We start from the raw sequence: 72,089 nt of genomic DNA on the forward strand, positions 1-72,089 counted from the left end.
TGGGTGGCTGAACCGGACTTGACTGACATTCTTGGCTTCTCCTAGAGCTATTCTTGGTGTGAAGTGGTCACCAAAGGCTCATCAAATGAGACACAGGTTGGAGTGAAGAAAGACAGAAATGACATCATACATGATGTGCCTGTCACAGAAATGATAGATTCTACAAGGCCCAGTAAAAATGACAGTGACCATGAGACATTCACGACTCCCAGTCTCTCCGTCAGAATGAGGATAAGCCCTGAACTATGGAATCACCAACTGAACATCAGTGAACTGAATTGTCCACACGTGCAAAGATTTCTCTTCCTGTAGCGCTCTGCTGATCAGCTTGCTGAGGTCTAACGCTGTGCGATAGGTTTCTGGTTGCTTGTCCTCCTCTGTCATTCCATAAAGGACTCCTTCGCTTTCAATTTTGTCGGAATCAAAAGACAGCAGGTCACTTGCAGGACTGTTTGCTTCTGCACTGTCTCTCTTAAAGACGGCCGTAAGTCGCACCTCTATGGAGCTTTGAACTGTTAGAAGCAGAGGACACGCCACACCCAAGGCCATTGTTTTATGCCTTGGTAAGATGGTTACTATGTGGCTACAAAGCTTCAGGACAGCTTTAACCGCTCGAATACCCCACTTCAAAAGTAATTTCAATGTTTGTAAAAAATTTGAAATGTGGAAAAAATCGACATGTATTTTAGTTCTAAATTAAAATTTCAGGATGAGTGGTAAGTCCACATTAAAGAGGACTGAGTCAAGAAGATATTTCTCCTCTATTTTTTCCCCAAGAAGTATTTATAAGTTAAAAAATAAAACTCTAAATGAAACATAATCTTTTCCCCAAGGTGCTTTAAAAATAACATCTGGGAAAGAAGGTGTGAGAAAGGAGAAAGGGAAGTAGCGTATAATTAACTATATTTATTATGATATTCATTGACTCAATGCCTTTTTGCACGTAAAAATCAAATCAAATTCTCTGTAACTATGTCCTCTACGATCAGGTTTTACGTTCTCGTTTGAACTCAGAGGGATGCAAAGTGTTGTAAAGGCCACAGGAACTGATAATGTGTGTCCTTGGCAGTTCTTTTGGCTATACAGTCAGCCTGTAGTTCGTTTTCACTAGTCACTTATAGGAGCCAACGCTGGACTCTTATCTCTGAGCTTTCTTAGATCCAGTGGGCCCTTTCCCAGGCCAAACTGACCTTGAAACCAAGGAGCAAATTTCTCAGCTTTAATCCAGACAGGTTGGTTTCATGTACAAGTATGCATTCAGGCAGACAACTTCCTATCATAAATGACATTTTTTTTTGTGTGTGAAACATGCTTGCATCACCCTTATATGCCTTTAAGTTTATCTGATTAGATTTTGGGTTTTATCTCATGGAATAATTTTGACTTGAGGCCGTCCTCCCACCCTCCTGTACTGAATAATGGGTCAGTTATTCCCATTTAAATAAGAAACCATTAAAAAGTCATTGAGGTATCCTAAACTTTATATGTAAACATTATTTGTAAAATATCAGCATATACATTTATGGGGGGAAATGTACTATATTTCAAAACATTAAAAGAAAAGTCCATAATACTTTAAACAGTACAGAATTTAAATTAACAAAAAAAAGTCCCCATCTCTTTCTTTCTTTGGTCTTCATTTTATCATGCACAATGGTAACATGCAAGGAAGTAAAAATTTTTTTATGAAATTTATAGAGACATTCAATATATCATTTCATATACAAAAAATATTTCCATTATCTTCCATATTTGCCCAAAGCTTTGAAGGAAATATATAAATTCTTATCAGAAATTGGATGGAAACTTTGAGAACCATATACATCTCAGAAAGTAAACATCATTATCTGATATTTCTGACTAGGAGTTGAGCTTTAGTTCAAAGATTATATGTACTTTTGATCTTCTTAAACTCTTTGAGTTGCTCATATTCCTCCTACAGAGACTGCAAATATATCTTATACATCTTTACATTTTTGGGTAGTGCTGGTGCCAGGAAGTATTTAAAATGTATTTTATAAATTAATTTCTAGACCCTGTAAATAGCATTAAATGATTAGTTTAATTCTGAAGGTAATTTATCTGAGGCTGGACTCTGGAGCTGTTGTTTTGTTGACTGATTGTTTTTTGAATTGCTGTAATCAGTAAACCTTGAGGGAATGGTGCAATTCACCATGGACATGGTTGCAAAACAAACAAACAGCTGTTAACTGAGTGGGTGGTCTACATCAGGCAGTTCCCTTGCATCCTCTTTTAATCTCTTCAACATCACAATCAATCCTATTGCACAGAAAACAGAGAGGGAACTTGTCAGGGGAAAGAGGGGGAGACGAGATTCAAATCCTGGCCTGCCTGACCTCAGGCCTGGGCTCATTTTGCCACACCCCCACCCGCTCATGCCTGCAAAAAGGTCATTTAGTCACCAGACTGACAACTACATTTTGGACTCCTCCAAAATAAACATATGAATTTAATATAGAAGCTAAATTAATTTTTTTTTTTTCATTGCAAACGAGAGTTGCCAACAAAGGCACTCTACACGTGGAATGGGGTTTCATGTCGCTTTCATTCCTTGATGTAACAGGACTGACTGGACTCTGCTTTCCTTCGGGAAACACAGAGAGAATCCATGACTCTCACTTGGATGCTCTGAGGGGAGGGAATTCTTTCCGTACAAACTTGACATTCATCCAGAGCTGACCTCCTGCTGACCTTCAGTAGTATTGGTAGTTGTAATCCATGAGAGAGAGGTTCAGCTTTCTGGTCTAAGACCCCAGTCCTGTTCATTTTTAAAGGTTGTCATGAAACAAGCTTCACATGTTAAAGGTACACAATTTAATAAGATTGACACTCCTGTACACCAGCGAATCAATTATGGCAATCAAGATAATGAGCACATTTCATCACCCAAAGGCTTGCTGGTACCCCTGTGTAATCCTTCTCCCCCATCCTTCCCTGACTCACCCTCCTCAAGCAACTGCTGATCTGTTTTCTGTCACTACAGATTAGTTTGCATTTTTTTTTTTTTTTAGAGTTAAATGTAAGTGGAATAGTAATGTACTCCATTTTGTCTGGCATCCTTCACTTAATTATTTTGAGGCAAATTCATGTTGTATATTCCAATAGTTGCTTTGCTAAGTAGTAGTCTATGGTAAGAATATACCACAATTTATTTATTTATTGCTCTGTTGATGGACATTTGGGTTGTTTCCAGTTCTTGGCTATTATACATAATGCTGCTATGCACATTGATGTGCAAGTCTTTGAAGGAGTATACTCTCCAACTAGATTGAATGATTGTTAATAGCTTCCCATATATGCTTCAAGAGGTAAAGCAATATAGAAAGTGAATCTTTCATGGCTCATCCCTTTCAGGGTGTTAATAATAGATGTTCTAACTAGTCCCCAGTTGTGTTGAGAGGATTGAATGAGGTTACTGATGTAAAAGCACTTATTAAATTGTAGACCAGGTTTTATACAAATGAGTGGATGTGAGACAGTACTAGGAGATGTAGGGTGTTAGGCCTTCTGTAGGGATCTGGCTCCATGAGAAAGCATTTCCTTCATAATGAGTTTACTCTACAATATGCTGAGCATCGCTATTAATGATTAAAAGTTTGTGGTACTCATAGCACAGCATTTATTGTATTTGGATCAAATGATTTTTTTCTTCTTGGACACTAAATACAAATCACATAATAGAAATCATTGGGAAGAAATAAGAATAAATTCTTGCAGAGATAAACACATAGAAAGATGCAGCTTCAAGGGATTTATCTTTAAACCTTTTACCTTGAAAAGTTAATCAGCCTAACATCTTTATTTTATTCTGAAATATATTTTTTATTATTATTAGTTTTCCATTTATTTAAAAGGAGGAAATAATGAGCACTTGAGCATTCACAAAAGAAATCCCAAAAGCGTCCCTATCATTTTCTCAGCTTTAAGTTAAAAAGTTTATTCTTTAACTGCTGCGGTTTATCCAGAAGACCTTGCCATCTATGTAGAATACCCTCCCATCACCATTTAAAAAAAAATTCATCTGATTTCACATGGAATACTATGGGGCGGCATGTTGAAATAAAGAAAAAATGGGTCTGCTTTGGCAAATAGGGTTTCATCTTTTATAACTTTCACTTTTCAACGTTTCCTTCCTCTGGAATTGTGCAGATCAGGGGCGGGGGGGGGGGGTCTGATAACTTCAAAAGAAATAAACTGGTGGAGCTCCCCCAGAAGTATGCTTTCTGCGTGTGTGGAGCCCGGGCTCTGGGCACATTTGGGCTTTAAGACGATAGACGGTAAGGGAGCCGGGAAGCACTTGCTGCTTTACCCACTTTACAAATCCCCTCCGGCATGGAAGCACACTCTGCCATACCAGGGCTGATGTTTATTTACCCTGTGGAGCATTAAGAACAAAAGTAAAACATATGTGGCCCCACTTGTAGATGTTTTGAATAATGAGAACTTAAAAAAAAGACGCAAAAATCTTGCCAAAAATGATGAACCCACATTAGAATGTTGTGACGCTGATGGATGTGGACCTGCCAAGGGAGTATGATCGGACCCTGCTGCAGTGTGGTGCTGTTTGATTACTTCACTTCCTTTATTGAAAATTTTCACTTAACAATTTTTATAATTATTAAAATACTTTTTCACTTAATAGTTTTTGCATGGTACTGTATTTCTATGGTTCAGACATCGAAATAACATAAAATATTTTGGGAAGTCCTGCTTCCACCCCTATCTGTCCACCCCATTCCTCCAACCCCATTGCCCTGTAGGTACCACTGTTACTAGCTCTCTTGGTTCAGCTTGATTTGTTTATTTTATTTGTTTATTGTTTTAAAGTTTAAAATTAATTAATTGTTTATTTTTTACATTAAATAGATTGGGGTGACATTGGTCAACATGATCTTACAGGTTTCAGGTGTGGCTTTATATGTTACAAAATCTGTATATTGCACTGTGTGCCCACCTCCCAGAGTCAAATCTTCTCCTGTCACCGTATATTAGGACCCCCATTTCCCACCAACCCCTTCCCTCTGGCAGCCACCACGCTTGATTGGTTTAGACAATGATGATATTTAGCATCGATAGGCAACCAGGCAACCAGACACCAATTGCTTTTTTTTTGACTTGTCTGTACTGAGGAATTTTCCTAAGAGGTTTGTTAATAACGCCACGGAAGCAGGTGAGTTCTTGGAGAGAGCCAGGTCTCTGACTCCAGAGGGAGACAGGGATGCAGCTCCCGCGCTACCTCTTCGAACATCACCTACGGTCATGCTCTAATTAGATAATTCCTTTATCTAGAATGTTTTCAGTTTTGGGATTGGACTTTATAATCCTCATGATGTCACTTTTAAAAGAAGCTAGGAAGAAAGTAACTTAAAAATTGATAAGAGTCCTGCTCTCTTACTTAACTAAATCCTAAGTTTCTTTGAATCCTGGAAGTTTCTTAAATACCTTTTGCATCTGTAGAGATAAAAAAATTTCTGAAATACTTGTTTCTACTGGGTAAGGTCTTAACTAACAGAAGAGACTAGATATTTTTGATGAGTTAGGGGAAAAATAAAAATGGAAAATTGATATAATGATCGAGGCCAGATTTATTCTTAGTTATTTCTGAAACCTGAAGGAAAGTGTTTTGCTATTTATTTTTAAAGCTGGAAAGCTGTAATTGGATAGTTCTGACTTGCGTTAGTGGTTACTTTACATAAAACATGAAATAACTTTAAGTTGGTACTCAGAGGAAAATTTTCTGGCCACAGTATTTTTATTTATACACACAGAGTAGCTATAATATTTTTCTGAATTGAGCTATATGATTTGGAAATATCTGTAGTGTTAAAAAAATTATTAAAGTCAAATTACCTAAATAAAAGGTTAGTAGCAGATTCTAATGTAATACATTACATTGGCTCTTATAATTGTGAAATTATAATACATTTTCTCATTTAATTTGACCTCGCTAATGAGGCATATTATCAGAATATTTCACAATTGTTATACTCAATTACTTCCCAACCTACGACGGTCTTGCTTCTTCTCCTCGATCCCTAGGAGGGAAGGTTCTCTCTAGGCCACTGTCTCGCCTCTCTCCAAATCCTAAGACATTTTTATTTATTTCTCCATGGTTTCCCTGCCTTTTTTTTTCTGGTTCTTTTTCCATCTCTCTGACAACTCTGTCTGTCTTTATCCTATTCCTGTCTCTACTCTCCACTGAAACGGTAAGGATTCTGCAAGTTGAGCCCTCAACCTCTTCATCTCACTCCCTCGCCCATTTATTCAGTAAGCTTGACTATAGACTCTGTGCTAGGCGCTCCGGACATTGTCACATAGATGAACAGGCACTACCTATCCTACTACTTGTATGAAGCCTGGGAGGCATTCACAACCAAGAGGAAGACACGGTATCTAGCAGTGAGGTGTGGGAGGGAGAGCAGGGAGGCTGAAGAGGTGAATAGGGCCCTGTCCTCCCTCCCTCCCTTCCTGTGCCCGCTTCCCTCTGCCTCCTCTTGGGGATCCCATTTTCTTCCATGGCTTCAATGGTCACCTGACAAACAACTTTGAGTTCTCCATATGAATATGCCAACATTTGTCACTAATTACACATGCGCAAACCAGGGTAAGTCTCTTCCTCCAAGTCTGCCTTTCCTCCCGGGTGCTCTATCTCAGTCAGGATTATGAATTCCCTTCGCCTTCCATGCCAGAGAGCCCAGCAGCCCCAGATACCTCTCCTCTGTGCCCCTCACATCCGGTCACCTCACCTGTTTGTTTGAATCCTACATGCCTTTTATTTCCATCAGAGTCTTCTTATTTCCATGCCCAGCATGCCCCTGCCTAATGCCCTTCCTGTATTTCTGAAATAATTTTCTGGGTGTGTGTGTGTGTGTGTGTGGGGGAGAGATTTTTTATTTTATGAGTTGGGGTGGGGGGAAATGGGGAGATGTCTTTTTGATCACAAGTTGATCATTCCATATCTGTCACTCTTCACTAAAAAATCTCTTGATCGGCTGCACTGCCCTTTGACTAAGATTTACTAGTACTAATTTAGAATGGCATTTAAGACCCTCCACAGTTTACCCTCTCTCCTCAAGTACCTGCCGTTTACCCCCTTGGCCAATATTGTCTCCTCTAGTCACATTAAACTCACCGCTGTCTCTCCCCAAATAGAATATGTGCTTCTTCCAGACATCTATCCATGTTTTTCTTTTTAGTCCAAGGTGCATCTTCTACCTTCAGTTCATTGACCACCCCCCTCCCCTGACCCGTCTTTCAAAGCCAGCTCAAATATCCTTTCTATTGAAAATTATTTGTAGGGTCCTGAAGTCAGGTTCAATTATTTCTTCTCCCTTCCACTCTAGAGCATTATTATTGTATGTTCCATTAAACTTTCTGGGAGGTGCATGTTGTGTGTCTTACAGAAATTATACTCCTTGGGCTCAGGGATCATGGCATACTTATTCATCTTTATCTCTCGCCTTCCCAGTGCCTATCAGATTGTCATCCCCATGGTAGGGACTCAGCACATTTTGTTTAATCCAGTTGAGTGCATCTTTTCTTCTCTACACTCGCCAGCCTGCCACTGTATTGTCACTGTATCTAAAATTACTGCCAAATCCACATCATCTATGCCAAGGACTAGAGCATTGATGCACAGATAATCCCCAAATCACTTACATTGGGCTTTGAAATATATCATTTTTTTTCCCCCCTCAGCAGACTGATTTATCTTCTTAGTCATATTCCCTTGCACCAATTTTAAAATGCTGTGTGTAGCAACTACTGTGATGAAGATAAATGTATAAGTTTGAGTGATGAGGAGATAAATGTATAAGCTTGAGTTCAGCTATTGGTCATCAAGGTTGTATGACCTTGAATTTATTACTTAACTCCTTGAATCTTGATTTCCATAACCAAAATGAGGTAATAGCACCTATATCATAAGTCTGCTGTAAGGAATAACTGACACACAATGGGGAGAGAGGCAGCAATATTTTGTATAGTTACTCGTCTCCTGCTGGATTATTAGCTCCTTGATTGCTCCATTATCTTTTACTTCCTCAAGGGCAGAGGTTCTCAACCTTTCTAATGCCGAGTCCCTTTAATATAGCTCCTCATGTTGTGGTGACCCCAACCATAAAATTATTTTCGTTGCTACTTCCTAAGTGTACGTTTGCTACTGTTATGAATTACAATGTAAATATTTGTGTTTTCCAATGGTCTTAGGCAACGCTGCTAGCAGTTCTCAACCTGTGGGTCACAATTCACATTACAATTAATAACAGCAAAATTACAGTTATGAAGTAGCAATGAAAATAATGTTATGGCCGGGGGTCACCACAACATGAGGAACTGTATTAAAGGGTGGCGGCATTAGAAAGGTTGTGAACCACTGCTCAAGGGCCACACAGCACGGAGCCTGGAAGGGGCGGAGTAAGCCTTCAGTAGTTGTTTTAGAAAGACTCAATGTGGGGAAGGACAGGAAGAGGGTCCTCATAGAGGTCAGGGACAAGGGGCCTGGAATAAGTTTCTGTGGTGTCACTCCTACTCCACTATGAGCTAGCTAGGAGATTGGGTTCTGCAGATCTGGTCTGTGATGGGGCAGGTGGGAGAAAGCTGTGTCCATGCTTGAGGTCTGCGCCGGTCTCCTGTGACAAATAGTTTTGAGCCACAAAGTTTGTCATGCCATCCCAGTTACAGCACCTAGGACTGAATGTCGAAGAATGAGCTCTAGTTTCTGGAGCAGAAGATTCAGACCCCAACTCATCTCTCTCTCTCATCCAGGACACCAGAGATGCTGTGATGCATGAATACAATCAATCAAGCACAGACCTGCTCCCATGGGACCCCACAGCTATTAGCGCAGGCAGTAGGGTTCATGGCCGGGAGAGTTGGCCTCCCCTCCTGGGTGCTCATGGCAGTGGCTCCCGTGGAAGGGCTTTATTGCCTGTGCCTCTGTCCTCTCTGTGAACCTGCCTCTGATGGATTAAGAAGCAGCTCGGCTTAGGAGGGCACAGGAGGCGTCTAGGGGGGAGATGACAAAGGCCTTCAGTTAATTCTGCTAAATAATCTTCTGGGAACCTTCCAATCATGGAGCACTAACCACTAAATTACTAATTAAGTGTCCAGTTAACCTTATTAATAACACTAAATGCACAGGGGCCTCCCTGATTCTGCCAGAATGTACGTTAACGGGGCTATAAAAAGGCAGCTGTGTTGAGTTCTCCTGAATGTTTGCACAGAAGAAAGCATTCAGACAACAACTATGCATTCCTTTTGACATCTGTATGAAATTGCTCATTAAGTTTATTGTGGAAATTAAATTACTGCAAAGCACTGCCCATTAATTTTCGATTAGGTCCAAATGACTGTGCTAATGCAAGTGTTGGGCTATGGTGAGGCTGGTTGGTTATGTGACGGCTGGCTTTGAGGTGTTCAGACTACCCAGGCGCCTGGGAGGGGAACAGATGCTCAAAGCAGAGGGGGTCCATCCGAGAGAAGCCAGAGACCCGTGCAACAGAACTAGCAGGACTCTGCAGCAAGACCAAGAGAGATATACTCTTGTTTGACTAATGAATATTTCAGAGGCTAGAAGGGGCATGTTTATTTGATGATGATACAAAATCTTTCCCCCATAGTATGTGTATTTGGGAAAAATAGAAACTAGAGCATTGTAGGTAAGAGCAGGGATTCTCTGGTGCCAGGCTGCCTGAGTTTGAATCTTGGCTCTGCCAGTTATTGTATGACATGGTTGAGCATTTAGTTAATTTCATCTTGCCTCAGTATCCTGACTTGTAAAAAATATAAATATTTCTTAACTGTAGATTTGTGTGAAAAGAAAATGAGTTAATATATATAAAACATGAAGACCAGTACAGTGGTATTATTTCTCTATGTAGAAATAGATTTGGAAAGGGACTTTGAGATCATTTTTAATTTCTTTTAAAAAATATTTTATTGATTTTTTATGGACAGGAAAGGAGAGAGATAGAGAACTAGAAACATTGATGAGAGATAAACATAGACTAGCTGCCTCCTGCACATCTCCTACTGGGGATGTGCCCGCAACCAATGTACATGCCCTTGACCAGAATTGAACCTGGGACCTTTCAGTTCGCAGACTGACGCTCTATCCACTGAACCAAACTGGTTTCAGCTCATTTTTAATTTCTAAATGAGGAATCTAAGGTCAGGGAAGTGATCCCCAAATTTTAATGGCTATTTCTTTGCAGAAACAAGGTTACAACTAAGATTTAAACAAAATAATAATTTAATTGTATTACTCTACATCAGGTAGTGTAGATGCTTAGAAAATTCACAGGTGAGTGAAGACAGTCTATGGCCAATTATCCAATTCTGACATTACTCTGACTAGGCTAAGGATTTGTTGAAGAGAATATTTCAAAGAACAAATAGAAAAGATAACAGACTATTTGAAAAATGCATTCTATCTAATAGTCCATGTCTAAGTACTTTTCTGGTTCGTAAATACCCCATGCTAATGCTTTCTCTTTGAAGTTTGTAAAAATGACAGTCTACATTTTATTGACTATGTTGATGCAGGGAGAGGTTGAGGGTTCAGAATGTTTTTCTCTTAGCTCTTCTCCAGTTGAGAAGGGGTAAGCACTGGAGTATGAGATTAGGGTCCTGTTTGTTCCCTGGCCTTGCTCAATAAGATGGTTGGGCTATCCATAAACATAGTTCACAGTTATGTAATCTCATGTGTGCTTCTGTTTTCCATTGAATTTCTACAAACAGTACTGAGTAGTCGCTGCATCCCAAGCTCTGTATTAGGAGGTAAGGCTACAGAGATGAAAGCAAAAGTTTCTGCCCTTAAGGGGAAGCTCATAGCCTGGTGGTAGTGAGGGTGGTACGAGGGCAAGGAGGCAGGAATGGAGACAACAGAGGTAATAGACACATAAACAAACAATCTCAAGACAGAGTAATAGTGTTATGACAACAGTGGGCCCCAGGTGTTAGCCCAGAGGAGTGAGCCCAGAATGGGTAGAAAGAATTTTTCATGATGTTTGCAAAATGAATCTCAGGGAAGGGCATTCCAGATGAAGGAGGCATTACTTATAAAGACTAACCGTGAGAAAGTAGAGTGCAAAGGAGGGGAATGGTAAGGAACTGGTGTTAAAGAAAGAAAGGCAATGTGTTATCATGATATTCAGCTGCCACGTTCAGCATAATAATTTGGATTCTCCTGCAGGGAATAATGAAGAGCCTTTTAATTTGATCAGGGATAGGCAGATAGAAGGCTTGTTTCCCGTTGGCTCCAAGATTCTGAGTCTAGGCTTGCGCTGTGGTTCACTCACCTGGCTTTGAGACTTTGCTGCTAGCTCCTGGTAATATAGGGAGTGGGCATCAGGGAGCTCTGCCTTGAACTTCTGGTTTGCCAAGGAGATGCTCATCCCCACCTTCTGCTCTGGTGGGCCCTCAGGTACCTCAGAGGATTCTATTTCTCTTTCCTAAGTTAAAAAGGGCTTCTATTAATATAAATCACAAGGAAATATATAACATATATTGATTTTTGTCTCAAGAATTGGATTATGAAGGCTCTAGTATTTTTAGAATAAAAGTCCTATTAACTAGAAGTGGCCTATGAATTTTACTGAGAGACAAAGCACCAAAGCACCAATGAACTAACTACTTAGAATCTCTGAGAACATAGTCGTTTTATGACGTGCTCTTCATGAAAGCATCCACACACACATACACATAATTCATATATATATATATATTGCTGGAACATCAGTAGGATTGTGCTGCACACGTGTGTAACTTTGTATACACTCTTTGGTACGGATTGGATTATATCAATTAACCTATGGATGCTGGTATTATTTAATGTAACCCTTTTTGGAGAAGAGTCTAGACTGGTTTAATAAGACTGCTTGTGCTTAAATTTCCTACTGAAACTGGTTAGAAAGCACTGTCAAGTCAAGAGAGGGTGTGAAATTCCTCTCAGAGAAAGTGGCATATCTGGGCCACCTTTGGAAGCATGTGGCTGAGAATAGCAGTGCTGAGGCTCACAGAGGGCCAGGGTTCATCCTCTTTGTCCTTTGGTTTGAGAACAAGCAGGAGTCTCTCATTGTTCTCCACTCACTTGGGCTCCCAGGGCACAGAACAAGCCTGGAGCTGTGTTTCAGACTTGGGGTCGGACAGATTTCCAGTCTTGGGGACCCACATAATCCTGAGATCTGCACAGCTTTCTCCAAAGAGTAAAAAAAGATGTCTGTGGAAAATCAACTGTCTACGGGAATGTACAGTTTCATATGGCGATATTAGAGTTGTGGAAGCCGAGAGACAGGCACCACCAGTGGAAAATGCCATGAGAGGCGAAACTCATCTGGGTGGTGGTGATGTAACTTCTCATTTCTTATCACAGACTCCTTCTTGCAGGGGCAGTGAACAACAGAACAGCCTCTCACTTCTTTCTTTCTTTCTTTCTTTCTTTCTTTCTTTCTTTCTTTCTTTCTTTCTTTCTTTCTTTCTTTCTTTCTTTCTTTCTTTCTCTCTCTCTCTCTCTCTCTCTTTCTCTCTCTCTCTCTCTCTCTCTCTCTCTCTCTCTCTCTCTCTCTCTCTCTCTCTCTCTCTTTCTTTCTTTCTTTCTTTCTTTCTTTCTTTCTGAGCCTCTCACTTTAATAGGATACATGGAGGATGTGTATTTACACCTACCAGGCTACTGGTATTTGTTTAATGAGAAGGTTTCCATCTATCCATCCATCCATCCACTTGCTCACTTAATCATTCAGATAATTCACACGGATCATCTGCATGGGAATAGCACAGTGCTAGGATCCATGGGACAATGGAAAAAAATATGGAATATGGCGTTAACCTCTAGAAGTTTACCATTTCATTAGGCAGATAGGAACTTCACAAGAGACATTTCGGTAAATCCTTTAGGTGTACTAGTGAGAAGTTTTTGTAACTTACCTTCACCCGCTTATTAATGTTTTATGCCTCTCACGCAGCACCCTCAGTGACGTCCTACTTACCTCGGGGACAAAACCGAAACTGTTTTTCCTGACATTTGACTCGCCACCATCTGATGCCAATCCGCTTGAACAGCTTTGGTCTGTCTCACTTCTCCCTGCCCAATCCAGGGAGCTCCACTCACCCTTGCTGAGGACTACACTGCCGGGCAGTCTCCTGACTGAAGACCCTTCTCATGGCTCCCCACAACCCCTTCCAGCAACAGTGTGTGTGCGCGCCACACACACTTTACTTCATACACACGTCCTTTTTTACTTCTCACCAATATCTCCTAGTGTTACAGTCCATTAAAAGAACTATCCCCTCTGACCATCTATGTCAGAAACCTTTGCCTTTCCTCTGACCTTCTATAACAGCGAATATAACATCTGAATTGCTCATTTGGTACCTGTGATGTATTCACCTAGAGCGGGGGTGGGGATCCTAACACCTGGAAAATCATTTGTCTGGGCCTGCCAAGGCAACTCAGGCAGGACTCAAAATTTAATAACTCTAGGGGCTTTTCTTTCGTAGCAGCATAAATTGATATCAAGTGAATTATAGTACTAGAATAATGTTATAAATATCAATATGGCCCTTGGCAGAATAAAGGTTTCCCACCCCTGACCTAGAATCTTCTTTTTATGTGCTAATCTTGTCATCCCTCATATAATCTCCTTGAATTCAGCACGATTCTCTCACTTCACGATCTCTCCCTAATAAAAAATAAACAAACACATGAGGCCATTTATGAGTAAAACTCTCAGTAAATATACATGATTTGGGTCATATCCTTTGCAACCCAACCCAGCCTATCATTAGTCCCAGTCCATACATCTACCATCTTCAATCATTGCACTTAGACTATTTTGTTCTACTTATTTGCATTATAAATGTCCTAAAGGTAGGGACTGTGTCTTCTTCATCTAAGATATGGTAGTGAATTCTAGTTAAATATTTGCCAAATGACAGAATAAGTAATAGATGAAGTTGGTAAAAAGCATGTTAAGAGGAGGATGCGATGAGTGTGGAATAAAATATTCAGGAGATATTTACTGCAGAATGAGGGACTTATATTAAATTTTAAAGAAGGTGGGACACAGGCAATGGGAGAAAGAGATAGCAAACTGTAGTTGTCTTATACATTTTACAGTGAATATATTTAATCTCAATAAATTTTTTTCAACAGCACTTTTCACTGTTGATGAAAGGGCATTTTTGAGAAAAATAAAATCCTCTTATTCTTTGTTCATAAACACACTCCCACCAAATCTGTGGCCATCTGTCCTAAAGGCCAGAAAGAGAGTGGCCAGCAGGATTCTGATCCCCGAATTTTCATGGAGAGCTGGCGAGACTGAACTTCCTGTTCTCACCATCTGGAAGAAGAAAGGGCTGGAGGAGCCTCACAGATCACAGGGGCTGGTAGACCTGGTCGCAGCGACCCTGCATGGCTGAGAGGATCTGCTGCCCACCTTGTGGTGCTACAACTCCATCACCCTTTCCTGCTTCAGCCCTGAGCGTCCGGCTCAAAGCCTTTGGGAAGGTCAAAGATGCTTCTGCCCCTCCCCCCCCTGCCTTTTGATAACCAACATTAACTTCTGTAACAATTATCTCCTCCTGCATTCTTTTTTCACCCACGCAGAGCAGTTGCCAGTGCTCTTCTTTACCTGAGAATACTGGCTTTATTTTCCCCCCCATTTGACATGAAGGATTTCGATCATTTTGATATTTATCTCACCTTTTCCTGCTGGACATGACTAAGAATAAAACTTCTACCTTTGTTGTCAGTGGAAGATTACGCTTCAGTGGAGAAAAAATCTGATTGATTGGTGGATTCATTCATTCATTCATGCATTCATTCATTCCAAAGCTTGGTGAGCACCTGCTATATATAATGCTTTGTTAGGCACTGGGAAAAGAGGCCCTGCCTTCCTGGATTTATAATTATGTTGCTTCTTGTACTTCCTCACACCGCACCCCCAGTTTTCAATGTGTTTTACTCCTCAGTCCCTAGGAAGAAGTGAGCATACTGACTAGAACAAAGTCAATAACTCTTTACTAGAGTGATAAAAATGCAGCACTAATAATACTGAACGGCCAGCCCACTTTATTAAGACAAAAAAAAGGCATGTGAGGAGCTGGATTGACTCCTCACATGCCTTTTTTTCTTACTGTTATAGGCATTTTGGTGTCATTGAGGAGTGTGTCCTCAGGAGTGAGTGGGAAGGGCCCGAGTGAGACATAGGCAACATCTGTGGGAATTAAAAAAAAAAATAACAGGCACAAAAATGAGACTAGAGGAGTTGACATTAGAACAAGGTAAAACATTTCACATGCTTTTTCTGTCACTCTGGAATTTAAATATGTTAGATCCATGCTGAGCTCATTTTTATTTTAAGATCACATAAATGTGTTCTTGAGCAAAATATAATACTATTCCTCCCAACTATTCTTCCTTTCTAGGACCCAAGTGTGGTGTTCTCTTAGATATGTTTCAATTACATGGTTCTGCCTAAGTAGTAGATCTAGTTAATTTTTCTTTTGGTGACTATATAAAGGGTGCATAGACAGAGGTTTATCCTGAATTTGTTTGTTGGAAAGTATCGGTAATTATTGCCTCTAAGTTGTAGGATAATAGCCAATTTGGTTTTATTTTTGTACTTTTCTAGATTTTTCAAGTTTTATACAATAAGTTTAATTTATTTTATAAGGTTAGACATACAAGCTAGTTTTGAGAAAGTACATTATAAATGTTGTCAACTTCAATTAAGGATTGCTTTTCAAATAGCATGCTTTCCTGATGATTTGAATTAAGGTTCAGACGCAGAGGGAATAAGATCTAAGCTTAACTGTTGAAAACACAGGGGTTTTACCAGGCTTTCCTAATATCTCTTCTGTGGCTAATTCATCTTTTCTGTTAGCAAAATAGAGATGAAGTGGTAAAAAGGATCATGGTGACAATAGGGGGAATGCATTTAAATTCACCTATATTAAGTAAACATGAAAGTTAGAGGAAAAGTGTACTTTAAAACTGCTTACTTATCTTTTCATTACAGAGTAATCTTCTAATACGTTTTAATGGAAGAAAATTCAAACAATCCTCCCCAAATGGTTATGTTTGACTGCGGAGCTTCTCATAAGCATATTGGCTTTTCCTGGTCCTGGGCAACTTGTCCCTGATAGCAAAGATGGTTGGGGGTCTGATGTTTTATAGTCCCTTGTGCTTAAACTGTGCCCTTAACATCAAAGATAATTGATGACTGGATCTACAACTGAAATATTCTTGCTAAAATCTCAGACTTTCAAACCTATAAATGCAGAGAGGCAGTAAGTTTATCCAATAAAGTAACTTGTGGCTATAGTAATGGGATAGCAAGAGCATTCTGGATAATGCAGTTGCAGTATATCTCTATTCTGAACATAATCATTGTGTGCATTGTGGGAAGATTCACAGTGCCATGGAGTGGCAATGCAGAATATATTCTAAGGTCAGGTCCAAGGCCATGGTTATAGAGTTGTCTGCATGTAATGTAAGCTTTATTTAGAAAGAAATAGCAGTAGTGATATCTTTTGAAGCTTACTATAAGATGTATTACTATTAGCTACTGGGTCTCAAAGGATTGTGTCTGTTTGTATAATATGGTCATGGCTGACCAATATATTAGATTCAATTTTCTGTGGCTCATGATGATGAAAGACCAAAGGGAATGGCTAGGTGCCCTATTGTTGTAGATTGGCCATATTTCTGCCACATTCAGTTCTGCCAAAGTGCTAATGGGGTAATGTACAAACTATACCAATCAGCTGGCTCAGGCTCTAACCAATCAGAATGGATGTCAGTTGTAAGCATGGATGACTATATTGGTGCGCATAGGCTAAATTAAACTCAGACTTTATAGTGGAACTTGGAATTAGCTATTCTTGTTTGCTTTTGCTGGCATTATGCTATGTGTTTAATAGTTTTTATGGAGGTAATACTTAGTAAACTCTCATAATATCATTGTAGCATTTGTAAATTTAGATACATTTCTTTCTTTTTTATTTTATAAATCTCTGTTCATAGTAAGTTCTGCTTCCTCCTGTCATAACCTTGGCGTCCTTGTTTTACCTTGTTGTAAAAAAGGAAATAACCAAGAAGAGTAGTTAATAAAATGCTGGCTATTGCACTAGCTACAAGTCAACAGCCTACTTTGTGCAGGTGTGATTCTGCCACTACACTGGCAATCTAGACCGTCACAGAGGATCTACAATTTGGCAAGCCAGGCTGCCGGGTTCTTCATTATTTTAATGTCATTTGAAATTGGCAGATTGATGGACTAGTCAGGTGAGAAAATTTTCTGTTTTTCTTCTTTGAAAGGTTGGAAGTAAAAGAGTTGCTTCCATTCTTCCTTTCTTTTTTTTTTTTTCCTTCCTTTTAAACAACAACTTGGTAACCACAGGTAATTTTAAATGTTTGTCTCTTCCTTCTTTCTCCCTAGCAATGCTGGCAGGTACAGGAATAGATGGAATGATTCTATTGATTTTTTTCTAATTCTGTCTTGAATAATTGTTTCCTATAATTTAATTTTTTTTTTTATCAAGCCTTGCTACATTCTGTTGGATTTTTTTCTTAGAAGTGACCTCTGCTTTCTCTTTGGAAAATGTAGGAGTAAGTATTATTCTATATTTAAATCAGAGGAGCCAATATCTTTGTGTCTTATGAACAATAGTACTAATATTTTCCTAAGTCACCTTCTTTCTCTGGCAATAACTTTTAAAAATTCATAAAAAAAAGTATAGCAAGAGAGACATATGGAGGTATATTATATATTATAAATATATGAAGACTTTGCTCAGTTCTGAAGCAGTTGATAGAGTAATATAAATAGCTCCTTCCCTGGAGATGTTTACACTCTCACAGGAAAACAGGGTAAAGCAAGGAAATGCTAAGTAATAATGCAAGCGGCAAATCGAACACATAATCAAAGCACGGGAAGTTACTGCAGATGAAGACATCTTGAGGAGGTGGGACTGCATTGGGAGCTTACAAGGAGAGCAGGATTTGGAGAGATGGAATGGGGAAGGCAGGTTCTTCCAGCCAAGATACAGGGCCTGGGGTCAGAGTCTGGGAGGAGGAGAGTGTGGTCTGTGTGCCCGGGGAAGGGCATAGTGGCAGTGGTGGGATCATGGGAAATGAAAGGCAAAGTTGGACAGGTCAGGTGCAGATGGGCCTTGAGTAGTTAGTTTGGACTCTGCCTCACTGTAGGTCCTGGCAGCTAACAGAGGTCTCACTCAAACTCTGAGCAAAATTTAATAAAGAGATTACTTACTAAATATTGGGATGAGTCTAAGAGCAACCACAAGTGAGAGTGCAGAACCCTGGGGCTGGTAACAGTGGGTGCTACAACACTCCAGCCAAGAGGGGTGAGAGGATGGAGCAGTTACCACAAACTAGAGACAGAGAAGGCTGTGGCAAGGGCTGCCTGACAGGAACTGAGCTGAAGCTGAAGGAAGCCAGTAGCACTCAAAGACTATGCAAGTCGGGATGAGGGAAGTTGTCATATTTGCTCACCTCATTCCATCCCCCCCCCCTCTCCTGGTATTCTGCTCCCCATTTGCTGGCCAGCAGTCAGAGGGCATGAAATGCCAGGGACTCAGTCCCTGCCCAGACTTCTGCACAGGGTGGGTGAGGAAGCGTGGGGAGGGGGATTTAGAAGGGCAAAAGTAAAGATGTGGGAATCTTTTTAAAGCCATTGAACAGGACTCAATGTAGGAAAAGAAATATTTCAGACATATTAGTCCTCAGCAGTTATAAAAGTTAAGGTGGGAAAGAGGTTAGAGCCAGCAATAGCTGTTAGGGAGATCAGATTTGACATTTTTCACAGTGTAAATCAGTAAGGTCCTGGACCAGATGGTTGCAAAGGGAATAGAAATAAATGAACAAATGTGAAAAGCGTTATAGAGAATTGTCAGGAATCCATACAGCCTCTCTTTGTAGTATTATTGTCTTCATACTTAGACTTCTGTTATAAAATAGATGTAATTTGTGAGGTTATAATTAGCAATGACATCTCTCTTCTTTAATCATTTTATCTAATATACTTTTCCTTTTTTTACATTTTGATTTTCTTATTTGATATTCTGTTCTCGTTGAGGATTTAGCTCAGTGCTTCAGTAATTTAGTTTGAGAAACACTAACACTTAACAGAATACCAAACAAGAATCCCAAATTCAGATTTCTTGTTGATTGTATTAAGTATTTTACTGATGTAACTAATAATTTATCATGAATTCTAAAAACCATACTATTTTAATTGTTCTATACCTTATAAGTAAAAATACACATTAGATACTTATCACATACTTTTATCTGATAATAGTGCAAACATAGTAGGTGTACTGGTTAATGAGGATGAACTATTAACTAGTTAATAGTGCTCTTTTTTGGCACAAAATTTGACATTTTAAAGCGTAAAAATATCTATGATATTAACATCATCAGAAAATTGGACATATAAAGTTTTGAAGCTTGTCAATACAACAAAATAGCATACATATCAAATCACATATATATCAACATATGTGTAACTCCATCTATTGAAAAAAATCCACATCATTAACCAGCACAACTAGTATATCTTAGTCTATAAGTTCTAACCACTTGCCTTTTATACATTCATTTATGTGTAGCACAATAGAAGTATAGATTGTCTGTCATGTCAGACTAGCCTACACAGACTTCAAGATACAATAGCTGAGTCACTCCTTTATGTTAGCTTTCAAAAGTCAAGAGCATGCAGCACTCTATTTTGGGCACTTACCTCTCAGGGAAGTTACTCTGTTTTATTCTCTGCAGAAAGAGAAAAGTAATTTTACCAAGAGATAATGTCAACTGAAGAGCTAAAGTCTATTTTCATCCCTTTTTTCCCCTTCACTTCAGCCCTCACGTACATTGTTATTTTGCAAGAATAAAATTCGTGTTGGCCTTGTCAGGTATTTCCAAGCATATCTTCCACCAACCCTTCTGCCATGGAAACCAAGTCAGAAAAGGGTGGGGGCTGGAGGTGTTGGAGCTCTCTGGGCAGCGTTCCCAGCATACAGTGTTCAGACTCACCTGCTGAAGAAGATCCAGGGGCTCCTGGGAGTTGCTGAAATTTTTCCCAATGTCAGAGAGGCAGAAAACCTCCTGCTGGCAGGTGCTGACCCAGTCCTGGTCTTCCCCTGTGTCGGGGATGCGACCCAGAAAGATCCGATAGGCTTCCCACGCTGCTTCCTGGCACACTGCAATGCAGCGCCATTAGGAATAGAAGAACCCCTCCTCCCCACCCAAGCACAGCTTGTAACATGGAAAACTTTTTCATGGCTTACATTGACACACTAACTTATAGCCCAGAGAAATGAATTCATTTAACAACTATTGAGTGAGCACCAATTTGTGCTATGGAGAAAAATAAAAGATGGGAGATAGGGTATTTGAAGATAGAGAATTTGTGTGTGTGTGTGTGTGTGTGTGTGTGTGTGTGTGTGTGTAAGGCTGCAATTTAAAATAGGGTGATTGAAGAAAGCCTCCTTATAAAGGTGACTGGGCAGTTTGGGAAAAGGCTCCAAGGCCAGAGAAAGCTGTGAGCATGGAAAGAACAGCAAGGAGGTTAGTGTGGCCAGAGCAAGGTTGAGCGTAACAGAGGATGAAGACAGAAAGATGTGGAGAGGGGAACACAGATAGTGGAGGGGCTTGTAGACAGTAGTCTTTAAACTGGGTATAGGAGGCCCGGAGCAGCCAGGCCCAGAGCAGCCAGGCCTGTAGCAGCAGCAGTTAGGCCAGGTCTGAAGCATCCAGGCCCAGAGTAGCAGCAGCCGGGCGCAGAGCAGACAGGCCTAGAGCAGCAGCAGCCAGGCCTGGAGCAGCCAGGCCAGACCAGCAGCAGTTAGGCCCAGAGTATCCAGGCCCAGAGCAACCAGGCTCAGAGTAGCAGCATCCAGGCCCGGAGCAGCCAGGCCCAAAGCAGCCAGGCCCGGAGCAGCAGCCAGGCCTGGAGCAACCAGGCCCATAAACTGGGCATACGTACAGGCTATATTTGAAGGTTTTCCAAGGGATGAAAGGGCACACAAACAGTTTAAATAGAATTAGTTTCTAGTCTCAATTTTCCCATCATGCTTTCCTAATAATGGTCTACCTAAGAGCACACCTTTTCTTCTTCATTTTCCCTTTGATCACCATCTCCCCCCATTCATTCATCCCTAATCTTATTTGGGCCCAGTGCCCCTAGGCTACCAAACGTAGGGATGATTTGAAACACACCATAGCTTTGAGGTTAAGAAAGCAGGTGAAGTTAGTCAGGGTGGATTTTTACAATTAGGGTGATTTATGCTTCTTTGCTTTTAACACATTAGGAGTCCTAATGGAGTCAGCATCTGATAGATCATTAAAAATAGCAATGACAGCTCATGATGTGTCTGTTAGCATATAATGCCAAGGGAACTTAAAGAGTCAGGATATTACTGGAACATAACTTCCTCTATTCCCATCACCTTACTTATGTAACAAGTTTTCTCAGCATTTAAGTGAAATTAGGTAAAAGAAATAAATGGCCCTAACTGGTTTGACTCAGTGCAGAGAGCGTTGGCCTGCAGACTGAAGGTTCCCAGGTTCAATTCCCGTCAAGGGCGTGTACCTTGGTTGCAGGCACATCCCCAGTAGGGGGTGTGCAGGAGGCAGTTGGTCTATGTTTCTCTCTCATCAGTGTTTCTGGGTCTTTACCCTTCTCCCTTCCTCTCTGTAAAAAAATCAATAAATATATATATATATATATATATTTAAAAAAGATATACAGTTGATGCTAAACCCAGTCTTATTGAAGCAATGCATGATATGAATAGTAAGTAATAGCATGTGAACTAATAGAAGAACACCTCCAAAGCAGCCCAGTCTATCCAGAGTTTGAAGCTAATGCAGCTTAAGCTCAAGTCCTTCACTTAAATTGGCCTCTTCCAGGGCCTTGTTTCTAATTTTGTATCTATAAACATTAGTGCCCACAAACCCATATCTGGTCTTCCATCTATCTGTTGATAATGGCTTGCTTAAAATTTTTGTTGAAATTTGTATCTACTAATTAATAGTTATATATTATATTAAAAGTAATTATACAATAAATGCTACCAAATCTAGAAGAAATTTCTTTGAACACATAAAGTAACAGGAGAGAATAAAATATTTCAATTTATGCATATGTTTTTTGTTATTGAGACATATTTCAGAGCAATCAATAACAGATTTTCAGGCTTATAATACATTCCAGTGAGATAAAACTCTGCAGTGGGAATGGAAGTGAGGGTGTGTTGAGAAAAAGGAGCCTGCAATGTCTCCTACTGTTAAGAAGAGTTCCTTCATGTATTTGTTGAGAGTATTTATGGAAAGTATTGAGTGGCTGTGGTAGATTCCAATGGATACATATGAATGCTCTAATTCTTATTTTGTTTTCAATATCAATGTGTACAATTCACCAAAAGTTACACATATCCAATCCTTTACATTTAAGATAAAAACTTTAGAAGTCAACTGAAAAGCATGCAAAAATGTGCATAAAATTAAAATGTTATTATAGGAGACTAAGTGAAAAAATTGATATCTTCTGTTATAAGCAATGTTGAGTTTTCCACATTTGGGAAAGGGCAGGAGTAACCTGGAGACCAATATAATAATCACTCACTGAGGAATCCATGTTTGTGAACATGAGCTCTCTCATGTTCACAGGCAAGGATCAGAGAGTTTTAACACCTTTTTGGATACCAATCATCGTGAAGTCTTTTGATCTTCACCTCCAGTCAAGTGTCTATGTGCCATGCAAGAAGGAACCAATATTTGTTCAAACTTAAGAGTTGCGGGTCCAGTCCAAGCAAACCAGCTTCCTTGCTATCCTCCTTCACCTACATACTTTACATTCTCTTGGGGGATGCTACTTTGTCCTTCCATCTTTCCCCAATAAGACCAGTTAGTTTAGTTAAAAAACCTATCTAAGTGCCAGATATACAACAATACACAAAATAAACTAGCCCTGCCTTTGAGAGCTTAGTGTGACTTTCACTAACAATATCAATGAGTGAAATATAATGTGACATTCCTTCTGTTTACCAGTTTAACACACTCTTGCCTGTGTTGCTTTTGGGGGTGGAGGTGTTATGTGTCATTGAGGTGGAAAAGGGGGCAAAGCTAGGAAGATACAGGCACCAAAAACATGTCTTAAACTGTACTAAAATAAAAGAAAGACACTCTGCCCTAGCTGGCTTGGCTCAGTGAATAGAGCATCGATCTGCAGACTGAAGGGTCCTGGGTTCAATTCTGGTCAAGGACATATGCCTGGGTTGCAGGCTTGATCCCCAGTAGGGGGCATGCAAGAGGCAGCCGATCAAATGATTCTCATCATTGATGTTTCTAACTCTCCCTTCCTCTCTGAAGTCAATCAATAAATATATATATTTTTAAAAAGGGAACAAGGGATGTTATTAAAATGCAGAATCTGAAAATAGGTCTGGAGTGGGATCTGGGAATCTGAATGTCTAGCAAGTTACCGGATTGGTGATGGTGAGGCTGCTGGTCTATGGACAACATTGGAGTAGCAAGAACTAGAATTCCTTCCATTTTTAACTTTTTCTAAGTCACACATTAATGTGAAAGAAAGACCTAGCTTTTGATATTGGGGTTGGGAGAAAGAGAGAGAGAAGGAGAGACATAGAACAATAGAGGAAGGGAAAGAGAGAGAGAGAGACATGGGCAAATGGTTTGAAGGGAGGCAGTCACAGAAGAGGGAGTTTACCTGGGTGGGAGCACACCCCTCCACCCTCACCCTCCTCAGGACACTAGCAGAAACAAACTTGCCTCTGTCAAAGCTTCGTGATGAGCATGTTTATGATTCTACCACGTGTAAGGTTTGAGGCACAGAAAACTGACCACCAAGATATGTTAAACTAAAGTTTATTCCTCAGTAATGAGCGGGACTCACTACGGAGGTAGAAAAATCAGAATTGAAGGAGTAGGGAGAGGAAAAAGACCCAGCCGGGCTGTCTCCATGGATGGCGATGGAGAGAAGCAATACGTGGCTGGTCTGGGGGTCTTTTTAAGGGGAGGAACAGGAAAGGGTTGGACCCAGGGTGGAACAGGAAGGGGTGGGCTCCAGGGCACTTTGGCACGTGCTGATTGGTGGTTCAATGTCTTGGGGATGTCTCTGTGACAGATGCCAGTAATGTCATAACTCCGCCCACCAGTTGAGGGGAGGGAGACTCTCACATCACGAACATTTTCACTTGTGTTGCTTTCTTTAACTACTGGGGGGGGGGGGGGGAAAATAGCTCAATATTCCATTTGACTTGAGGATAGTAGGAGCTTTCTCTCCTAAGTTTGAAAGATGTCAGATAATTTTGTAAAAGCAGCTATGAGAACAAGTGGGTTACTCTGTCAAAGAAACACTGCTTTGTAGCTGGATCTTATTTCTAGTTTATGAACTGAATTGGTTAGGCTTAAGAAACCTATGCTGATGAATAGTAAAATTTCATATCACCCAGGGGCAGCCATAAAGATAATGGACTGTCATTGCCATGGGAAGACAAACAGTTTGGTTTGATTCATTTAGGGAGGCAAGAATGAAAGGGGCAGACCTAGTAAAAATAAAGAGCTAATAATAACATTCAGAGCTCAAAATTTGGTTGCAGCAATAAATAGTCTTTTCTATAAATACTTGTGATGAGTCCTTTTTGTGAATGTCATAAAGAATTAGAAGTGTCATGAAATAGTTAGCAGTAGTGGTGTTCTTATTCAATGTGATGCATATACTATATGTTTATACTTGAACAAATAAAATGGAATTTACCTACTATATCATTATCAAATCAAAGTGTAGGCACATTCAAAATGAATAATTTACACATGCCACTTGTTTCTTTGCCTCCTGTGTTCATCAACAACATTTAGTGAGAACGAGCTATGTGGAGGCGCTGTGCTAGGATCTCAGAATATTCGTCTGGTGCACTTGATTTTCTATGCTTAGAGTCCTCCTTCTGACTATGATCCAGGCAGTACTTGCTGTTTCTCTGTGGGTGTGGCTCCTGTCAGAAAGCAAATATCTCTTTATTTCTACATAAAAGGAGACATATGAGAAGCAAAAGGCCTGATATTTTTGATACTGTTAGTTAATTGTGCCTCCAAATCCCAACGAGAACTCCCCAGGTTAGTTGAAACTTGCACCTCCTACAGATGTAAATACTCAAGAACATTTTGGGATATTAGTACCATGAAATGCTTCCCAGTGGTCATGATGTGCAACCCGTCACAGGCTAGAAGTGAACTAGCTTGCTTTAGTCCATGGGCTTGAAATAGATCAGGGTGACTGTGCTTTCTGGAACGGAAGCAAACATCTGGTGTGATCAAGGTGGAAACCAGTAAGCTGCCTCCGTTTTCACATGTAAGAAGAACTGAGTTTAGGCTTCAGCTGGACAAGATACTTTGCATTATTTGGAGCTACCTGGGGAATTAAACAGCAGCTACTAAAGATCTCCCCCCCCCCTTTTTTTTTCAAGAAAAAGCCATGCACCAATAAGGGTTTAATCTCCATTTACAGAGAACTCATACATCTCAACAAAAGGAAGATAAACTACCCAATCAAAAAATGGGCAACGGACCTAAATAGATATTTTTCGAAAGAGGACATAAGGAAGGTCAAGAGAAATATGAAAACATGCTCAAAATCACTAATCATCTGAGAGATGCAAATCAAAACGATAATGGGGTACCATCTCACAGCTGTCAGAATGGCTATCATCAACAAAAAAACAAATGATAAGTGCTGGCAAGGATGCGGAGAAAAAGGAACTCTCTTGCACTGCTGGTGGGAATGCAGACTGGTATAGCCACTGTGGGGAATTGTATGGAATTTCCTTAAAAAAAAAAAACCCACAAAACTAAAAATGGAACTCCCATTTGACCCAGCAATCTCGCTTCTAGGAATATATCCCAAGAAACTAGCAACACCAATCAGAAAGGATATATGCACCCCTGTGTTCATAGCAGCACAATTTACCATAGCTAAGATTTGGAAGCAACCTAAGTGCCCATCAGTAGATGAGTGGATTAGAAAAATATGGTACATCTATACAATGGAATACTATGCTGCTATAAAAAAGAAAGGAACTCCTACCATTTGGAACAACATGGATGGAGCTGGAGAGCATTATGCTAAGTGAGATAAGTCACTCAGAGAGACATAAATATCACTCACTTGTGGATTATAATGAACAACATAAATGGATGATCAAAAACACATCCAGAGACAGAGCAACATCGATCAGATGCTCAAACATCAGAGGGAAGGTAGGGGAGGGTCGGGGTAAGAGGGATAGATCAGCCAAGAGACTTGTATGCATGCATTATAAGCACAGCCAATGGACACAGACACCGGTGGAGTGAGAGCGAGGGCAGGGTTATGGGGGAGTGGGGACAATGGGAGATAACCACACATTTGTAATACCTTAATCAAATAAAAAAAGAAAAGAAAGAAAAAGCCATGGAAAATGTCCCAAGTGAATGACTAGGGCAGCCATAGTTCAATTATACCACAGCCATACTGATGGCTGTGGTATAATTGAACTCCATAATGACGCCCAGGGACACAGTAAGAATTCTGTGATGCTGTTTTGGGGTAAACACTGCACTGGAACTCCTCTGGAAATCACAGTAATTATGTTGTGAACCCATTAACAACCCTGCATTGTACCTTGGTAACCCCTGTTAACTTGTGGCTCCTCTGCATTTGGACGTGCCTCCAGGTTTCCAAGCCTCAGAGGTTTTTGCTGAATCAGCAGTAAACCCTTTAACCTTATCCAGGGGGGAGAGAGTATCTGGATTGTAATGTTGCTTTTGAAAAATGAAATCTTAAGTCATAAATCAACTTGCTCAGGTTCCTGACATTGCAATCATCCCCTGTTTTTACTTCATAATAACAACATTAAAGTCCAATATTGGACCTTGACAAAAATAAAAGAGGTAAAACTCAGATACCAAGGCTTTTCTGGTGACTTGCTAACTGCCCTAATGGCTCTGTATTGCACAGGACATTATTATCATCATTATAAAACGTAAGAGCAGATACCTGTCATTGCTCTAAATGTTTATTATTCATTACTCTCCGATTAGTGTGCAGGTTTTTATAACTCTTGTGACTAAAGGAGAGACTGGGACTTCTGGGCTGAATATGACCCCTAGATGAATAGAGGGGAAGGGATGGAAAGAAGAAAAGGCTAAGCAGGTTTCATCTCTTTTCTTACCTCTCAATCTGTAATAAGCTTGAAGGCTGGCTAAATCTGTCTCATGGATTCCAGGGGACAGACTTTAACCCCAGTTGGAAAAAATGCTGATCTTTTTGTTCGATCCTTGCCAAATCGAATACTTGTCTCGTGGTTGACACCTTATACATTTTTGCAGGACTTTCAGCTGATTCGATTCTTGGAGCATTGTCTATGTCTTTAGTTTCAGAATGGTACATTTTGATGGAGAGATCTGAAAAAGAAAGGTCGATTTCCTAGTGAATACATTTATGTGATTATATGTGAAACATGATGAATGAATGGCACAAACAAAAAATGGTAATCCTCTGCTTTATGAAAATTCTACTTTGGTGCAACTGCCAAATGTATTATTCCAATGACAAGGCACTTTCAGAAATAAGGGGGTATTATGAGCTGATGAAGTATTTAAAAAACAACAAGACACCAACATCTCAAATCATCCTGCCTTTAGGAACTGCCAAATATTGAAACCATTTCCCACACATCTCTCTAAAAATCGCTCCCCACTTAGCACTCAAGCCTCCCGAGAGATGCCTCTTTTGACAGACATTATAGTTGAAGTGGGAAGTGATAGAGCATTGTGAAACCCGGGGGTATACTCTCGATGACGAAGTGGAGTGCTTCTGAAAACCTGGGGGTGAGCGGGAAGGCAACAAAACAGCTTCCTGCCGGTGAGTGATGAGCGGCAGCCCTACGATTTCCTTATGTGTGGGGCTCCGAGGGTGTCAATATGGTTGAAAGGGAGGGAGGGCCAGGACATGTCTTAGAGCTGCATTGACAGAGCAAGCTTGTGTTTTATGCAGGGTGGGGAGGGGAAAGGTGAAGGGGCCAGCTAAGAGAGGAAGCTGGCAGAGGATCAAACTCCCCAAGCCATTTGTTTCTTTTTGCTGGCTCTGCTGTGTCTAGACTTCATTTTTAACTGCCTATGCTTACATTCAGTGAGTACTGTTTTGTTTTGAAAATTTTCATATGTATTATCTCATATCATTCTCACAAAAGCTCTCCTATATATTATAGATGAAACAGAAACTATTTTTCTCAGTTTACCACACAGTAGGTACTGAGGGTTAGAGGTATTGGGTCATGTTAACAGTGTAGTCAAATCTCGAGTCCTCTCCCATTCAATCTCTGTCCTCTTATCCATTGCACCATTTGAGAAAGGAATTCTTGAATTGGGACCACTCACCATGGCTCCTTGGGAGCAGAAGCGTGTGGCTTGCAGAGATTTATATTCTTATTCTACTAAAGAAGGCTCTCAAACAAATATCTTTTGAAATGTGGTACATTTCAGGCAGAAACCCAAGCAGAGTGGCTGGAGAGCAACTCACATCTGTTGCGAAGCATGAAAGTTCCTCCTTCATTTTCGTGGGAACACATATCTTTGTCACTGTGAAGAGTCTCAGAGTGCTTGGTCAGTTTGGGGCAGTGATAAATTCTTCAGAATCTCCAGAGAGGAAGGGAGATAAGAGGTTCATTTGCTCACCCAGCTAACACACCATACAAACACATCATAACCTCTGAGTGGAACATGGAATTGAGTCTCCAGGGCCAGGGGACTCCAGCGGGGGAAGCACTGTTTTGCGGGTCTATAATGGTACTTTCAGCAGAAGAGTAGAGATCATCTACTTCAAACTGGCTTAAACAACGAGGAAGTTATAATTTCATACAAAGGGAAGCAGAAGGTAGGGGATGCCTGGTGAAAACAAAGCCCTGGCTCTGCCTTTCTGCCATCTTCTCCTTCCCCTTGCTCAGCTCTTTCATGTGGTGACTGTCCCCATAGGCTGGCTCCACTGAGGTAAACATGCTTGCCCTTGTTCATGTTGAAAATTAGCCTTTTCTAAAGTATGGCTGATTTATGCTGCATATCTGGACCAGCACCAGTTGTGAAGAAACATGGCAGTGGGGCTTAACTATGGGGCAGGGGACTGAGATTACCCTGAGTGGCTCACTTTAGCTGTGGACTGGGATCAGGTTTCCCTGCGTCATCTTGGCTGCCTGGTGAAGTGGAAGGTGCCCTTTCAACATCAGGGCAAAGTGCATGAAGGGGCACAGGAACCGAGTCTACAGTCGTTAGTGCCCATGGCAGTTGGTAAAATGGAAATTTTACTTTAGGAATGTTTATATATATAAAAGTCAAGTGACCAGACCAACCAGAACAACCGGAATGGCAGGTTGCTATGATTCGCACTGTGGTTGGCAAATGGGCCTGATCTCATGTCCCCTCCTCCCCAGCCGGTCCTGCCCCGATTGGCCCTGATTGGGGCAGGCTGGCTAGACCCCACTCATGCATGAATTCATGCACTAGGCATCTAGTTTTTAATACATTTTAAAACAGATGTTAACTACAGTGTGGTAAGTTGTAGTAAAGTTTTTGTAATTATATTTCAATTTCCATTAAGAAAAAGTGTGCTTCATTGAATAAATTGAATAAATCTAGGCCTACCTGGCATGGTAGACACAGATCATGGGGAAACCTGGCTCCCCATACACCTTGCATTGTTCCATTTTTCTCTCAGTGCCTGCCTGCAATGCAAGGAGTCCTACTGTTAGACTAGCCCTGCTTTCACCTCCACCATCATCTCCACAATCTTCAGTCCTTTGGGAATGGCTCTGCTCTTACTTTTTTAAAATTTTAATTTAATAACTTGTATTTACTCCACCCTGGCTCTGGGAACAATGCCCCGGTCCTGGGATTTCCCTGGTTGGATCCCTCTGGATCTTACACTTTGCTCATAGCACGGCTTGCTCACATAGATCCAGGTCTTTGGATTTCATCCTATCAGGGTGAGAATGTGAAGGGGTGAGACGTTTCTTAGCATTCCCATGAGTTCTGATGCATTCCCTTTCCCCTAAGAGGCCACTTTCCCACTATTTTCCACGTGTGAACATACCCACACAGCTGGTGGTCAACAACAAGGGTGAGTTAGTGTGACAGAGATTCAGTTTGCTTGGGATATCCTGGTTTACTGCTGTTATACTTTTATTCTCAAATGTGTCCTTGTTTGAAAAATAACGTATATAAGCACCCAGTTTTTCATGTCTCCCTGCTGGAGGAAATCCCAGGTTAATACTCTACAAATGGCTGCTATAGGAAACACCTTGTTCCATTTTTGAATGCTATCTCTGTTTAGACAATTCATTCCTTTTAGCTGGAAGTTACCTTCTGATGGTGTCCACACATTAGTCCTATTTCTGCCCTCTGGTAGAGCAAAGCCTTACAGATATCTCCATAGTTCTGATATTTCCCTATATTAGGCAGTTCTCTACTTTAGGCTATTCTCTACCTTTCTCTGGCTTCTTGTATCACACGAGTGTCAGTTACCTTAGCCTGCTGTGTTTCTCTAGATTATATAAAACAAAAACGAGAACTCCTTATAATATTATTATTATCTGAGAAGGATCAGAATATTTTGCCTGTGTCCCCACCCAAGTCATTGCAAGATCTCTGAGAACAGGGACTTCTGGTTACCTGGATCCAAGGATATTTTAGGACAGGCCACAATGACAAAGTCTGTGTCTTTCCCAAGGATTTCAGATAAAATAAACCCTTTTTTTTTTTTTTTTTTTTTTTTTTTTTTTAAGAATTACAATATGGAATGTCGAAGATTTTAATGAGGTAAAAAAGAGTGTTATTTATTGGAGCTAATGAAAGCACTCGTGGGTAAAGCAATTAGATCTTATTAGATGCTTCCCTCCAGTGCTGCATAAATTGTAACCTTGATATTGAACGGAAATCTGATTCTTTGGATATATTTTCATGAGTTAAAATTTGAGTTTATATAAGTATTTGGGGAAAAATAGATAGAAGTTTAATGAGAATAAATTGGTGGTTGAAAAGGGAGCATATTTAATAGAAGATTGGAAACATTTTTTGAGGAAGAAATATTTCTCTAAGATGATGACAAAACATAACTATAACCTGTATGATGATGAGTTAGCTGCCATCAACAACTATCTCCAGATGAAGTTCAAAGTTAGAAAGAGAAAAAAGGGGCAAAGTGATTTCAGAAAAAAATAAACAATAAAAAACCCCCACCTTTTATAGAATTCAAGCATATTGGAAAATTTTGGTTAAATAGATTATAAATTTGTACAAAAACAAATGCAATTGTACTATATTATTTTGTAGGTTAATTACCAGTAAAACTATCCTTAAACCAGTAGTTTTAGGAAATAGTAATATTATTGAAGGAGGCAAAGACAAAAATGGAAATTAATATTGATATATTTGACTAGTTAGAATCTCCAAATAAAGATGAACAGCTAATACTCATGGTGGTTACTGTCTAAATTTAACTTAAATATGTTCATTATTTGTGAAAGAAAAATGCAGTAGCAACACAAATCATACTGTAGATCACTTAACTATTCACAATGTTTTTATAGTGACAACTAGAGGCCCGGTGCACAAAATTCATCCATGGGGGAGAGGAGGTTGTTCTTCAGCCCAGGCTGCACCTTCCCCAATCTGGGACCCCTGGAGGGATGTCTGATTGCTGTTTAGGCCCAATCCTGGTGGGGTCGGGCCTAAACAGGCAGTCAGACATCCCTCTCACAATCCAGGACTGCTGGCTCCCAACGCTTGCCTGTCTGCCAGCCTGATCACCCTCTAACCACTCCCCTGCCAGCCTGATCAATGCCTAACTGCTCCCCTGCTGGCCTGGTTGCCCCCAACTGCCCTCCCCTGCTGGCCCAGTCACCCCTGACTTCCTTCCCTTGCTAGCCTGGTGACCCCTAACTGCCCTCCCTTGCCAGCCTGGTCACCCCCAATTGCCCTCCCCTGCAAGGATGGTCCCCCCATCTGCCCTCCCCTGCAGGCCTGGTCTCCTCCAACTGCCTTCCTCTGCTGTCCTGATCACTACTAACTGCCCTCCCCTGCAGGCCTGGTCCCTCCTGACTGCCCTCCCTGCTGGCCTAATCACCTACAACTTCCCTCCCTTGCTGGCCATCTTGTGGTGGCCATCTTTGACCACATGGGGGCAGCCATCTTGTGTGTTGGAGTGATAGTCAATTTGCATATTACCTCTTTATTATATAGGATGGTAACCAGGGCGCTGGCTCTGTGACTTACTAGATGTGTAACTTGGAAGCACTTGGCCTCTCTGTGCCTGAGTTTCCTCACCTGTGAAATAGAGGATAGTAGTGCCTCTCTTTCAGGATCCCTGTGATTCTAAATGGGTTACTGCATGTGCAGGCCTTAAAGCAGTGCTGGGAACAGTGTAAGTGCTCCATAAGAACTCCTTCACCGAATAATCCTTGCACTCACTTCCTAGCATAGCTGTTCCTTTCTAGTACACTGGTCTCTGGTATTGCTGTCCACAGATAGATTGTGTATGTCCTGAAGTCTTTCTGTGCTTTGCTGTAGGGCTCATCTCGAGCTCGTCTGCTATTTCATACTGAAGGGCCCTTCTATTCTTTGTTTGTTGGACTCCTACTTTTCCTTTAAGGGCCAGCTTCTAAGCTTTCTCTCCTTCTCTCCTAAGCTTTCTCAGATCCTATGTTCAGAGTTTATTCATTGCTTCCTCCTGTTCCTCTAGCATGGCTCATATCTCCATTGCACTTACTGGCCCACCATATTCACCAGGTGCATACTATGTTTCAGGCCCAGTATAGTATTGGTGGTAAATTAGATGAACAGATATCATGTGTTGTAGTGCTTGCACAGTAATGCTATATAATAAAAGGCTAATATACAAATGGACTGAATGGCAGAGCAGCTGGTCACTATGACACACTAGGGGGCAGACATTCAATGCAGGAGCTGCCCCTGGTGGTCAGTGTAGTTCTGTTCAGCCAGAAGCCAGGCACATGGCTGGGAGCGCAGCAGCGGCAGCCCCTCTGGCCTTTTTGACAGCATTAAGAATGTCTGACTGGCCAAAACTGGTTTGTCTCAGTGGTAGAGCGTTGGTCTGCGGACTGAAGGGTCCCAGGTTCGATTCCGGTCAAGGGCATGTACCTTGGTTGCGGGCACATCCCCGGTAGGGGGTGTGCAAGAGGCGGCTGGTCGATGTTTCTCTCTCATCGATGTTTCTAGCTCTCTATCTCTCTCCCTTCCTCTCTGTAAAAAAATCAATAAAATATATTTAAAAAAAAAAGAATGTCTGACTGATGGCTTTTGCCCACTCTCAGCGAGCTCCCTGTGAGAGGGTGCAGGCTGGGCTGAGGGAACCCTGAGTGCCTCTAGTTTATTATAAATACAGGAATTTACCTCTTTAGGCTGTAAACATCTTTATACTTGCAAGCACAAGTCTAGTTTAGACTACAAATACCTCAGTATTTTAATCCTGCGTTATCCCAAGCCACCTTGGTGCCTGCCTAGCAGAATGTTTTATACATGTCAGATATGCAATACATACTCACTAAGTGAATTAATAATAAAGTCCTGTGGAAATAGTAATGGGTCTTTTATAATATTTAAATTAGATTCATTTTAAAAAAAACACATTAGATCATGAAAAATAGCTTCATCTGTCTCTTCACCTATATTATTGCAACCTCCTACTGAAATTTGTACTCCCTACTATAGTGTCTAATTTCAGAAGTTTTGGACACAGCCATCTTATTAAAGATAATATCCTAAGTGAAAAGACAAAAAACTCCTTTGTGAAAGAAAATCAAAAGAACAGAAAAAAAGGAGATGGTTTAGGCATAAAGTATATTTTAGACAAGTCATCATTCCCAGAATCTTTCATTCTGTCCAAGAGCAAATAAATAATAAATGGAACCAATTAAAAACACGGGCATCAATGAGAGAAAATATTAATATTGCCCGGCCTTTTAAGATGACAAGCCCTCCACTTCCTGGTCCCTCCATTATTGTAGTTGCTAGGCAAAACCATAAGCATGGTTAAATCCAACCCTCTGCCTACTCCACACCTGCACCCTTGTAGCTGAACAAGGCTGGAGAAAAAGAACAACCAACAGGGCTCACTTTAAATTTACGGTCCTCAAATTATATTACACTGTATTTCCCTGGTCCACTGAGTTTCAAACTCCCTTGGAAAACTGCACACAAATTTCCTCAGATTTCCTGCCTTTCTTGCCAATTCTCACTCCCAGCTGATGACCTTGCTTCACATTTTATTGAGAACAAGAGGAGCTTGAAGAGAATTTTATGAATTTCCAGCACTGCATCTGCTCCCTGGCTGCATCCATGCCGAAATGCTCTACTCTCCCTCCTGTGACTGCGTGAGGAGTTTTCCCTTCTATTTAATTTTTTTAAAAACTGATTTTAGAGAGGAAGGGAGAGGGAGATAGAAACATCAATGATGAGAGAGACTCATTGATCAACTGCCTCCTGCACGCACCTCACCAGGAATCAATCCAGCAACCCAGGGATGTGCCCTTAACCCTAATAGAACCCAGGACCTTTCAGTCCACAGGCCAATGCACTCATTTTCCCTTGATACCACTACCCCTCCAGCTACTGACCAGTTTTTCTATTTACCCAGCAAAACTTTTTGAAAGATCTGTTTTTATCTCCTTTCCTTAAAAACAAAACAAAACAAAACAAAACAAACAAAAAACCCCACAAAAAACAAACTCCCATATGTGTGAGGATTCCTCTGCCACCACAGGCAAAGAGCTACCAACATTGCATCCCTTCATTCTCTCCTCATGTGATGTTTCACCAGAAGGTGTCGCTATCTAACACATAATGTACTGAACTCTTGATGCTGAAAAATAAAGGTAACCCCATTAATCACTTTGAGATTGGAATTGCACATGCTGAGTATTGACAGTTATTGATGGAGTTGGTGGCGAGGGTGGTGATTTTGCATCAAAAAAGACAGTTGAGGAAGGGCTGAGATTTAGCATGGTGGGATGCACTCCCATTGGGCTAGGAGTTTCTCAGGAAAGGCCTGGCAGATGGAAAATAATTAGGTGGGCAGGAAGAGGACAACATGTCCACCGGCAGGTCAACTTGCAACAAGCTAAGGAAAGCGGTTGACACTGAAGATTTAAGGATTTAAATTAAATTTCCTTAGCCCCTCTATTCTGGAGATGACCCAGATCCTGCAACCCAGTATAACTATGTCAACCCAGTATAGCTATGATCCTTTCTGCATCAATACATCATATTTCCAGATATATAGAAAGGGAAATTAATGAAACAACAGCTAGATTCAAAAACTAAATACATACCAAATAAACTACAACAACAAAAACAAACAAACAAACTAAATACAAACATTACTTTATTCTGAGAACAAGTTAAACCTGGCCAAGGGTGAAGTGGCAGGTCTCAAAGACTGGGTCTTTGACCCTTCATTCATTGTTTTAAAGTTAGATTGCCTAAGCATTGCCTAAGGGTGTCTACTGGCTAAAGTGAAGGCTAGCCCTTCATTCAAAAGTATGTTTTCTACTTCAGGTTCTAGGCTGGCGGCTGCATGACCTTGGTGTTGACTGATAGCCTGGAAATCTTCACAGCCTCACCATCTCCCTGCCATATCACCAAAGAATATATTTGAAATAAGATGAATTCAAATTCTAAGCAAGGTTACAGGCAGAACTTCCATTTTTTTTTTTTTTTAAATTAAAGAGCCAGCCCTGTGTGCACTTAGTGGTTATCTTGATACTGGCCTTGAAAAACAATACAGTTCTATCCAATTGAGAAGGTACACCTGACATGGTATTGAGATTGTCTCAATATCTGGTCTCTGGCCTACAAGGTCAGACACCTAAGTTTATCTTCATCATTCTTCAAACGGGCTGAGGCAAACTAAAAAGCAACATTTTATCTAGGAAGAACAGCAGAAAATTCCAAACAGCAGTTTGTTGCAGAATGGGGGTTTTCCTTCTCAGAACCTTTAAAAAGAACTACCTGCCCCTAAAGCAGTGCAGTCATGTGGAGTCCGCCTGCGTGTGGTGCTCTTGTGGCTGTCCTGGCCAGATATTTCAATAAATCTTTGCCTTTTTTTTTTTTTTATATAAATCATCAGCCTCTGGTGGTCTTATTTTGAACCCAGGGTTCGACCCCATAACAATATTTTCATCCTTTCTGCATCAAAGTTAGCTTCCAGTCATAGGCTGCTTATAAAGTTTCCACTTCAGGGCTCAGCTTTGCCCATGAATTAGTTTCTTTCTTGATTAGGTATTAAAGTGGATCCCTACTAAACTCTTTGGACCACTCCTCACCAAACTGTTTCTTCCAGAGGAGTATTTTCTAGCCATTGAGCTCTGCAGGCTTACAATATAGGATTACTGTATACATAGAGTGACAATTATAGACAACAGGAAACTGAGAATGGGGCTTTCCCAGAAGCACTGTTATGAAAGCAAAGGCCACTGGTGTAAGTACTTAGCAAACCCATTATTTTCCCCCCAAGGGAAATGGCTATAATGGCTTAATGAACAAATTAACAGTAGAGACAAAGGTTACTGGAGTTCCTACAAGAGAAAAATCTCTTTTGGAAAACACAACTCTGTAGAGAGAATATGGATAACATTTCAGGGCCTAGTTTAAAAAATTAATGAATGAAAGTTTAAAAAAAATAATAGTTGAATCCTGCATAAACTTTCCCACTTTACCAAAAAACAGCGAGGGCCTGTATGCAAATGCTCAGCATGTCTGTGATCTGTTATATCTGGTCCGCCCTCACATTAGGAGAAATGCTCAATCACAGAAAAATGTTCTCACAGAGCAAGGGCAACTAAATGGGCATTATGCTTAACATCTGAATATGCCTCAGAAATCCTGCAGAGATACTGTATGCCTGGTGTAATGCTGTTCCAGAACATTCTATGGATTTCAAGCCCACCGTTTTCTGCACAAACATAGGCACTTCCAAACCTTGTTTTCCCATCTCTCTTCCTACATACTGTGTCCAATAAACCTCCACCCTGTGAAGTGTGCTGGAATAAGTGATAGAAAAGAGGATTATAGAAATGTAGGAGACTCCCAGTGGTTTTCTCTAATGATACGTGAAGAGAATACTCTCTCACAATCCTTAGACTGATGAGCAATGAGGCCAAGGGGACGCTGCACATGGCCCTCTCTGAAGCTTTGGAAACCTGGGTGCCACTGCCGCTTTTCTCACCCCCCAAACTGGTATTTATTCAGCAACACTCCTCCATAATGAGGGTGAAAATTGATGTTCCCTTCTCTCACCGATTAGAGCGGTTGCATTATCTTCCTTCTCATTGAAAAAATCAGATTTAGCCATTAAACTTGATATATCAGAAAGAACAGGGTTAAAACCTTGGAAAACCATTACAAGAAATAAAAGTTGCTAACTCCTATTTTCTATTCTCTCTATTATTTATGTATTAAGTCTCTCTTTTGACTCAGTGGATAGAGCGACGGCCTGTGGACTGAAAGCTCACAGGTTCGATTCCTGTCAAGGGCATGTACTTTGGTTGCAGGCACACCTCCAGTAGGGGGTGTGCAAGAGGCAGCTGATCAATGATTCTCTCTCATCAATGTTTCTAACTCTCTATCCCTCTGTCTTCCTCTCTGTAAGAAAATCAATAAAATATATTTTTTAAAAAAGAAAAACATAGGAAGAATCAAATTTAAATACAAGATGCTGAGAAATTTTGCTGATGGCATATGCAGCTTGGTGAGTGGGTAGGAACAACACTGAAGTTCAAGGGGGAAGTAGAAAAGTGAAAGGAGGTTGTCTCCTCTGTCCAGAGGGAGTGGCCCTCGGAGAGGGTGGGGTGGTGAGCTCTGCATGACTGGTAAGGGTCAAGGTGTGGAGAGGCAGGAGGTCAGCAGGGCCTCATTTTCACCTGGACCCAGAACAGAATGGGTGCTGACTTCCATCCTGTTTGTGGGGTAGAGGAGAGGGCATATGGAGAAGGGGAGTAGGGAGGAGTGTTCTCAAAGATGAATGGCCTCTCTGTCCTGGGAAATAAGAGAAACACAACTTGTCATGGGGTGGCTTGAAGGTCTCATTCAAGGTCATAATGCAGCCTCTTGGCTGAAGTCCACTCAGAGCCAAATGCCAGTTCCAGAGGCTCTCTTCCTCCTGCAATTCCATAGCCATAGGAATGTTGACTTTCAAGGGCCCTTCAGGTATGTAGTGTTGTGTCCAAGGCTGTGAGACACCACAGGATCAACACTGTTGCTTCTTCCTGGAGTGCTAAGTTTGCTTGAGAATTTTAGCAGAAAGTTTAAAATGTTAAGGATTGTAAACTCTTCTCACATGAATACATACACAAGATCAGCAAAATCCTTTCTTCTCTAAATACGCTCGTCTGGAAAGTTAGAGGAGCAGGGTATTTCTATAAGCTGTGATTAACTGTAAAGTATACTGCTTTGGGAAAAAAATGGTGAGCGGAGTTGGTTTAGTGCTGAGGTCAGGTTGAAGAAGACAGGATGTGAAACAGTGAGAGCAATTATGTTCAAGTTGCTGGCCAGCTTAGCGAAGGCTCATTTTCAGGAGTTGACAAAGAGGACCCAGTGCTTCCTCCATAAGCTGGACATTGTAGCACCCTCCAGATCACCCTGATGGGGCAGCCACTGTCTCTGTGTACATGCAAGACCAACCCCATTTAGCTACTTTTCATAATTTCATCCTTACAATGACTTAAATTCTACTAGTAACCTTTTTCATTGCTTCTGCTTTTCAATTTTTAACCATCATGTGTTGTTGGCTTTTTTTGCACCTTCTCCATATATTTCATATTGTGGAGCATAAATAAATACATAAGTGATGGGGAAGAGATTCAGAATGGATTTTTACAAGTAAATCAGAGAGATGTGGACTGTGAGTTGTAATTGTACCTCACAATTGTATGGGATAGTATAGTTTTCAGAGCATTTTTATAGCTTGGATTGACATTGTAGTGGGATGATATGAAAACCAGAGGGTTCTGCTGGAACAGTACCAGGTCATTCACAGCCGGAGGCAGGTTCAGTCCCTGATCTGTTTGGAAATGTGTGGGAAACAAGTGGCAGGAATTCAGAGACCTTCCAAGAGCTTATAAAAAAATTTCCCCAAATGCAGGCAGAAGCTAACTTCAGAGGCGGGGGTGCGCTCAGGAATATCAGGGAACAGGAAGGAGGATGTGCTTATGGGAGACATGAATGATAGGTGCCACTTGCCTTCTGGTTCCAGCTGGGCCGGGGTGCTGGAACATGGGGTATCTCTCCCTGTAATTCCTAGGAGAGCTATATATTGGGAGCATATTTATCTTGTTAAATTCTTACCATATCTGAAAAACTTATATCCCAAGCAGGTGTAATTTAGCTCAACATCTTTACTTTTTGAATTTCTCCCCCCCCCCCCCCCCATGATTCTAACATTATAAACCATGCAATACACTACTTTGTAGCCTGATGTAAACCTGATGCTGGAATATTTTGGGAGTTCTGAGTAAAGAGAATTATATATATAGCATTGGTGCAATATAGCCGCAAAACAATGATATTTTAACTACTTAGCAGACTAAACAGAAACAGCTGCAAACCTCTACCTACTGAACCTTCAGGTGCATAAGGAACTATGATAGCATAGTTCATGTAGAGAAGAAAAACTTCATTTTGAGTACCTGAGCCTTCTGCCTCCTAAGCCACTTTCTGAACTTGGGCAAATAATCTCCATATACTTTATGTTTCTAACCTAAAAAGAGTATAATAATAATTCTGACACTGTAGTTTTTCACAGGACTGAAAAAGGAGGATATCATTATACTTTCTGCAGACATAAAAAACACAATCAGAGGATGTCATGAATAATATTTTGTTAATAAATTTAAAATTTTATATGACATTTATATGAATAAATACTAGAAATATATAACAACAAAAACTAATAAAAAAAGATAGAAAGCTTAATTATTTTTATATCTTTTAAAATTTTCAGTTAGTAGTCAAATTTATTTCCATAAATATAAATCTCTAGCCTCAGCAAAGAGTTCTATCAAACATTAAGGGAAAAATGAATTCCATTCTTATATGAAATCTTACAAAACCTGACAAGGAAACTATGAGAAAAAAATATCACACTTTAATCTCACTTAGGAATTTGAATTCAGCAATTTGAAATAAGGTGTTAGCAAATGAAATGCAGCAGTGTGTGAAAAAGGTCATGACCAAAATGGATTTATGTCAGGAATATAGGGTTGGTTTGATATTTGAAAATTAATTAAGGTAATTTATCACATTGATGAATTAAAATGGAAAAACCATTTGGCAATCTCAATAGTTACAGAACTCTCCAATACATTTTTATTTTTATTCATAATTAAAACTCTTAGGAAGAGAGAATTACTTAAAAAAAATGACATAGGGTATTTATAAAAAGTGAAACAAACCCAGATCTAAAACAAGCATCATACGTAATGGTGAATTAGAAAAGCATTCCCTTCAAGATCAATATCAAGTTAAGGATGCAATTGAGATTATTCAGCAAAGGTATGGGATTTAAATACAATTACTTTTCTATATAGAAAAGGTAATAAGAATGCCCATTCACATGATGACAATAAAACAGACTAGAGTCAAGTCCAAGATGTGGAAGCCCTTTTTAAGTTAATTATGCTGCTTTATTGTAAGGTACTAATGAAAAGAAAGATATTCCATGTTCTTAGGTAGAAAGACAACCTTATAAAGGTATCAATTCACCCCAAATTGATCTATAGATTCAACACAGCACTAAGCCAACCTCAATAAGGTGTTTTGTGGAACTTGTGAACTAATATTAAAATGTATTATGGAAGAGTGGAGGGTTAAGAATAGCTTAGATGCTTCTCAGAAAGAACAGAGCCAGGGAAACATGGTTGCAAGATATAATGATTATTACAGATTTATAATAATTAAAGCAGTGTGGCATTGGCTCAGGGACAACAAAGTGGGCAAACCCATGCTCATGACAAAGGGAGTATCACAGAGCAGAGACAAAAGGAGAAATTACCCAATGAATGGTGCCAAAACAATTGATAATCCACATTAAAAAATTGTTTTCCTACTTCACACACACATACACATACAGTAAATAGTAATGGCTTAAATATGAAAGGTAAAATATGAAAGTTCAACTACCTTAAAATTAAGAATGTTCATCAGAGGTGACCATTGAGAGATAAAACGATAAGCTGCAAAGTTGGAGACGATATTTGCAAGGTTTGCAAGAACTGCAAAAGTATTGACATCCATAACTTTTATTGAACTATGCTTACTCAATAAGAGAAGACATACATCACAATGTAAAAGAGGCAAGATACTTGTTTAAGCATTTCTTAGAAGAGGAAACAAAAAGGACCCAAAATATATGAAAAGATATTCAACTTCATTATTAGTCAGAGAAATCCAAATTAAAACCACAAAATGAGATACGATTATATACCCCATGTAAACTGGCAAAATGAATAAATAAGTGAATAAATATGTAAATAAATAAACATATAAATAAAGTCAGGCAATACCAAGTGTGGATGAGGATTTGGAACAAAAGAAACTCTCACCTGAAATGGCAAAAAACTCTGAGGAAAACAGTTTGATATCATCTGGTAAAGTTGGAAACATGTAAAACTTATGACACGCTGTTTCTCTCCAATGAGAGAGAGAGAGAGAGAGAGAGAGAGAGAGAGAGAGAGAGAGAGAGAGAGAGAGCAGCCTAGATGTTGGAGAAACTCCTGCCTAGTGTGAGCACCAGGGTACACGTACAAGGATGAAGTCCATCAACAGGGGAATGATTATGTGGATGTGTATCTGTACGGCCATAATATGTCTCAGATGCCTCTCAGGAGACCCTCTGAGCCTCCCCTCTTTTAGTCTAGCTCTTCATATGCTCTGACCTGCTACAGGAGATATAGGCCCACAGCTCCTTGCCTCGTGGCTTTGTCATGGTGCTTGTTTTCTCTCGCCCCAGGATTTCCTGTGGCTGCAGAGATGTGAGAAGCATCAGGCCCCACCTGCTGTCCATTGCTGAGTACACTAGAAGTATAGGAAAATAATTGTCCTGCGAGACAAACCTTTGAAGAGATCTCTTATGAATTCTTCACAATTTTCCCCCAGGTTCTCGTCCTCAAGGGCTGTCTGCAGGTCCTGTAGAACTGCAAACCAGCAATTGGTTACACTTGATACAAAATAGTGACCAGTTGGTAAGGCATCTTTTTTTTTTTTTTTTAAATATATTTTATTGATTTTCTATAGAGAGGAAGGAAGAGGGATAGAGAGCTGGAAAAGTCGATGAGAGAGAAACATCGACCAGCTGCCTCCTGCATACCCCCACCGGGGATGTGCCCGCAACCAATGTACATACCCTTGACCGGAATCGAACCTGGGTCCTTCAGTCCGCAGACTGACGCTCTATCCACTGAGCCAAACCGGTTTCGGCTGGTAAGGCATCTTTACGTTGGTTCTCACTTGTTCACTGCCTCCTCATTTTCCTTTCCTTCTGGTTCCTTGAAAATGCACTCCCTAATGAAGAAGTAACAGGTAAGCTTTTGCCTCAGGATCTGCTATATGCAAAAATGTGGATGAATCTTAAAACATAATGTTGAGCCAAAGAAGTAAATCGTAAGAGGACACACACATCATGGCACTGTTTATATAGAAATCACAGAGAAAACAGAAATACATCATTTAAAGAATACATCTGTAGGTGGAGACACTAATGCCAAACAAGGACCTGATTAAAACCACGTTCATGACAGTGGCTACTGCTGGCATGGAGCAAAGGGAAAGCGATCCTGGCAGAGCAGATGGGAGCCTTTAAGATACTATTGATGTTTTATTATTTATCTGGGAAGTGAGCATGTTATTGCTGTTTTATAAATACCACAGGTATGTTTTGCACACTCTTGATGTATATATTTCCCAAGTAAGAAGATTTATAGAAAGTGATGAGGATAGCCCATGGCAGAGATTCAAGCAGTAAGGCTAGAAAAGATGGTAGTGGCCAGATTTATAGCAGTAAGAACCTTCAAATGAAATTGTTGGACTTTATTCCAAAGGCATCAGGAAGCTTTGTAAGTTATTTTCTTTTTTTCTTTTTTTAAAGAGGGGGAATATGGTGTACAGTGGATCACAAAATTAGTTAAAGCTAGAGAAATACAAAGGTATTTATGAGATAGTATTGACAGGATTTACCACGGACTGACTATTCTCACAGGTTTAGGAAATGGAGAAGCTGAGGCCAGAACCTGAGAGAAGGTTGTTATAATAGGACCCCAGGAAGTGGGGATGAAAAGGTGAAGCTCAGTTAAGGACACATTTGTGTCCTAAATTTGACAACAAACATAGTTGTGCTGAAACAGGTCCACATTGGCACCAGCTCCTGAGAGCTGATCGTGCACGCTAGATGGTGTCATGTTGGCAGCTTGAACTTGGCCATGGCAGGACTAGTTTTTTGCATTATGGATATTTGCAAACAGTGTGGTTAGGATTTTTACTCCAAGGAGTGATGGTTGCTAACTATTAACCAGCACACCATTTGATAGGATTTGGTAACAAATTAGATATGAAGAGGAGGAAGATGTTGTAGATAACACCCACATTCCTGACTTCAGAGCTAAACGACAGCCTGAAATGAGACAGAATGCAGGAAGCAGAGTGGTTTGGGCCAGAAGGAGATGCTGATGATATTATGGCAAATAAGTAAAAAGTGGTCCCTGTCCTCATTAAGCATTTGTCTTTTAACAGTGTGCATCAGAGCATTCTGTGTAGCTTTTTCAAATACCTGTTCCTGTAACCTATCTATGCCCTAATATAATCAGTGCTGTTTTATATAAAATTTTTTTAAAAAAATGAGACAATATAATGAAGAGAATGATTACACAAATCATCCCATGAGCCCTATTAAATAATGAGTCCCCTCCCTTCAGACTGGAAATAGATTTATGATATGATTTAGTAAAAAAGAGAGATTAAAACAAATCCCCTGTTGGCTCATCATATAATGACCCATACATCATATCTTCATAGAAGAGCAATAGATCATGCTTCTCAAACCTGTCCGCATAGTAGAATCACCTGGATGGCTTTAATAATGATCCCTTCCCAGACACATTAAATAAGAATCTTTATTGCAGGAGCTCCAGCAGTGGTGTTTGCACCAGTGTTGAGAAATGTTCCATGAAGTCTTTAGGCTAGGAAAAGTAAGTCAATGGAAAAGGAGACTGGCAGAGGAAGGTCTTGGGAGGATTGGTTGTAAAAGGAGTTAAAGTCATAGGTAGATAGCAACAACAGTAGCAAAAATATGAAATCTGAAACAAGAAAGAATGAGAAGCATTTGGATAAAGATTCAGAGAAACTACAAGAAAAGATGTCAAATTAAGTCACATGCTTCAATCTTCTTGGTATGTAGGAGGCAGTGGTAATAGTAATGGTGGTAGTCATCATAGTAATCTTCAGAGCTAGTGTTTTCTGAGCATTTGTGTGGAAAATACCTCATTAAGAGCTTCATAAACATTAGTTCACTTATCTTCCTTACTGCTCTATGGGGAAGACACTGCTGTTAGTATTCCCATTTTATAGATGAGAAACCATAAGATGCAGATAGATATGAGACTCAGCAATTTGCCACGGTCCCATAAGTGACAGAACTGTTCTGTGCAGCTGTGTTCTGTGTTGAATGCAATCCTATGCAAACCTTAAAGTTTTTACTCTTAACTGAACTGTTATTTGAATGAGGGAGAATCGGGCTGCATACTTGAGGAGAGAGGGAAGGTTTGGAAATCAGACTGGGAGACTAAGTCAAGGCATCAGAGATGAGTATCACTGTGGAATGACTTGGAGCGCTTGGCTAAGCTTATAGAATTGAATTTTTTTTCATGGAAGCACTCTGTTTATTTGAGATTCTCTAATACCACTTGGCAGCTCAGGAATGGGAGTGAAAAAAAATGAAGACTAAGTTTACCCAGAGTGGAATAACCAAGCAAAGGGGGGCAGAAAGTTAAGGGCCAAGTTTCTATTGTAGTAACAAGAAGACTGTTGAGTCAGGTTCAGGAGAGCACCCTAGAGGTTGGGATTAATGTGTGGAACACTGATATTTGGGTGGGCTGAAGAACTGGATAAAATAGAATGAGGGACTGGTGTGTCTTGATGAGAATACAATCAGATCTTCTGGAAGGATGGAAGAGCAATTATTAGAAAGGGCTGTTTCAGAGTCTGAAAATAGTGTCAACTTGGAGGTAAAATATCAGTGTTTGATAAGAAGGTATTTTTGATTCAGATCACATCCATCAGGCCAGGTACTTCCTTTAGATGCAAAACGCAATCTTAAATAAGCCGCTTGTTACTAAACTTAGACTTTAAAGGTGGGCATTTAAAGTGACACAATGAATAAACGACTCCACTTTGAGGAGTTTGAAGTGTCATACTTCCTTCTTAATGAGTAATAGAACTCCTAAATTTGGTGCTTCCATTTTTTATGGTAGAGCTGAATAATATGGGCAAATATCCTGAGACCAGTCATGCATATAAATGTTAGAAATGGTCCAGAATCAGCAGTCATCTAGTGTTGCTAGCAGAGGAATGTTGGCTTTTGAATTGATAATAAAAACCACTTTAATTGCACTCACCATATGATATTGGCCTAATTAATAGACTAAGTGGTTATTGGATAGGACTAGTGACAGCTGAAATCTCAGTTTTGGTTCTAACCTTCTCACCTCAAATGATTCTCTGCCTTCCTGACTAGAAATGAGCTGGGTCAGTGAACCAGCAAAATATTAGAAAGTGAGATTAATTAAAATATGCTTGAGCTTTTATAAGAAAAGTATCAATATGATTGCTATCTGCAAAGTATTATGATCAGGTCTGAACTAACTACAGTGCATTAATAATAGTGCCCTTGGGTTTTATAGTAGGGCTTAACTAAGTATAACTTTTGTTATAAATTCAGCAGGAAACTTAAGACAGACAAATTAGTCCTACATATGTTATTTTCTATATGAAGTTAAAGTATTTTGAAGTGGAAATTTTCATTAATTTTGAGGTCTTGACTTTTCTCCACAAAATTTCATTTGCTTTAGTTATTTTTAACCCCTTTCCCGGAACAGCAATAATGAAAATAGATGTTGGCTGAGGTGGAGATGGTTGAATGAAGAAAACCAAGATGGAAGGAATTAAGATGACTTTACAAAGGCACAGAAAAAGACAATGTTTCCTCAAAAAATGACTGACTGTACATCTATATAATAAAGAGGTAATATGCAAACGGTTGTGATGCCCTCACACGTAATGACCGATCAGCAGTGGGCGGGGATGTGCAGTGTCAGGGACTTGCATGAAGCTTGCATCCCTGTCCCTGGTGCCAGGCTTGGGGACACAAAGCTTGTGTCCCCACCCCCGGCGCTGGCCCCAAGGACATGAAGCTCGAGTCTCTGCCCCCCGTGCTGGGCCCAGGGACATGAGGCTTACGGAGCCTAGCCTACCTCTTTGGGGTGATGGATTGCAAGGCTCCTGCACTATGACAGGGCACAGGCCAGGCTGGGGGACACCTCCCCTCCCGAGTGTATACATTTTGTGCACCGGGCCACTAATATGCATAGAAGTTCTTTGGTTAATCTCTTTCCACTCACCCACCCACTCCAGCCTTCCCTCTGAGATTTGACGGTCTGTTCCATGTTTCTATGTCTCTGAATCTATTTTGTTCATCAGTTTATTTTGTTCATTAGATTCCAGAGAGATCATGTGACACTTGTCTTTCTCTGACTGGCTTATTATTATGATCACTACCATATACATACTGAATTATAATATAAACCTAGATACTATTGTGAAAAAGAAACCTTGTTGCCTGAGATTATTTTAAAACAACATAAAAATCTATGAACATGATTGAGGCAATACAGGTATATAGGACCTGAGTTTCCAGAGAGGATTAGCATGCAAATATCATTGATATTTGAGGTGGCTGCATGCTCATGATTGACACAAATGGCCGAGAAAGCAGTAAGTCATGTCATTGCTTCTTAATTAACTCACACATATAATAGTCCTTTAGTGCGATCAGTGAAAAAAGCATAGAGGGGCCACAAAGCAGCAATTGCTTCTTTATTTTTAAAGTAAGTATATAATCTAATAAATGGTTTGAAGTGTGCCACAAATTGGATGCAAAGTGTTTTTAATTTACATGGCTTTGCTTTTAAGGACACCTTCTCAGATATAATTGAACAAAAATAACCTGCCTTGAACCTTTCAAATTACACTGTCTTGAGACTGTAACAGAGTATATATATATATATATATATATATATATATATATATATATATATATATATAATATATGCTGCAAAGTTAGTGTGACTGTCACTAGGAAGCTATCTCAGATATACAAATGAACCCCTGTTCTCTTCTAATGGAGCCACAATGAGGGAAAATACCTTAGAGGAAATTTTATAAAAAGAGACTATATCCCTGTAGTATTAGCAAGAAATGGAGTGGCTTCAAATGCAAATTTCCTGACATTTCACAGCTACTAAAATAATTACCTACCTTGGTGAACTAATAATAACTTAGTTAAAGGTTTCATTTAGTATAACAAAATGTAATGCAAAAGGCACTTACTGTGATAAATACTGTTTCCACTTTAGGGAGTTTGCTCAGGGTGGGTTTTCTTTCTGCCCTTTATCCCACACATCAGAATGTCACAGGAGATTAGATGAAATTATTTATGCGAAATGGAAAGGTAAGAGGATGAAGCAGTGCTGTACTCACCCAGTGCGACCGTATCCCCACTGCTGATACCGGAGAGAGGAGCCTTGGTATCTCCATGAAGTGATTGTTCTTTGAAACTACTCAACTATCTTTGTTGCACTAAACAGTTTTTATTTAATGAATGTTTTAAAATCAAAACCATTTCGTTTTTATGTATCAGTAGAAAAACTACATTCAGAATCTAGAAAGCTTAAAGAAAACCCTTTGAAACAAGGATTGAATCCATGTAAGCACCCTGGGAATCAAATGGGAAGCGTAGAGGAATCCCTTAAGGGTGTAGGAAACCTTTTAAGAAGTAATTTGACAATATGAATCGAATACCACAAAACTATTTATAATCCTTAGGTCCAATAATTTTAACTCAGTGAATTTATGCTATCTTAAATACTGACAGAAGCTTATGCACCAAAATGTTTACCAGAATAATATTCATGACAACAAAACAACTAGAAACAACCTTTTCTCTTTTGTTGAGTATTAACTGAAAGGAACATTATACTACCTATAACATGATTCTTGTCAAAACTAGATAGCAATGCAGGAGATTCCTATGATGTGCTAGAAGTACAAAAAGCCTGGTATAAAATTATGTGCAAACTGCAATCATGAAAAATTAAGTAAGCATACGTAGACTGAGGAACCATATGAAGGTGCTAGCATAGTGCTAGCACAAGCACTAAGGGTAATTTTTCACATCTTTTTTATTTTTAAAATAATTTATATTAAAAAGACCCCAAATTCTTGAATTTTAACATCCAATTGTTATGCAAGGCAAACCAGTTGAATTAAATTGAAATCTTCTCTCTCCTAAAACAATTTTCTATGTAAATACATTCATGATGGGTAATTAGTCACAAATGGGAAACCAGTCTGGCTGAAGTAAATAAACTATAATTAATGTAGACCTCACTAATTGAAGATTAACAGAAATTCAGATTTGAGATTCCTACAGCATCAAAAGCCCCAAACAAGTAACATGTTAGGATTTTTTATTTTATGGTTTTAATACTTTGTTTCATAGAAATAGGTATACAACAAGTTATAGTTTTTTGGTGGGCTTATGTTATTAAACATTCTACATATAATTATGCAATTTGCAATTCTTTGTAAGGGGTTATATGTAATATAAAAATAGAAAAAATAGTGGAATTAGTTAACATAATTAAGTAAACAAACAAAAAAACCAAAGCTGATTTGCCTGGTCAAGTTTGTGAAACAGACAAATTGACTTGCTTAGCATAGTAAGTTCAGAATACACTGAAATACCACCATTTGTTTTTAATTAAAATATTTTTGCTAAATTAAACATTTATATGCAATTGACAATTGAAAGGGGAGGTAAGTAAACTTTTTCTTCCCCCACTATCATTTATGTAGCAAAATATAACATTTTCCAGAAATTTTTTTCTTCCTACAAATGCAATCACTAAAAATTACATGTAGAATAACTGACAGAATCAGTAATACTGTGATTTATAAATATACAACTATTTGTACTTTTCTATGGACATTTTAAAATCAATAATAATATGTTAATTGTCTGAAACTATGTCATCCTTAAGGAATTGAAAATTATTGATTACAAATGTCTTAAAAATATCAATTTTTAAAAATCAGGCTGATTTTTTTTTTAAAAAGTGAAGCTTTCTTCAAGTTTTAAAAATACATTGTTTTTTAAAATATGCCTGCTTTATAGTTTGTTTTAATTTTAGATTTATTTGAAGATTTGCCATGAGAACATTCAGTACCTAGTTTTTATATACATAAAACTTCAAAAACTTCCAAGTTTCTGAGTTAGTTATAATCATTAACTCTGAAGCTAAAGCACATTTTCTATTTTCTAAGGGAAAGCAACTAATGATTTAACTATGAGAAGGTAAGAAATACACTTCTTGTCTGAATATAAATGAAAAACACAGTAATTATATTTTTTAGAATTTATTTATCAATTTTAAGAAGTTGGATGCATTTATCTCCCTTATTTTGTTAGTTTAAATTGCAATTTAGGATTATGTAGCAAATATTTAATAAACTAAAAACCATTTTGGACAATCATTTAATCGTCCACTCAATCAATATTTATTTAGGGCCTATAATATACTAGCCCTCTGAGATATAGTGGTAAACTTGTTGATTTTAAATGTTCACTTCTGTAAATAGATTTTACAGGTAAGCAACTTAAAAACAAACAAATTTAAACAACATACGTTTGTTTCCTTGAATTTGGAAAAAAATCCAAATAACAAAAATAGCCCCCCTGGTTTCCAAATACATTCTTACTTTTGTGCATTAGTAAATCTGATAACAATCATAGAAGGGCCCCCTATCTCATTAAAAAAGAAAAGGACAGAAATAGGGAAAAGAATTAAATATTGAGTGAGGACAACCTTCTTGGTTTACCTTTATGAGAGTGCAGACTTATGAAGAACAGGAAGCAGTATCTGTTTCCGGAGTAATCTGCTTATCTGCTTCTCAGGTGTAATCTCTGTGCAAGGGCCAGCTGGAGGAACCTTTATCTCATAACCTTCTGGAAGAGCATCTGTCCGCCTAACCACAGGACCCCAAATGCCATTATAAACAAGTGTCCACAGACAGAAGGATTGCTCTTTTTCTCAGTTACAATACTTACCTGTTACAGTGACACAGAGAGCCAGGGGACATCCTGCCAAATGCTGAAGAAGGCTGACAGTTGGGGTCAAATGTTTTCCAAAATGACACCCACTAGGAACATCCATTGAAAGAGTTTAGTTGCTGTCCCTGGAAGTATGTGGTTATTCAATACGTGTTAGTCTCTGGAGGCCGTAAGCTGCAGAGAAATGTACTGCTTTGTAAATTGCTTTCTTTCTGGCATTACATACAAATGACTTTTTTGGTTTAAGTCTGGTTTTAATTTTTTAAAAATTGTTACTTATGCACAGAGTAGAATCAAATAGTTCTACAAAGTTTCTGAAAACTTTTAAAAAAGGCAATCACTTAAAAAAAAAAGACATTTATTTATATAATTTTAAAGATTTTAAATTGATTTTTTAGAGTGAGAGGAAGGGAAACACAGGTGTGAATGAAACATTGATAGGCTGCCTCCTGCATTCCCCCTAAAGGGGATCAAGTCCACACCAGGGCATGTGCCCTGACCAGGAGTCAAATGGGCAACCTTTTGGTGGACTGGGTGATGGCCAACTAGCTGAGCCACACCAGCCAGGGCCAAAGGAAATCAGCTTTAATTCCTTAAGTTAATTCTCCTAGTATTCTCATTCATAGCTGGAAATAGTATGCTTGTATTACTACTTTTTCACTTTTCACTTTTAGATATTATCTAATAATGAATATTTAGAATATCTTCCTTTTCCATACGCACCCTTCCCATTCTTCATAAACATGTACTTGTCCCCTCCACCCACCTCAGTATCATGTATTTTCAGTTCATTGAATATTCAATTTAATATCATTGTGACTATATACATACTACATAGCTGAGCTGTGGAGCACACTGTAATTACTAATATGTATTGAGCTCTTATGTTGTGAGAGACACTGTCCTTACATATCTACATAGTTATATATATATATATATATATATATATATATATATATATATATATATCTCCAATATACATACATACATATATATATTACTTAATGCAACATTATGAGGTAAGCAGCAATTATTATTATCTCTGTTTTATATTTGAAGAAACTAAGGTATATGTGGCAGAGCCAGGAACTCAAAGAGACTGGTTCAGGGCCCTAATACAGGTAGCCATTATCCCCTCTGATGCTTTTTGCAGTTGTCTCATTTATTTCTTCTTCATTTTCTATATGCTAAACCATAAATTCTCTGCAGATGCTACCCCAGATGTGTAAATTTTCTCCGCATAAGGTAGTCTGTCTTCCCCAGGACTTTCTAATCCTCTCTAAGCTGTATTAATTTCTTATTACAGTTCATAGCAAGCATCTGAAAATCTTCCTTGACAACCATCCTAGGGATCCCTTTTACCCCTTGTGTTGGATCTCCTGTTTTCTGGATCCTATGTTGCTTCCTTTCTGAACTTAATTTCTTGTTTTAGCACAGCACATGTTCCAGTAGATTACTGAAGAAAGTTCATAGATAAATTTGGGCTTCTACGATATGTTTGAAATGGCTCTGTCTATCCTCATCCTTTGATTGATAGCTTGGCCAGAGTTACAGACTGAATGCTTATGTCCTCCCAAAATTTATATGTTGAAAACTAACCCCAATGTGGTGGGGCCTTTGGGAGGTGATTGAGTCATGAGGGTTAAGCTCTCATGAATGGAATTGGTTCTCTTAAAAAAGAGGCACCAGGGGGCTCCTTGGCTTTTTTTTTTTTTTTTTTGTCATGTGAGGCACAGTGACAAGATGGATCTCTATGAACTAGGAAGCAGTCTATCATCAGACACTGAATATGCCTGTATTTTAATCTCAGATTTCCCAGCCTCTAGAACTGCAAGAAATAAAATTCTGTTGTTTATGTCAATTGACCTATGGTACTCTGTTAAGAACTAAGACAACTGGATATAGAATTCTAGGTTGGAAATAAGTTCACTTAAAATAATGAAAACATTTACCCACGTTTCTTCTAGCTTTTTTGCTGTTAAAACCTGGAGTCTTTTTTTGTTCTTGATTCTCTGTATAAGATATTTTCTTCACTGGAAGCTCATAGAAAACTTTTCTTTGTCCCCAATGTTCTGATATTGCATGGCGATCTTTCTGGTTGTAACTCTATTTTAATCTATTGCATAGGGGCATTTAGAGGACCTTTAATCTGGGTATTTGTGTTCTTCAGTTATTGAAAAACTCTTTTAGATATTTGTTTTTCATATTTAATTTTCTACATTTTCTCTTTCTGGAATCTATATTATTTCGAAGGCATTCTTGAACTTTTAATGTTTATCTTTTTCTTCCATTTTCTTCTAACTTGAACTTTTTATGCTCTGATTTCTAGAACATTTTATCAATTTAATATTTTAAACCTTCTTTGGTTTTTATATCTCTACTGTCATTGGTAATTTTGGGGAATCATTTTTGGTGGTTTTTTCTTTTTTTTTTCTTTTTTATTATAATAAGATACTGTTTTAGGCTTTTAGGAAAACAATTTATCTCTTTAAAAATATTTCAGTTTCAAAATTTATTTTCTTCTTAAGTCTCTATTTTATCCAAGCTGCATTTTAAAATTTCTTTATTTTCTATTTTTTATATTAGCAGCTTTTCTCAAATATCTGGTAATCCTTCACTCACCATTCATTTAAGTCTGTGAATAACTGACTGAAAGCTCTGTGCATGAGACTGAAACTTGTCAGCTGTGGTCTTCATGTAGGTTAATCAGGCTGGGCTACTTCCTTCTTAAGGTTCTAAGATAAAATATAGGATGCCCAGTTAAATTTAAATTTAAGATAAACAAAAAATAATTTTAAAATATAAATATGTCACAAATAGTGCATGTGACATACTAAAAATTATTTGTTTATCTAAGATTCAAATTTAACTGGGTAATCTATATTTTTATTTGCTACCTCTGGCAGTCCTCTTTCTAAAATACCTGAATTTAGGATCTTTAAATATTTCCTATGCAGAAGGTCAGCTATCCCAGAAAAGACTACTAATCTCTTGATATTAGGATAAAGACCAACTCTCAATGTATCAGCACATAAGCTGAGAATGACATCTGGGGCTTTCATATTCTTATGTATATTTTAACTTAATTTTTCTACTTTCAGAGAAATGCCATCACTCTCACATCTGCCAAATATTTAATACCCGAGACAATGTTTTACCCTGACAGAAAATAAACCTTCACCTTCTGTTGAGTGGCCAAGAGGACTGTCTTTTCAACAAGTAACATCATATGCCACTGCCCATCCCACCAACAAACAAAAAATGGACCTAGGAATAGACATTACACCTTATACAGACATGAAAATGAACCACACACATAAATATAAAATGCACATAAAAATTTTAGAAAGAAATGTAGAAGCAAATTTTTAGGCTTGGTGATGAGATTTTAGATACAACATAAAAGTGAGATCCATGAAAGAAAACAAAGTGATAGCTTTTGATTTTATTAAAATGATTAACTTTTGCTCTATTAAAGATACTGTAAACAAAATTGAAAGATAAGCCACAGATTTGTAGAAGACATTTACAAAATACAAAGTATACAAAGAAAATGTAAAACTCAACAATAAGAAAATCTATCAACTTAGTTAAAAATGAGTCAAAGATCTGAACTAGAGCCCTCTCCAGAGAAGGTATACAGATGGTAAATAAGCATATGAAAAGACATTCAACATCAGCACCATCATGAGGAAATGCAAATTGAAACATCAGTGAGCTATCACTATATGCATATTAGAATGACTAAAATGAGGGGAAATATTGGCACTACAATTGCTGGCAGAGATTCAGAGCTAAGAAACTCTCATTTATTAGTGGTGGGAGTGCAAATTGGTACATGTACTTTAGAAGACAGTTTTTTTTACAAAACTAAAATAGTCTTGCCATACAATCCAGCAATCACTCCCAGGTATTTACCCAACTTAATTGAAAAGTATAACCACACTAAAACCTGTACTTGAATTTCGATAGCAATCTTGTCATAATTGCCCAAACCCAAATGCAATCAAGATGTTCTTTAATAGGTGAGCTAGTTAATAAAGAAATTATGTATATCCATGATGGAATACTATTAGCAATAAGAAAGTAGGCACTATCATGCTGTGCAAAGACATGGATGAATCTTAAATGCACATTGCTAGACTAAAAAAGCCAGTCTAAAAAGGTTGCATACTTTATCATTCCATTTATATGAAACTCTAGAAAAGGCAAACAGGTAAAAAGATTAGTAATTTCAGGCATTATGGGGTGTGTGTGCTTTGAATAAACGAAGCGTAGGGGATTAGGGCAGTGAAACTATCTATAATAACAAAAGTGTAATATGCTAATTAGACTGGATGTCCTTCCGGATGACATTCCAGAAGAAGTCGGGCGGTGAGGGAAGCCTGGGTCCCAGGTGCCTGCTGGCGGCCAGAGGAAAGCACCCAGAGGGAAGCACGGGTCCTGGGTGTCAGAGGGAAGCTGGTGCTAGCAGCCAGAAGAAGCAAGGCCTACTCTTGCACTAATTTTGTGCATCAGGCCTCTAGTTTTATATATTATAATGCATGACACCAAAAATGTCTCAAAACCCACAGAACTTTACAGCAGAGAAGTGAATCTTAAGGCTTGTATTATAAATTAAAAAAAAAAAATCTTTAGGTTACACCTAACTGTGCTAATAGTGACAGTGCAGGATGTGACAAAAGAATGTATAAAACAAACTCACTGAAGGGAATGGGAGAAGCTGACCTAAATAAATTTGGAAATGAGTGAAATCTGTGAGACTGGAGGCAAATGTAACTGTATATATGCCGTGTACTCTAATTGAAAAAATTGCTTTGGGGCTATGAGTTAACAATTCTGAAACAAGTATAGCATGCATACTGGAACTGAATAGAGAAGCAAATGGATGGCTGATGGTGGGAGCCAGGCTTCTCACTATTGAAGTGGGAGATTACAGACAAGCAAGGGAAAGAGGCAAAAATAACACTACTCCATAATGGTAATGCAGTAGAGACATCATTATAAACTCACATTTAGTTTAATATAGGTAGAGAGGGAAATTTACATATGTAGATACTAATATATACTATATAAACATATATTAATTTATATATTCATTGTATGTTATGTATATATTTATGGGTATGTGTATGTGAAGTGGTAGTATGCACATTTTTCCTTTCTCTGTCAGCTAAGAGAGCCTTGAAGCAATGAGACCCTAATAGCAATGTACACAGCATCCAAATAATTGTTCTTACCATTTTCCAATAAAACAAACCAGGACTCCCTGGAGAAATGGCTGGTTCTAAAACTGAGAAGGACATATTCAGGATGAACCTGGAGTGTCTTGTAGTGCTAGACAGTAAGGAAGTGTTCAAACACAACCAAAAGAGCAAAATTGAAAAATTCCACTATGGTGGAGGTATGTCTACGGGACAGAGAGTCCAACTGAAAGGCACCAAATGGCCAAACTGAAGCAATTTGGGGAATAAATAGTGTTTAATTATAACACAAAATGTAACATAAATATGCACAAGACCATAGCAATACAGATAAATTATTAAAGAAATAAATAGGCAAATATCCTGTTCAGAACAATTCTAAGAAATTTATGTAGATAATTCACTTTCAGGAAAGGAAGTGTGTGAACTGCAAACAGTGACTTTCTTCTAAAGAGTACAATACAGAAAGGGGGAAGAAAACAGGAACTTTACTGAGCAAATATAACCTTGATCAAGGTCAACATCCACAGTGAAGTCATGTTATTAGTATGCTTCCTTCATAGGGTGTTATGGGATGGCACTTTACCTCTGGGGTCTTCCTCACAAAAAAACATAATGCCAGTTCAATCATGAGAACATCATCAGACAAATCCAAACTGAGGGACATCCTACAGAATTACCTCATCAGGACTTCTCAAAATTGTCAAGTCATAAAAAATTAGGTAAGTCTGAGAAATTGCCAGAGCTAAGACTTACCTCGAGAGACATGATAACTAAATGTAATGAGGTGTTCTGGATGGAGTTTTTAAAATTAAGTTAAACACACACACACACACACACACACACACACACACAAAACAACCTCAAAACAGCAGCCCAACCAGCATGACTGAGTGGTTGAGTGTCAACCTATGAACCAGGAAGTCATGGTTTGATTCCTGGTCAGGTCACATGACCAGGTTGTGGACTTGATCTTCAAAGTGGGGCTCAATTCCCAGTGTGGGACATGCAGGAGGTAGCCAATCAATGATTCTCTCTCATCATTGATGTTTCTTTCTCTCTCTCTCTCCCATTCTTTTATGAAATCAATAAAAATATATTAAAAAAGTAACAGAGAAATCTGAATAATGTATGATCTTCCATTAATGATAACACATCAATATTTGTTCATTAAATGTTCATAATAATAGGGAAAACTGTGACTAGGGTATATGGGGACACTTTATCTTTACAATTTTTCTGTAAGTTTAAATCTATTATAAAATGAAAAATTTATTGTAAAGTATATGCTTTCAGAAAGAATTAGAAATGTAGGATTATCTCCTTCCACAGAGGATTTCCTTTGCTTCTTCCAAGCACTGGGGATTACCAGCAAGCCACCATCAGCTTAATGAAACTTCCGAGTTGATGATTCAACAACACAGATGATTCACAGTGGGGCTGTACTTGGTGGAGGCATGGTGCACTTTGTGTTCACCTTTGTGTCTAAAATGCAGCCCTTTGGAGCTTCCCAGGGCTTTACCCTGGATGGCCTGGGCTTCAACTTTTGTCCCTATTCTACAAGAGATTTTCAAAAGCACTATTCAACTCTTCTCTTTCAGATCTGCACATGCTTTGGGGCAAAAGTGGCCCCCAAATCTAGGCTCACTTGCCTTGATTCTGATGTCTGATAAATCTCCATTCTAGTAATGTACACTCCACATTCCCTTTAATCAGATGATTTTATATTTCATCCAGTTTTTCTACATTTCCTTAGCGGGAGGATTGCTCCAAGTGACCTCCTCACTTTATCTATTGCAAAATTTCTCAAACTATTACTGCTGTCTCCTTTCTCATTCTGTTTATTGTTATGGTTTCCTTTAATATTATTTTCTGGGGTTATCCAGAGGTAGCATAGGGTAATGAGTTTTCAGCACTCATCTTTAAGAAATTAGAATCTTCAAATTGGTGTAGGAACTTACTCAGAGCAATATATCTGAAAATTAAAAGTAAACTAGGTGAAAGATGAATAAAAATAACCACATCTAGGAAAAACGATATGAGGACTTAGAATACATACATACTTATGTATACAGGGGTTTGCAAAAGTCAGCTTATAGATGCTAGTATATGAAACAATTCTTGTGTTATGTTTTATTGATTATTGTATCATTTTCCATGTGAGCAACTGCAAATACATATATAAATATTTTAAATATGCATTCATATGGGCTGGACAGCTGGTAGGTGCTAACAAAATAATTTCTCTCTTTTCTCTAGGAGAGAAAGCAACAATTTCAAACTATGAAAACAATTTCCACTTAATAGCCTTCTTAATAAAACATGTTCCTTACAGGAAAAGGTGGTATAAATGACTTCGTGTTCTTAAAAATATCCTATATCTTATACTACAAAGGCACTGAATTTATATTAAAATGAAAAATATTTAAAAGTTTTTCTTGATGACATTACCTTATTAATTTTTTCCATTTTTAATTTATAATATGAGGAACTAATGTTCTTAACTGCCATTTAGGAAGCAAACAAGAATGATAAACACTCACTGTTCTTGAAACAATGCTTCCTGGGATCATTAAGTCTATCTCTGAGTACTGTTGTGTTTAATTATGGGTCACTGCTAATTAATCCAGAAGTGCTCTTTAAGTCAACTGCTGGTTGACTGTCAGCAGTAATTATATATTCTTAAAGAGGTAAGCATTCCCTTTTATTTCCTGGCAGAATTTCAGTGGTGCACTTAAAATGCACATGGTAGGGGGAAAGGGCAGTGAGTATGTTTTTGCAGATGTACTCCATCTGAAGTCAGGAGAAATGAAAAATGGTCGCCCAAAATGAATTTGTTAGTATCATAAAAAACTATTCCGTTTGTTAATCAACAGATATGCTACATATTTTTAGATCCTACAAAAATGCTGAGCTCTCAGGTGCTTTGAATGCACAGATGACATCTTCCCAGCACCTCTGTAAGGTCAGTACTATTTTTATTTATGCTTTACAGATGAGGAAATTGGGGCTCTGATATAGTAAGTATATTTCCTAACTATGTAACTAGTAAGAGTGAAGCAGAATTTTCAACGTACACCTCTCTAATCCCAAAGCCTGTCTTTTTTTTATTGCTCTTCATTATGTTGCCTCTAGCATAGGGAAAACAGATGCTAAGAAAGTAACTGATACTCAGCAGACAAATTAACAAATAATGGGTTCTGATAACCAATTTCTGTGTGTGTGTGTGTGTGTGTGTGTGTGTGTGCGTGTGTGTGTGTGTGTGTGTGTGATGTTTCTCCCACACCAACAAGCAAGTCTCAGACACAAGCTGGGTATACAATTCAATGCAATTTGGACACTCTCTACGTGGAGATAGCACCAGATCCTATAGGTTAAGGGCTCAGTCCTACACATCTCCTCTCCCCACCCTCTTCAGACACCCATAGCAATTCTAGGTTGTCCCTTGGGTCTCTGACCAACTGGCTATAGATTGGAGGCTCTAATGACCCCCTTCCCATGTTTGATTAATTTGCTAGAGTGACTTATAGAACTCACAGGAATGTTTTACTTACGAGATTAGCACTTTATTATGAAAGGACATAACTCAGGAGCAGCGAAATGGAAGAGGTGCAAAAGGCAAGGTGTGTGTAGAGTTTCCTTGCCCCCTCCATGTGTACCACTCTCCCTAAATCTCCACGTGCTTATAAATCCAGAAGCCTTCTAAACATTGTCCTTTAATGTCTGGACAACCAAATAGAGGCTTCATTACAAGGCCATGATTGATTACATCATTGCCCAGTGTGATTGAACTCAAAGTCCCATCCCCAGAGGTCAAGGAGGTAGGACTGAAAGTTCCAACCCTTTAATCAACATGGTTTGCTCCCCGATCAACTAGTTCCCATCCCTAGATGGGGTCCTAAGTCACCTCATTAATATAAAAGATACCTTCCTCCTCTTTTCACTTAGGAGATCCTCAAGGGTTTTAGGAGCTCTGTGCTCCTGAACTATATTTTCCTTATAAACCGTCATATCACATTAGAATAAAGAGAAGCCAATGAAAATGTGGGTTCACTGTTTGCATTGGTCTTTCCCTCCACATTGCATCTACTTATTTGAACATCGGGGGTTAGGAGGCTACATAAGAATCTGGACAGTTTGTGTCTCTGGAGTCATGTGCCCTTTTCTTTGGTAGATGGACTACTGTCCACGTAGGTCTAGGTTTCCTTTTGGTTTATCTCTGCAATTTAGGCAGGCAAGGGGGGTTCTTGAGATATTTTGAGTTACCATCAAAATGTGTGACCAAGCAGGAATAGCTGAACTACTCTTAGAAAGAACCAGTCCTAGGCCAGGTAGGCAGTGCCATAAGTATTGAATCTTTTATCTGGGGAGAATAGGTTCTGTTGCCTTTCATAAAAACCCAGTGTCCTCACCTGTACTTCTGAGTACATATCTTTCTTGTTAATAAAAAATTCATCCTCTGTTGCTCAGAGAGTTTTGCCTGCGTGATCACTCATATCTTAGGAAGGAGGGATGTAATATACAGAAAGACACAAGGGCAACACCGATTAGAATGTCATCTAAGGTGGGCTGTCCTCCACATAATCATTTCATTTTGACATCAGCTAAAGACTACAGAACTAAGTAAAAGGGCTGCCTCCTGCAAAGGAGAGGAGATAGAAATGAACAAAAGCTGAATGCATAAGGGCAGGAATGAAGGGAGGCAATTGTAGGGCCTGGGATGAGAGTTTTAATGGGGATATGAATGATAGCAACCCAGTGAAGGAGGCTCTGTATCCTCATCTCTCTTCATTATTTTCTCAGAGACCTTTTTGATGAATCCTGGGAGAACTTGAATGACCTGATTCTCTCATGAAGGCAAAGCAGGTCAGCCTTCCTCTATGGGTTGTTAGCAAAGAGCTCTTCCCTGTCTATCCTCTCTGCCCTTCTGCAAGTCCTTGGTGATAAGTGTAGTAACACAGAAAAGACTGAACTAGTCCCTCCATGGGAAAAATAATTATAAGCTGAACACTAGAAAAGCAGATAACTTTTAACTCTTAAATACATGCATCTAATTTGTTTTTACAGTTGGTGTAGCTTTTAGTTCAATCAGGAAATAATCAAATCTATACATAATCTAAACACAGTAGGAAAGGTGAGTAAAAAGGCCACAGTCCAGGAGGTTGGGTTGGCCACACTTGTATCTGGCCCCCAAAGAGTGGGGCCTAAGCATTTTCCTGGCAGCAGCAATGATGGGGCCACGCCTAGGGAGGCATGCTGGCATAGGTCAGGGAGGCAACTGCCTGGCTGCAGGAGCTGCTCACCTGTCCCACAGAGAAGGCAAAAGCCTTCTATGGTGGGCCCGGCCTGGATTCTCTGTTGGCAAGTCCAAACTTTCACAGTGCTGTCCACACTGCTGTGAAGGGCTGGTCCTGGGACACGGGATTACATGCTGATCATGTTGTTTATACTCCAAACTCTGAGGGACTGTAGGATATGCTGAAGACTTTGGTTTCATCTGGCATTGAGATGACTGTCAGGGCATACATGGTGCCCACATGACCCATCAGGTTCATTTTGTGGAAGGGCGAGCAGCTGGGCTTGTTGGGGCACTGCATAGGCTTGTAGTCACAGCTGTCTTCATGGTCCTTCTGGCCACTGAGCTCCTTCTGAGCTGTTGAGCTTGATGCTGAAAGGGCACCTTTCAGGGTCTACCCCAAAGATGAGAGCTTCCTAACCCCACTGCCGGGACAGGATGAAGAGCTTCCAGACCTGCTCGGCCACTGCAATGTTCACCATGACTGTCAGCTTGGCATTGCCCATGGAACACTTCTATGTCCATGGTGCATCTTTGACAAAACATGTGTTCACAGGTGGTGATTGCCTTGCCCTTGAACATACTGCAGTGAGGCGGGCAGCAGGGCTTCCCTGAGGGCTGCTCAGCAAACACCAGTGGCTCTGGCTCCTCTCTGTCCTAAGGCAGGGCTCAGGTGGGTGCATGGCAGGAGGCGGCAGAGTCAGAGTGGTGCAAGGTGCTGATGGGGGATATGCTCCTCCTCATCCCTTGGGGAGTAGGCAAGGGCGCTGGAGGAGGAGGGCGTCCTGGGGTGATGTTTGTGCATGCCGTTCCCATCGGCTTTTGTGCTGGTGGTGACTTCTGAAAAGGTGAACCCCAAGATCATTTTCATTCTGGTCCCTGTAGCAACACCTGGAATGGGAAGGTTGGTAGGTCCCCCGCCCCCGAAAAACCAGCTGTAGTGGGTGCTCTTGCTTAGCTCATGCTATAGTCTGGAGAGACACCAAGGCTGCTCGGGATCATCCCAGGCCCACAGCCCCCTGGGAGAGGAAGTGCCACCCTCTCACTTCATTGTGTCCCCTTGGCCACCAGCAGTGTTTCATAATGATTATTAGCACAAACACAGGCAGCTAAGAGAATTAATGAGGTATGTTCCATGACAGCAAGTTACATGTATTTCTTTCTATATAAAGTCATGATAATTTTTGCACTTTCATCAGTGAATTGAAATTTTATAGACACTAACCTCCGTTTAAATGATGCCATTGAAAAATTTTAGAGGTCTGAATTCCTCCAGTGCTCATTGCCTGAGCACTTAGACACAAAAAGGAAGAGTGAATGGTCAGCATAGTCAAGGGCTGCATAGAAAATCAAGAAGATGAGTGCTAAGGAAATCCTATCGGATCTGTGATAGAAAGAAATCCATGACCTTTGGGAGAGCATGCCAGTAGCATAATAGAGCAGGAAGTCAGCTTGCAGTATATTGCAGAGTAATTGGATAGTGTAAAAGTGACAGTGAGTGAGACTTCTTTTTTGTACAGTCTAGCAGTGAAAGGTGAGACAGAATTAGTTTGACAAGCTAGCTGGGCCAAAGCACTTTTTTTAAAAAAAGGATTGTGTATAGGCAGAGCAGGAGGCATGTGAGAGACTTGCATTTGTCGCAAAGTTCAAGGAGAGAGAGGGGAGAAGAAGGGAGACAGGTGAGGGGGGAAGGTGTTTCCTGGCATAAGATTCCCAGCGGCCAGTGCTCATTTTGCCTATTAAGCACTTACCCTAAAAGGAAGTTTCCAGAATTACCTCACTTTTGTAGGACTCAAAGGAATGTTAGAGCATGAAACATACAGACATTTGCCCTGGTCCGTCTTACAATCTAAAAGTGATACTATGAACACAGAGAAAATATTCAATACTTTTCAAAATACCAGCCAAAAGATGTGAGCCAAAACACTAACCACAATAACAAACATAGGGTGACGTTGTTCACTTTATTCACATGTTATCTGCATTAGGTAGATACTGTTATCATTTTGCTTGTGAGGAGGCTTCGGCTACAGGCTAAGGAAGTTCTTAACTTCTCATAGCTAGTCATGATTTAAATTCAGTTTCTGATTACAAGCTCAGATTCTGCGCTGAGCAACTATCATTAGAAATATTGAGTGAAGCTTGTGACCTGAAATCTCAAATGAGAATTCAAAATCCGTATTTTACTTTATGTAAGATAATGTCTATATCTTACTTTAAAATGTGTGGGCATAGGCCCACATATATTTGTATGTGTGTTTGTCAGTGTGAGTTTAAACTACTCTCTAGGTATGGCCAACTGCCAGGTCAAAATATATACTCTAGGAAGAGGAGGGGATAGTCAACATAGATAGCTACTACAGTCTCCAATAATCTTTAATTCCAACTAACACCAGATTTAAAAATATTAGCATAATGAAGGATAAAGATTGGTATTCATTAGTGAAATTATTGGCTTGTTAATTAAGTAGTGGATATTGGAAATGGACAGTCATTAGTGAAATTAGTGATAGATAAATTTGTGAATGGACTAAAACATTCCTGAAAAACTCCTTGCCTTGAATTAGTCTGGTAAGGCATCTTTCACCATTATAATAAAGTTGAAAGCCTGATCCCCAATAGTCTGATGCTCAGCCATCTCTGGAGGATTCTGGTTGACCATTAGGTGAACTACCCTTGCCTAGTCTAGAATATTGTCACATCGTTCCAAAGGAACATTTAATGCAAGCCATGATTGAAATGCTGAAAAGGGATTTCACTGGGTTTAGAGAACAGGCTATATAGCCTATGTAGGCCTGCTTACTAACAAATGTTAACTTAACAGTCTGTATGTTGGGGGACTTTTGTCTGATTCTCTTTTTACTAAAACTTGGTAATAAGGTTGTAGGGGAGTAGTAAACCCTCACACATTTTCACCTACTGGTGCCCACTACTACCGTGTTTCCCTGAAAATAAGACATCCTCCGAAAATAAGACCTAGCACATGGAAAAATAAGACATCCCCTGAAAATAAGATCTAGCACATCTTTGGGAGCAAAAATTAATATAAGACACTGTCTTATTTTGGGGGAAATAGGGTATTAACTAATATTAACCTATTTGTGCTTAACCAAATTGGCTTAAGTTCATTAGAATATATTTCTATGAACTTCCTGTAAAAACTTATCCCACTCTTAGAAAAAACCATTCTTCATCTTAATATTTCTGCCCTGATAACCTCCTCCCTAGTGTCTACCCTTTTGTCCTCAGTTTTATACCCTTTTAACCTCTCTTCCTATCATTTGATGAGCGACGAATGAAAGCTTGCTAATTGTTTTCCTATTTATTTATTTATTTTTATTGTTTAAAATATATTTTATTGATTTTTTTACAGAGAGGAAGGGAGAGGTATAGAGAGAAACATCGACGAGAGAGAAACATCGATCAGCTGCATCCTGCACACTCCCCACTGGGGATGTGTCTGCAACCAAAGTACATGCCCTTGACTGGAATCGAACCTGGGACCCTTGAGTCTGCAGGCCGTCGCTCTATCCACTGAGCCAAACTGGTTAGGGCTTGTTTTCCTATTTGTCAATGGTGGGAGAAATATTGGCTTTTACAGCCTGTAGTCCATTGACCCTCCTGTGCTGCTCTAACTTAGTGAAAAGGTCCTTGTAGTACAGCGTCTATTCTGCCGGCACCCAACATGGTGTGAGAATATGCTGCAGAGGCACGTTTTTGGTGTTTTCTCTCTCTTTATTTTTATTCTTGACACTATTGCAGATGCTCCTATTGCCCTCACCCCTTCGCTGTAGGAGATGCTATATGAAAGTGGAAAGAGCAAAAATAGTTATACTTTGAGCATTAACCACATAGGAGACTGTTCTATGTCTCCTGTGTCATTTAATCCAGTGGTCCTCAATGGGTGATTTATTTATTTATTTACTTTTGTTAATCCTTGCCAGAGGATATTTTTCCACAGATTTTTTAAAGGGAGAGTGGAAGAGAGAGGGAAAGACAGAGAGAAACACTGATGTGATAGAAAACACATTGATTGGTTGCCTCCTTCATGAGCCCTGACCAGGATCAAGGTATATGCCCTTGACTGGAATCAAACCTGGGACCCTTCGGTACGCAGGCCAAACTGGCTAGGACCTCTGTGGGGTTTTTATAACTCCTTGGGGGCCTGTGGAAATGTGTGGAGGTATTTTTGTTGTCACAATGATTTGTGACAGGGCCAGAGATGCTAGACTTCCTGCAATGCAAGGGGCTGTCCCACATAGTGAAAAACTGATTTCATTCAGGTCTTACGTAAGTGTCCCTAACTTCTGGTGGCCATGCCTATGGACAAGCTGCTGTTTTTATGATTTTTCAAGCCTAGAACCGACTTTTGTTTTGCAGATAAAAATAAAGTAAATTTTGAATTTTTAATAAATGGATGTTTCTAAGAAAGTATCTATCATGTAAATTGAGAGACTATCAGAAGATCATACTTTGTTTTGTTTGGAATCTTTCTAAGAGTTTGTAACTATTTTAGATATTCTGTCTGTGACCGCAGGACATGGCTTGTGGTGGTTGTAGCTGCTGCATGAATGGTGATTGCAAGTATGTGTGCAACATTGAGGCAATTTATTATATCTTCTAGAATAATCATGTCTGAGCATTTGCTTATTGAAACATATAATTTTATTATAAATTACCTTTCTTTTATTTCTTTTCTTTTAAAAAAATATATTTTATTGATTTTTGTACAGAGAGGAAGGGAGAGAGATAGAGAGTTAGAAACATCAATGAGAGAGAGTCATTGATCAGCTGCCTCTTGCACACCCTCTACTGGGGATATGCCCGCAACCAAGGTACATGCCCTTGACCGGAATCGAACCCGGGGCCCTTCAGTCCCCAAGCCGACGCTCTATCCATTGAGCCAAACTGGTCCCGGCTCTTTTATTTCTTTTTTAATATTAAAGTGAAGGTAGTAAATTATTCTTAAAAAAGAATACCCTGGTAGATAGCACTACCCATGAATTTCATTTCAGGATGTTTAAAAGGATGTTACTAAATATTTGTAACAGAAAGAAGGTATTGGATTGAGAACTACTGATTTATCCTCATGAGAGCCCCCAAAATGCAGGTGACTACCAGTAATTTTCTCCAATTTCAGATAAAAAAAATAGGCACAGATTTATTAAATACCTATCCCAGGCCACATAGCTGATAAGCCAGGGGCCAGAATTTGAACCCAACACTTTGCATCCCAGAGCTATACTCATAACCACTATCTTTCTGCTTCCCATCACAGGAAGCCAAGAGAAACATCAGACATATGAGGGCAGAATTCTGAACAGACCTTGAGACGTAGGGAGTGTGTGATTATGAACATGCGGACCAGTGCAGAGTCTCCACACACAGTGGCTTAGACCAGGAATGGTGAGGGTGAATGAGAGACCCGCTGTCTCTCTCCATGGGTTTCAGGCAAAGGCACAATGGCCTCTTGATGTGCTTTCTAAGTAGCAGAGGTCGAACTGGGTGGACTGATAATGGCTAGTTCCCGAAGGGTTCCATGATCTCTCCATTTCCTCAGCAATAAAAGGACACCATGGATAGTTTTGAATCTACAGCAGTGTTCCTCCTATGTGCCTAGAGGAATCTGTGCTATTATTCTCTGGGACATTCAACATTTATTTAGCAGGTAGCATGACTAGATGGAAGAAAGGTTAAAGAAAAAATTTTACCAAATTCCATCATACTTTCTTAAACATGCATTTAAAAATCAGACTAGCAGATAGTCTTGATTTTTTTTCTGTCTGAGTTTATACACATTCCCCCCCCCCCCCCCAATATGCTAATATCAATATGTTGAATTTACTTGTGGTTGGTTGGGAATTTCTCTTGAATTTAAAAATGGGTTGATTACTGAATCTTGAAAATTAAGGGATGTTTTCATGTACGAATACATACAATGTATGTCATACATTTTTAACATCTCTCCCCCCTCCCCCCCCCTCTCTTTTAAACAGTAGGTAAAATAATGTTCGCCAGGGAGGATTAGGAGCAATGGGTTAGAAAAACCTGCCCGTCTGGGTTTATTTTGTGCGGACCTCAATTGCTCTGCTTAACTTCCCATTTTCCCCGGGTTCTTTAGGAGGGTGATGAGCACAATTGTAATGAGCTGGAAACTTCTTCCTCAGCTACTGTTTTGACAGGTTGTGCCTAGCTTGAAGAGACTGTTATTGAGGTTAAATAGAAGAGATGCAGCATCCAGAGAAAGCTGTAGATTAGTATATTAAAATGTGTCTGCCTCTTCTGCTTTAAAATAACTGCTTATGGCAGATCTTGGCCTATTTGTTGACAAATTGTTCCAGAATGACTTAGATAGAGGCAGTGTTGTAGACACTTTAATTGGCTGCTCTGGACCCAAACCCCTGATCAAAAAATTTTTACTGACTCATTACTGTGAGCCCAGCATTGCTATAACTCTCCTCTTAGTGCATTTGACCCTGTAGGCATATTAAAAATAATAAAATACATACATATGCTAAATGAAAACATCTTTATGTATCAGTAGGGTCCAAAAGAAGGAAGAAATAGATAGGAGTGGATTGCAGAATGAATGAGACAGTGTGGTAGGGACAAGTTTATTCAGGCACTTTTCCTCTTGCCTCTAGAAAGAATACTTGCATGGCATTTTGATTACTTGTTTATAATATGTTTGGTCAGGTGCTGTGCCCTGGCACCAGTCCCAGAGTTGGTGAAGATTATGAACTTTTATGCATGAGTGATAACCTACCATTTATCTTACTTTGAAATTGGAGGACCTAAAACCCTCTTACAGCCTATTCTAAACTTATAGATGGCTTGTATTTACTCCAATGGTTCTTCACTTAGCTATTTGGAACTTGAAAATCAATTCTTTATAATAGTGTTGTGTGACTTTTTTCTCATAGTAGTCTAAAAACACCTATGATATACACCAGGGGTTGAAGAACATTTTCTCTAAAGGACCAGCTAGTAAAAAAATGTAGGTATCAATATTATAGTGTCTCTGCTGCAACTATTCATGTTGTAGTATGAAAGCAGGCATAGATGGTATCTAAAAAAATGGGCATGGCTGTATTCCAATAACATTTTATTTAGGGACACTAACTGCAGTTTCATATTATTTTCATGCATCATGAAATATATTCCTTTTTTAAATTTCTAATTGTTTTAAATTGTAAAAAACATTTTTAGCTCACTGGTCATACAAACCTAGGCATCAGGCCATCTGGGCAGCAGTTTGTAGACCCCTGATATGCACAGAAGTGCGTTGCCCTTATACCACTAAAGAACACATATCTGTTCGTATGTTAAAAGTATGTTAGGAGACTTGAGAAACTCAAGGAAGGAAAAAAAGCATTTTATGTCTAATTGGAAATATCAGAGACACATTTGTTATAAAATGATCTAAGACAAGTTGGCTGTGCACAATCTATGGTTAGGTTTTTATTGTCAAATGTGAGAACCAATATTATTCTGATGTAGGCGAGGGCTACAGGTCTCCCCCAACCCCATTTGCACATCTAATATGCAAATTTTCCCTGTAATGCAGGTTACAGGGAAAGCAAGTCTCACACCGGATTCTGTGGATCCATAAACATCAGTTAGCAAGCAGCACCCATGCAATTATGCATGCTGTCCTTGCAGTTTCAGTGTAGCCCCACCCTTAGGCACCCAATTCCTTGCATAAAATGTGTATTGGAGAAATGCACATTATCTGAATCTTCTACAAGGAAGATTCAGATAACGTAGGAATCAAGTGACAGACCCAGGACATAAGAGAGAATGCTACTTCAAGGGGACAAGCTATTGGGTGACATATTTATATGCATGTAATTATAAAGGTACTCCTGATATTTCCAGTGAGTCTATGTCATGAATATCTCTCATTTAACCAATGAAAAGTCACTTATAATATCTCTTCTGCTAATTAATAAAACCTCTAGTACTAATAGAAGATTAAAATAGTTAAAAATGCTTGTGGTAGCTGCCTGTGGACTAAAGGCTTCTGATTAGCATCATTCAAATATTAACCAACTATCCATGGAGTGAGCCTGATTAGGGACCGTCAAATATAAGTTAAGATTTAGGTGTGGGTTCAAATACACACACACACACACACACACACACACACACACAATTTCCATGCACAAGCATTTTAAAATAATTTACAGACAATATAATATTCTCCTAGCAGACAACTACTACAGCAAAATCAGTAATTCTTCTTCCCCTCCCCAATCTAACCACCACAAACTGAAAAGAGGGCTCTGAGGTCACATGGTTGGTTTAGTTTCCCATTGGAAGGGGCAAGGAAAGGTCTGAGTGGGAGCAAGGACAGCAGTTTTAAGGAATTGGAGATGTGAAATCTTTGAGGACAGGGGGCTTTTGGAAGTAGAAATCCTTGGGGCTTTACCCCGACTGGTGCCCCAGTTTTAGTCTAGTGAGCCGGTTCAGGATGGTGATGGACGGTTCTGATTTATCTCCTCCTAGAAGGACAATAAATCTTCTGTTATATATGGAGCAACTTACTATGACAAAAACAAACCACCCTAAAAACTGGCTGAGCAAGTGGTACACATCGGGTGAACTGGGCTGGCCCATCCAAGCAGGGAGGAGGCTGGGAGACAATCTCGCCATGGACCCCCTCAGATGCAGTGAATGAGTTGGGAGGGATCCCCAATTCCACAGCTCCTTCCTGAAGACCAAAGGGTCTGAAGCCGACATCAGGCACCCCTAACTTTTAAGAGCTGCACCTGAGAGACAAACCCTCCAAACACCTAGCTCTGAAGAGCCGTGGGTTTGGCGTGGAGGAGGCGCGCACAGCTGTGCGCAATGGAAAGCGGCCTGAAGGGCCTGCGCACTGGGCGCACCTGGCTCGGGCCCGGCGCACGGGCGGCCGCGGAGGCCACGGCGGCGCGGGCGTGGTGTGGGGGCCTCGCGTGCCTTCTGGACCCCCGAGGACCCTCCAGGACCCTCAGGACCCGGCTTCCGATCTGACTCACAGCCCACGGCCTTGTAGGTGCGCTCTGGGCCCGCACTGGTGAGTACCATGTCTGTGCTCTCCCGGGGCCTTGCTTCTGTTTTCCTTCTCTCCCGGTGGGTGGGCTCCATCTCCCCGCGCTCCCGGCCTGGCTCCCGAGGGCCACGTCTCCCCAGGGCAGCGGTTACACACGCCCGGGGCCCCGTCTGTTTGTTGTTTGGCAGCCACCAGGGCCTCCTTTACTTGCCCTGACTTCGGGGGCCAGTGGGGTCTGCGCCAGCGGGTGCCGGGACTGTAACCAAGGGCCAAAGCCACAAACCGCTACCTCCGCATTTAGGGGCTTGGCTTTGTATAGGTCTCCCCACGGAATAGAACACCGTTTTCTCTCCGTCCCTGACCCCGAAACGCTACTGAGGTTTGTAAAAACATTTTTTTAAAGCTTTGTGAAGTGGGAAAGAAGAGTGGGTGAAAATAAGAAACTAAAATATTGGTGCCACATTTCAAATCACAAGCTGACTGTGATGGAATTGTGGGCGGTTTTCTCCCTTTCCATATCCATAAAGGGTTTGTTTTTTTCTTCTCTTCGTGCAGTATGGCATTAATTAGAATGTTACCAGACTGTGATCCTTCTTGGTTTTTTCTTCCTCTGTAACCACATCTTCACAGTTTAATAAATTGTGGAATATCTAAAACGTATCCCAAAATAGAATGGATTAATGACTGATCTTGCTTTAGGTGCGTTCCCATTCTCTTGTCTCACGCCTACATTATTTTGAAGAAAATATCGTGTGTTTTTTTCACCTATGAATATTTTAGTTTGGATCTCTAGAAGAGATAATCATAATAAAAAAACCCCCATAATTTTAATATTACACCAAAAATTTAACAATTTTATAATATTAAATATCCAGTCAGTGTTCATACTAGTATTTCTAATTATGTCATGAGATCCACAAAGTGCAGCTGGTTGGTATGTCATTTAAATCTGTCTATAATCTCTCTCCTTCCCTCTCTTCTTTCTCTTAATTGCCATTTACTTAATAAAGATACTTCTGTATTTCTAAGGGTTTTTCTGTAATCTGAATTTTGCGGATTGATATCATTTTGAGAATTCTCCTTTATTTCTTTTTTCTTAATGTTCTCATTATATTTATTTTCATTAAATAGTCATTGTATTTCCTGTTGAAGGTTATTTTTAAATACAGAGAAGTATAGAAAGAAATATTTTAGTTCCCCTTCAATTGTTAGTGGATAGTCCTGCCACTAGACCTCTTTCAGTTGTTTGGCAAATGCTCTTGAAGTTGCTCTCCTCTTCAGAATGAAATTGTGTCCCAACAAATATTGTCCCTATTTTTCTTCCTCTGCCACTCATTAAACCAGTGGTTCTTAGTGGGATAGTTCTGTACTCATGGACTGTTTGGGAAATTGGTTGGGTTGTTTCAGTGGTCAAATGAATTGGGGTGGGGAGTTAGACTAAGCAGATGGGGGCTGGGGAGGTTAGACTTCATGCAGTATTCATGGCACAGTCCTTCACAGTGAAGGAGCACCCCATATATTGGACTGCTTTTGAATGTTACCCTCGGCTTCAGGTAGATGAACTTGTTTATAATTACCCGAGACTGGACTTCAGTCCTTTTTACCTATAACCACAAAGTAATTTTTTCATGGTTTTTACTATACATTGAATTTCCTACAAATACAATTACTGGGTAATGTGAGTGAGCTGGAAATCTATTTTGTTTGGATCTTTTCGTTTTAGAAAACTATGAGTAACATTGCCACTCAGAATATTCAGGTTGCCAACGCAACACACTTGTGCTAGTGTGCCCTCACAAGGCTACCTGTAAGTTCAAGTACATAATGGTTACTCTAGTCCATCTTCTCATCCAGGGCCCTGCCTCCCAAACTTCAACGTTAGGATGCTATTGTAGACTGCCCAAGCACCAATGGTATGAAGTAATACTATTTATTGTAATTTTCATATTTATTACTTATTATAGTTGGGGCACTATGTAAATTATTTCATAGGTTATATTGCCTATGGATTTTAC

The 72,089-nt window shown here is 39.5% G+C and overlaps 1 protein-coding gene across 1 annotated transcript; it reads right to left on the minus strand.

Moving 5' to 3' along the window:
• Nucleotides 1-243: 243 nt before the first annotated feature.
• On the minus strand, nucleotides 244-50,182 carry IMPG1 (interphotoreceptor matrix proteoglycan 1; the record flags this gene model as incomplete). The annotated part of the gene is given in 7 exon segments (XM_084890483.1): nucleotides 244-624; nucleotides 11,322-11,474; nucleotides 20,078-20,244; nucleotides 27,274-27,309; nucleotides 27,312-27,377; nucleotides 27,380-27,505; nucleotides 50,116-50,182. Coding segments are annotated over 7 exon segments (996 nt in total).
• Between the last annotated feature and the right edge of the window lie 21,907 nt (nucleotides 50,183-72,089).

Source organism: Pipistrellus hanaki, assembly GCF_964339955.1.
Source record: "Pipistrellus hanaki genome assembly, chromosome: 7".
Lineage (NCBI taxonomy): Eukaryota > Metazoa > Chordata > Mammalia > Chiroptera > Vespertilionidae > Pipistrellus > Pipistrellus hanaki.